We start from the raw sequence: 72,089 nt of genomic DNA, 5'->3' as shown, positions 1-72,089 counted from the left end.
ATCCTAACAGATATTTTGCCAAAAAAGACATATGAATGACCAATAGATAAGTAAAAAGGTGCTCAACATCACTAATCATCAGGGAAAGACAAATCAAAATCACAATGAGATATCCCCTCGCACCTGTTAGGGTGTCTGTTATCAAAAGATAATAAATGATGGCAAGGATATGAAGAAAAGGGAACATTTGTACACTGTTGGCTTTAGTGTAAACTGGTGTGGCTACTATGGAAAACACTGTATTGTACAGCTGAAATTTGGAACTTAAGTATTCTCATTTAAAAAAATAAATATGTGAAATGATGATGTGTTAACTCGATGGTGTGAGTCCTTTCAAAATGTATATGTATATCAAAATATCACTTTGACACTAAAAATCTACAATTTTATTTGTCAATTATAACTCAATAAAGATGAAAAACTGAACTGCACATAAATTCAAGCCCAAAAGATATTTTCTTCCTGGGGTTCTTTTTTCCTCTATTATAAAGGACAAAGCAGCATTTTCAACATAGTTGCTAATGTTACTTAGGTTTGCTCCAACATTTTAAAATTGAATATTCAGCATAGATTTATGGCAAATTAATTGCAAAATTTACTTATCTTGTTGACAATATAATTTAAAATTGCTGTTTAATGCACTTTGTGCTAAGTATCCTCAGATTAACCCATTTTATGGATAAGAAATCAAGCTCAAAGTTGTCAAGTAAACTAGTGTGCAGTATATCAAGAAACTAGTTGTCTTCATTCGATCCCAAGTTTGTTTGAGTCATTAAGAGAAAGTTAGTTCTCTTAATGACTATAATATATTAGTAATAGAATAAATGGTGATAGTAGTTAAATGTATCGGAAAAAACTCCAGAAATAATGTTTCTGCATTGCAATCTTGGCAGCAAAAATGCATAAAAAATACACCGCATGAGAGAGGAGCCTAAGGCATCATCACAATAGGCTTTACTCTTTTGTATCATGAAGTTATTTTAGGTAGAGGAGAAGCTCTTTAGAAATCCCATGCATTGGACAGGAAGCTAAAGAATGACTCTGTCTGGCTCAACTAGAGTTTTCTTATTAAATTATGCCAAGCTCTGAATGAATTATTATTAAAAAAGATATTACTTAATGCTTTAGCTTTAAGGAAAACCCTTATATCCATCTAAGAATTTCAGGGATGGTGTAATTACATTGAAAGGGATTTGGAGGATTGATGTTCTAAGCGTAATAACAAATTTGGAAAAAAATAAAGTTTATACAGAAGGCATACTAGGTTTAGATAATTATATTAAAGAGAGAATACCTTAAAAAAGTGAACACAATATTTTGAAAGAATGGGCAGATTTTTCCAAGGGATTCTCTCAACTCACTGAATATTCAATTCAATTCAATTCAATTCACAATTTGGAAGGCAGAAAGAGCTCTGATACTCACCTTCTAACTGACATATTAATCCTATGATTGTCCTCACTGGTTTTTGAAGGTAGCAATAGTGCTATCTTCAAAGAGTTTACAGTTTTGTAAGAGATATTCGAAAGACATCTAGATAACCAAAACGGAGGACTACCATAAAAAAGGTAGGTCTAGAACACTGAGAAGATCTAAGAGAGTAGGTCTAGTTTTATAGTGGTAAGATACTTTAAAAAGTGAAATGACATTTGATGTGTGCATGGTGCATTTAGTAATATATCAGCAGAGTGAAAGTGTTAAAAGAGGGATGGCATTCAAGATGGATATACATGTGTAAGCCAAAAGAAGGTGGGATTTAGGGATGGTTGATCTCTCGAGCTCAGTTTAATTAGGCTTTATGATTGTGTTTTCTTATAGCCTTCTGGGCACTTTTTAATGAGTAATATAAATATATTTATGCAAATAAATAATCATTCCCATCTTAACAAGAGTGACGTTACATATCCACTATGAATTAAACAAGAGGAAAGGTATGGTATTAATCAGTTGTTTGGTAGCTAAAAATAAAGGTTAAACTGATTTAAAAAAATTGAATGGCTCAGATTATGGAAGCATCCAAGATTATGGCTGGATTCAGGAGCTCAAAGAATATCATAGGATGCCATCCCTATCTGTTCCTCAAACAGTTTTTCTTCGTATGGTAGTCTTAATTAGGACATATTCTCTAGCTTAGCAATCACAAAAAAGAGAGTGTCTTCCCTGACAACTCAGAAAAAAAAAAACTCCCTCTGATTTGCCAGTTTGCATCACAGGCACACTTTTGCCAATATGGTTCTAATTGGTTAGCCATAGATCAATGTATCTTTATGAGTGATTAAAATGTATTATTTTAATTTTATACATATTACCTCATTTGATTCCTATGATTCTGTGACTAAAGCCAGCTATTATTATACTTATTCTACTATGTAAAAAGTCGAGGCTCAAAAAGATGGTGGATATCATAGATAATGGAATTTATCTGAGATTTAAAAAATCCAACAGTGAGCAGAATTGATTATTTTGGAGTATCTATATATGAGGACTAGAATATGACAAAAAAGTAGTAAAATAGACCAGCGAGGTAAAAAGAACATTCTAGAGCCATGAAATAGAAGGCACAAGGGCAACCACCTTCAAGATAGAGTAAATGATAAAATGCTGCATCACAGCTGAAGAATAAAACTGCAGACAAGGCCATCATATTTTTAAATATGGGGAGTTACCCTGAAATAAAAGCATGTTGAGAAAGTCTTCACATCTTGGAGATTTTCTTTCATGAAGCTTAATAATGGCATTAAGAAAAGCAATAGAACTGTAGCTAAAAAGAGAAGCAGGAATGAAGAATAAGAGTAATTTTTTTTGCTCTTTAGAGCAGACATCAATTTTTATAATATATGAGCAATGAAAATAGACATGAAATGTACTGAAAATATTTTTAGAAGTAAAAGTGTCATTAGAAAAAATACATATTAATTCAAACTGGTTTGAATACAATAATCGATTCAAATAAACATTCTGATAAACTTGTTAAAATTCCATCTCATTACTTGATATTTCACTTCCCACATCCTGTGACAAACCACTGACCAGAAACAGATTAAAAGTTTCCTGTGCTCTGAGGTCTAAATGGCAGTGACCATGTCTCCATCTATTATCAATTCATGATTGTAACAGAACAAATAGTTGCTAGAGGTTATCAAGGGTAAATTTGTCACCTTTACAAAACTGTCACAAGCCTGGCAATTTTACCAACTTTGGTCAATAGGCTTTTGTCTTCTCTTGAATTGCCCAGCAGTATTTCTGGTGTCAGTCTGAGAGATTTGCTGAAGATTTCTAGGCCCCAGCATTCTAACTAGACATTTTGCTCTTCTTTTTAAGTCTCTCATGTGTGCCGAGCACTCTCAATTAGTTTGAGTCTTTGGAAAGAATAAAAGCACAGTAAAATAAGTTGATGGCTATATTTAGCTAACTATGTTTTTGTTTGTTTGTTTGTTTGTTTGTTTGTTTGCTGTTCTTAGTTCTGTCTTTGGGCTGTTAATAGCATATTTGACCTCATGCTGCTTTTTAATAAACATATCTTCCTTGTACATCCAATGAGATTGTGCCTTATTGAAAGCATTTATTCTAAGATAATTCTAAAAGGCATTTCAAGGTTAAAAATGTTAAACTCTAAGGAAGGAGGAATCTGATTTTGGACACAAATTTTATATTTCCTGCTTGTATCATTTTTTAATGTATTACTTTTTGAATGTGCTGACTACAAGTACAACTTATGTTAGCCTAGAGAAAAATTATAGAGTCAAAGGAAAGAGCAACCACTGATGTTGTAGTTCAGAGTCTCAATTTCAGTACCTTAATTTGTTTAAATAAATAGTGATATAGTGAAATAATTTAGTGATTTCATACTTTTACAGAATCCAGAATTTTTTTCCAACAAAATCTTGAAAACCACTTAAATGGGCAATTGATATCTAAGATAAGTCTTATCTCTAAAATCTTATGGGCAATATGTTAACAATGTTGATCTTGGATTTTAGACAGGTGTTGAGGGGGTAAGGGAAGAACATATGGTTTTAGCATGTGTAATATAGTCAGTACTTTATTCTGTTGAGCAAAGTAATGATTGATATATTACTGATAATCCTAAAAATTAGAGAATTTTCATTTGGAGATATATTCTTCACTCTCTTTTTAGAAGTATGAAAAGAACATCTTACTGGGTTGAGACAAACATTACTCTGTGTGAGTACAGAGGCAGTGATACTACAGCAATAGGGATGGGGAAAGATGTACCTCTAGATGAGATAAAAATTTCAGTCTGATAGCAGTCTGAAATGCTTTTTCTTTAAAAGATTCTCTATCATGACATCAAAACCTGGTAAAGATAACACTAAAGAAGAGATATACAGCCAATATCTCTTATGAACACAGATGTGAAAATCCTAAACAAAATACGAGCAAATCAAATACAATAACGCATTAAAAAGATTATACACCATGATCAAAAGGACTTCATCCAAGGAGCATAGGGATGGTTTAATATATGTAAATTAATTAATATGATACACCGCATAAACAAAATGAAGGATAAAAATCATATGATCATATCAATAGATGCAGAAAAAGCATTTGACAAGATAGAGCATCCATTTATGATTAAAACAATACAATGGGTATAGAAGAAAGTAGCTCAACATAATAAAGGTCATATACAACAAATCCTCAGATAACATCCTACTTAATGGTGAAAAACTGAAAATCTTTCCACTAAGATCAGGAACAAAACAGTATGTTTGCTATCACTGCTATTATTCAACATAGTGTTGGAAGACCTAGCCAGAACTATCAGGCAAGAGAAATAAATATATGGCATCAAAATAGGGAATGAAGAAGTCAAATTGTCACTTTTGTAGATGACATGATTCTCTATACAGAAATCCCCAAGGACTCCACTAAAAAACTATTAAAAACAATTAACAAACACAGTAAAGTTTCAGGATACAAAGTCAATGTACAAAAATCTATAGCATTCTTATACTCCAACAATGAATTTTCAGAAAAAGAAATGAAAAAAACATTTTCTTTGGCAATTGCAACAAAAAGAATATAATATCCAGGAATAAACCTGATGAAGCATGTGAATTATCTATATACTAAAAAACATAAGATGTTATTAAAAGAAATGGAAGAAGATACCAAAAAGAAGTGGAAAGATTCTGTGTTCATGGATTGGAAGAATCAACATATTTAATATGACCTTATTACCTAAAGCATTATACAGATTTAATGCAATCGCCATCAAAATACCAATGGCATTCTTTAAAGAAATGGAGCACAAAAATCATCAGATTTGTATAAAAACTGAATAAGACTGAATAGCCAAAGCAATCCTGAGGGGGGAAACAAAAAGACCAGAGGTATCACTTTTACTGACTTCAAATTATATTATGAAGGGACAATAATCAAAATAGCATGGTATTGGTAGAAAAATAGACATACAAACCAATAGAACAGAATTGAGAGTCCAGAAATAAACACCTGTATATATCAGCAAATAATTTTTGACAAAGGAGCCAAAAACATACAATGGAGAAAAGAAAGCCTCTTCAATAGTGCTGGGAAAATTGGAAAGCCACATGCAAAAGAATGAAACTAGAATATTATCTGTCACCATATACCAAAATTAACTCAAAATGGATCAAGGACCTAAATATAAGACCCGAAATAATAAATTACATGGAAGAAAACATAGGTACTAAACACATTAACCTTGGATTTAGAAAGGATTTTATGAATTTGACATGAAAGGCAAATTAAATAAAAGTAAAAATAAATAAATGGGACTATATCAAACAAAAAAGCTTCTGCACAGCAAAAGAAACCATCAACAAGGCAAAGAGGCAACTTTCCAAATGGGAGAAGATATTTGCAAACAATACTTTCGATAGGGGGCTAATATCCAAAATATATAAAGAACTCATACAATTCAACAATAAAAAATACAATCCAGAGATGACCTGAACAGACACGTCTCCCAAGAGCACACACGAATGGCCAACAGACATATGAAAAGATGCTCAATTTCACTAGCTATTAGGGAAATGCAAATCAAAACCACAATGAGATACTATTTCACACCTGTTAGAATGGCTATCATGAACAAGATATGTAATAATAAGTGTTGAAAACTTTGCGGAGCAAAAAGAACTCTCCTATACTGCTGGTGGGACTGCAAATTGGTACAGGCAGTATAGAGTTTTCCCCCAAAATCAGAAATAGAATTACCATATGACCCAGCAATTCCTCTTCTGGATATTTACTCGAAAAACTTGAAAACATTTATCTGCAAAGATATAGGCCCCCTAATGTTCATTGCAGCATTACTCGTGGTGGCCATGACATGGACACAACTGAAATACCCTTATATAGGTGAATGGATAAAGAAGTTGCAGTACATATGTACAATGGAATATTATTCAGCCATAAGAAAATATGAAATACTGCCATTTGCGGCAACATAGATAGATCTTGAGATTATCATGCTAAGCGAAATAAGTCAAACAGAAAAAACTGAGAATCATATGATTTCACTCATATGAGGGGAACAAAACCGAAAGCAGCAAATAAACATGACAGGCAAACAGAGACTAATGGACAAGGACAGTGGATTAGTGGTTACTGAAGGGAAGGGAGAAAGGAGGAAGGCAGATAGGGGTAAAGGGGGTCAAATATTTGGTGATGGAAGGAAATTTAACTTTGGTTATTGAACACGCAGTACAATATACATATGACCTATTGTTGAACTAATTTTTTTAAGAAAAAAGAAAAAAAAAATTCTCTGGCCCTGGTGTGGCCTAAGAGTCAAAAAAGGAAAACGACTAGCATGGCAATTAGAGGAACATGTTGGGCAGTCTTTGAAAATGAAATGTCCTGACTTTGCATTTAGAGAAAATATGTTTGTATGCTGATGAAAATAGCTACTTCTAAGCTGTTAACAGGGATATTTCTAAACTTATGTCAAATAGTCAGAAGCTTTTCCATACCACTCAATCTAAACATTACTCCTTTTATTATTTTCTTCCTATTACCCTGGGTTTTCATTCAAAGAACACATTACAATTTTTAATATATACTTTTTTAGGCTTAGGTATTCAATGCCTCTTTACCCCACTCTTTGGTTCACCCAGTATAGAAAATTTAGACATGCTCAATAATTTTGTTGAGTGAATGAATAAATAATGAATAATGACGAGTGCCTAAAGAGCTACAGAACTGTAAAAACTGTAAAGGAGACATGGACGGGTTTACAAACGGATCTACCAATGAAGACCGGAGGTTAATACATTCACCTACTTTCCTACTTTCAAACTGATGACCTCATTTAATTCAAGCTTTTCCCTGGAGTAGCAATTTTTCCAGGTCAACTTATTGCAATAGACTTGAAGGTCCATGATATATAATTAACTTTCACTTCTGCTGAGTCAAAACATGTTTGAGACACACATGGAGGGGCTGGAGAGAAGGAATGAGATTTTCCTTTAACTTTCACGAGTAGACTAGACAACTGCTACTGTCTAAAGTACATGAAGGTTTGTTTTTCTCTTTTCATTGGTACAAAGATTTTAACTTTCATACTATTTTCGTCCATTTTATAAAGATAAGCACAAGTAAAACAGAACTCGTAGAGATATGACTCGAGTGAAATGCTTTTAAATATGTTCATAAGTGACTTTCTTTTGTATAGAATTATTAAATGTTTAATGGGAACCTACAAATACTTTTAAATTATAGTTTACTTTGTGAAGAAAAGTACTCACTATAGGAATTTGAGAATTCTCAATTAATATATATCCTTTATAAATGTCAATGATATACTGAAGAATTTCAAAATTCAAGTTTGTCAAGATATGCTAAAATAACATGCAAGTAAGTATCATTGGGAGCACATATGTGTATGGAAGAGAGGGTTATTTCTTTACAACTATATCTCAAATTAAGCTACTATTTCTTGCTTTGTTTAAAAACCCAGACTTTCTAGTTGCTTTTACAACTTCTGTGTTTTATACTCAGTTTCCATAGCAATTTAGGAAGTGCTCATGTTGGAAAAATATTCAATAGGGAAAGAAAAGTTTCGAGGACAGAAAAATGCATCTAACAACATGCCCTGCAGCCTACAGTATAATTGCTTTAAAAACCAGGGAATGGAAAACAGTTAAAGAGTTATACCACCATACATCTTACAGGGATTAAAAGTTATCATTTTTCAGACTTGTGCAGGGCTGTTTGTTTCAGCATGGCACTCTGCCACATAGTGATATATTTGCCTGCAGAGATCACGCTGAGGTAGTATAATACCCAGTCCTGCTTTGGATTTTCCCTAAAGGCAGACACAATCACTACAACAATCGTGATTAATTGTGTGGCACTCTGTTCAACAGCAAGAGATTCCCCCCAATTTTGCAACACTTTGAAACAGGTTGTCCATGCTGGGTTTTTGTTTGTTTGTTTGTCTTTTTAGTTTTTCAGTTATATTACCCAAAGAAAATACTGGTACCAGGATTTAACTATGTAAAAGCTGATAACCAATATTTTCTTCAGTGGCCTTTAATGATTTTTGCCAAAATATTTCAAATTTTAAATCATGAATCAGTTAAGGTAATAAATAAGTATTTTCCTATAATATAAGAAATTTAACTTCAAATTATATTTATTTCATGGGACATATGTTTGACCAGCTCAGTTCATTTCAGACACCAAAATGTCAAGTGCTTTCTGTGTGATAGATAATGACCTAATTGTTGAAGAAACAAAAATGAGTATGACACACATCCTAGTCATCAAGGAATCTAGAGCCTTTCTGTGAATTCAACATGATCACATGTTCTTCTTAGCCTTTCAAGTGATGAATCTAGACTTCATTGATTTGTTTTATACCCTCTGTTCTAAAAGTCTGTTATATTTCTATAGCAGAGGAACTGTGAAAATTTCATAACGTCCTAGAACAATGTCTGCATTTGAATGTGGATCAAACTAAAAAAAAGTGCAAAAATGACTACTGTACACATGCAAGTTTTGAGAGCATGCATTTTAATAAACTAAACATTTATTTCAAAAACACAGAATTATATAAAGTGAACATATTTATACATAACAATCATAGCTGAACAAATAAGTAGAGAATAATCTGATGGCACAGAGCAGGAATTCTCTTCCCATAGAAGTGATGTATGGGGAACAGGTAATTAATATCGTGAAAAGAACAGTTGAAAGACATTTATGAGGCCATCGAGGTCAGAAGTGATAAAAGAAGTTTACCCATGAAAAGGCAGTTCTAGACTGTATGACAAACTGAGCAGTGTGGCTATTAGCCAGCATATCCTAAGAAGCCAAAAACTTTGAAAAATTCTCAGAAAGGTAATTTTTTTAATACTTCCTTTGTTGTAATTTTTAGTCTTTATTGAGGTTTCAGTTCTCACTTTTAAGATTTACATCTAGAATCACTCTTCCAAATACCGTTTGGATGTCTCACATTGATTTTCAGAAGTTTAATTTTGTTTTTGCCAAAAATTCAATTCATTTCCTTGCTTTTCTTTTCATAGTCCCATTATTTTCCAAAGGACTCACATTCAAAATTCCACATTTTCTCTTTTTTTCTCCTACCTGTAATACATTACAAAATAAATTTTCATACTCTTCTTTTTCTCTCTGTTCTTCTGGCCTCTGTCTTCTTCAGATTTTGTTAGGAATAGAAAACATAATGTTGTAGAAAGACCATAGATTTGCAAAATGATAAACTCTGTTTTGGATCTATTTCATTCTTTCTGTTATATGATTCTGTTAAATAATTTCATCTCTCCAGACTTCAATCTATCAAATTTAATAAGTACAAAGTACAGCATAGTATTTAAGAATGAATAATCCTGAATAGATGTGTATCAAGTACCCACTATAACCTAGAAACTAGGCACTGGAATTGTTCCACCTGGAAGAATATTGGTGTCATTAACTGGGATAAAGAACATTAGAAAATGTCTAGATTGGTGGCATAAATCAGGCAGCAAAGAAAAGAAATATACTTATATAAGATATTTGCCTACAGGAGACAGAAGACAGTGAGAAAAAAAAAAGACAATGATGTAGCATTGCTCATAATGAACTCCGGCATTTCACATTTAGAAAAAAGTTAATCTGCAAATTGGATAACAGAGAAATCATAGGAAACAAGAAGACTTATTGTATCATTGAAGTCAAGCTAAGAGAGCAGTTCAAAAAGGGAATAAATAAACTTAATTGTTGCTCAGAGATAACATAAAAGGAATATGAAAAAAGGCCATTGGTTTTAGATTCATGGACAAGATCAGTGACTTTAATTAAAGTTATTTTGCAGATGGAAAAAAAATGAAGTATTTGGCAGATTCTGCTGTGTGTTCCCCAATATTCATTCTTCTCTCCTCTTGCAGAACAGAACTTCCAATTTTTAGCTGTACATATGACCTCCAAAATTAAGCCAGCGTCTCAACTACCCTTGCAGATAAGTGTGGTCATGTTGTAAACTTATAGATAATGTAACATAACTTTCTGGTAATATTCTTCCTTTTTCTTTTTCCTTTTTTTAGTAATCTTTGACCATGCAGATAAAGACAACATATTATAGATATTAGAGCAATAAAATAGAAGGAACATGGGTTTTGAAAATTTATCAGAAGGATGTTTCCACAACAGCTCCAACTTGCATAAGAGAAAGATAATTTAGTTTTGTTTAGCCTTTTGTTAATTTTGGATCTCTGTTGTATCAGCTGGACTTTATACTAGTACACAGTGAATGAGAGCAAGTTGCAAAAATGGAGACAGCATATATAGAAAATTTGTTTCTGGCAACATTGGCTCAGAAGAGGAAGAGAAAGCTAATGAAGTATCTAGAAAAAAATGAGAAAAACAGTTATCATGATGAGGTATGTTTTTCTCCTGTGGTAAAGATTTGAATATATCTAAAATCCAATAGGAAGAATTCAGGCGACAGGTAGAGGCTGAATATTAAAAGGCAAAAGGACATGGAAAGAGATATTCAATAATGTTAGATTTTTAAATAAGAAGGAGTACATTTCATTTACAGTGTATGTATTCAAGGGCTTTTTCTCTCATAACAGAAAGGAAGGAAGACAGCATGTTTGCAGATATATTTGTATGATTGCATTGGAAAGTTCCTGGGCTCTTGAACATCTTTTATAAATCAAGGCTTGAGGTTTTGATGGAAGAAAGCAAGGCATGAGATTTAAGGAGACTGTAGAATTCTTGAATGTGGGTGTATGCACACATGTGCCAATGCAGGGATGAGGTAAAGGAAAAGGATAGAATGGAATTATCAATTTAATTCCATTTGAAATGATCAGTCTTGAATATATAATTGAACTTACCTTATTTAACTTTTCTTCAGCAGTGCTCGACTGCTGGTTGCAAGCATGGGAAAATTGAATAGTTGGGTTAGTCAGCGATGAAAGTTTGACTTATTTAGTGTGATGAAAATATAACAGATAAAGGAGATTTATGATATCATGGGAAGTGCTAGTCAGATGGTAAATTGTGTTTAGGCAGATATGATGACTCTCTTGTGCTGGGCGTTGGCCCTGGAAAGTCCATTTGATCTAGTATGGTTAAAATGCAGATATCCAAGAGATCAATCAAGAGTCTGATGCTTCCTCCATTCTTTTCACATCTCCCTTTCCTCCACATAGGATACATGATACCTTTTTTAACTACTACAATGAATTCAAGAAAATCAGATAAAACATAGTAAGAGTTCAATGTCTGTTTTATGAATGAATGAATGGACAAATAAATAAATGAGTGAATGAAAACCCATTTCACTTGATCTGCACTGTTTTTGGCTTTCTATACCTAGATTTGAGTGCTAAGTACCACAAAACATAACTATAACAGAAACAGGAAGATTTAAATGGGCAACAAAAGATTTCTACATTATATCTCTAAGGGAAACGTGCATGTACATATTCTTGATATATTTCATTATACTGTATTTAGAATTGTCATTGAGATTTTTCACCTGTCTATATCTAGTATAACCTGATGAAACTGTATTTGGTGGTTTTATTTTCTATGCTTTATTCAACATAATTATATTCAGATAGTTTAAATCCATCATTGTTTTTTTCCTGCCTCATAATTAAAGTCAGGATTCTAATCCTAATCTTGATCATGATTAGAGGTTTAGCCTGCAGACCTTTGTCAAGTTGCATTTATGAACCAGTTCCATTCTTTCCTTTGGGAGTCACCTATTCCCTGGCATTTCCATCAGCTGTGGCATTTCCTTTGCAATGAGCCTCTGGTGTAACATTGCTGCATACGTTTCTTTACGTTGTCCTAGTAACTGACACAAAAGAAAAACATCTTGAATGCAGACTCTAATTGCCATTCAACCTCTCTCTCTTTTTTTTATTTTTAGATGTTTTCACCCAAATAAAACAAATTTCTTTCAGCTACCTGAATTTTGTGACTCATTGTTTTTAGAATTCCAAAAGATTAGAACATTTGTACAAAAATACAACTGAAATAAAGAAGTATATCAACCAAAATTTCATACTTCAAAAATGTCTGCACAGGGCTTTATAAACATCCATGGGTAAAAGAACTTGACAGAATAGTAAAAATATTATTTTTTCTTTAGTAGCAGGAGCCCTGTTAGCTCTTTTAAAACCAGTCTTAGAATTTCCAACTTTTAATTGCCAAAGCCAATGCAGAATTTAATCCCCGCTCCCAGATATTCTAGATCATATAAATGATTTTGAGAACCAGCAATCAGAAAACAATGCTTACAATGTTTTCTGTTTTTTCATAGGAAGAGGGAGACCAAAGAGATCAGGGGTGCAGAATGAGGGGTATGAAAACATAAAGCAGTTATCATTTGTAAAGTAAGCTCTCCCGTATTGTGCTAGTGTCTGGTCTCTTCAGATTTCAGGTTTCTTTGATGGCCTCTCAGGACCTCATTTGCATTAACACTCTATATGATGTGATGATCACCACCTTGGAAGCTGTAAAGCACTATGAAATCGTTTTCTCCTAAATGTTCTGTATTACTTTTAAGAGGTTATGCTATTTTAATTAACGCAATTTAAACTCTGACATTGGCATACCTAAAGTTACTTTCTTACTTTAATGATATATTCACAAGAGGAACCAAAGACTAAGTCAGGAAAATTGCAGGGCTGCGAGAGAATAAAAGGGGCAAGAGTCAGAGGAAGTGAGAAAGAATGGAATGCAGAAAAACACAGAGAAGAAATGGAAAGACTATGTGCAGAAAAATATGGAAAATAATTACTGGCATTAATATAGTAAATAGATGAATGAAAAACATTCCCACATGCCTAATTAGTCTTTGGTCGTGATGAACATTTACTGAAATCACTTCTCTTTCCTCAAGGCTATTCTTTCCTTAACTTATAGTTATAGTATTGATCTAAGAAATGTTTAAGTGTTGCAATATCATCGGTTATCCCTAAATATTTTTGTGCAATTTGTAATTACAGGAATTGGCCACACAACTACAGGCTCTGCTTTCTGAGTATGAGCCGAATAACAGATATGCCATCACCTCTCACAAATGACCTTGAAAGGTTGGGGAGGATAGTTTTCCTTGTCCCCTTTTGGGTTCTTTAGCTGGCCTAATAATTAAATTAATATAAAACAAATTAACAGGAGAAAAACAAATTTAATTTTGTGTGTACAGAACCCCAAATATATGAGGCTCCCAGACAGTCAGGCGACTGAGGCTTATATGCCTCCTAAGCTAAGGAGAAACAGGTAGGGGTCTGGGACTTGAAAGGGAAGGAAGACAATCCACAGGGAGATGAGAAGAACAAAGTTTTGGTAACACAGATGTTTGCCCTACCATGCAGAGAAGTCTTTCTGATACAAAAAGAAGTTATTTTTGGTAATAACTTTCTTTCCAGTATAGGTTCCCCATCTAATTTATTTTTAAGCAGTTAAGAGGGAAATAAAAAGAAAAACACCCTAAGTCTTCTCTTTTTAAAAAATAATCAGCTCAAAATAATCCTCATGCTAAAGGGACACATTTTGGGGTCCCAAATTTGCTCCCTTACAGAATAAATCAAGTGATTGGTAACTGATCATAATGTACATTTGTTTTTTACATAGTGATCTGTAGACTGAAGAGCTGGGAGCAAAGTCTATAATTTACATAATTACAGTAATATGTGGTAACTGAAATTTGAATTGTGTTGTTGGGGAGACTAGGTGTGATTTAACCAAATAGTGTTAACTGAAACATGCACATCTTTGTACCATGTGAAGTGAGCACCACTGTATTGTAAATGTTACTTACTCTTTCTAAAATGAAATAAGTTCGCTAAATGTTGAAGCTTATTTTCCCAATAATATCTTTAAAACAAATACGATTTGGCTTTTTTCCCAAGATAAAAAACCTGGAATGACAAATAGTTTGCTAAGCAATGTACAGTGAATTCCTGAAGGACAGTAACTGTAAAGTACTCAGCAAATCCCACCAGAATCTAATTGTGTGTGAGAGATGCTTATTATGAATGAATAAATGGACAAGTGAACAAATAAATGAATGAATGAATGAGTGAATAAAAGGGAGAAAAATACTTCCTTTCAATATGTATGATGTATCCAATAAAAATAAGTTTCATTTACCAAAAGTAGAAAACATAATCTTTCCTTTTATATTAAAATATGGACCTATAAAATCTATAATCACATTCATGTCATAAAACTTACAAGATTTGATAGAATAACAATAGATATAGTGAAACTAAAATTTCTTTCTTTTGAATGTTCCCAAGGGAAAAACAGAAAACATGTACATATGTTTTCTTTATTCCTTGGAATATTGGCAGAACAACTATTCTTGTCATGTTTTTTTTTTTTCCTGAGGAGTTTTCTAGGAAATAAATGCACCCCTAGGTCTGAGAAAAGCCATTTGTATCTGTGACCCCATTTGGGCTTCCTGCAAACTCAGTAAAGCTTTTATAATTCTCCTCTCTAATCAATTGTATAAATCAATAGTGATCTGGATGTGTTTATTCGAATGCTATAGCATTTTTGGTTTAGTGATTAATATGCATTTCTTGCTTCTCTAAAAATAAAAAAAAAGCATTATTGTGATCTTATTGTCCTTATAAATCCAACTTTGAAAATTATAGATGACAATATTTAACCAATAAAACCAGACAAATGAAAAGTAATGAAACATAAATCTAGAAAACCACACTATGGTGGATAGATTCTTTCTTCTAAGGAGGATGCGAATTACACTTGAAATTTTTGTACATTAGACAGGTGTGTGGAGATAGCATTTCACATTAAATAAGAAGCAGTCTGATTAATTCTGCACCAGTGAGGTAAGCTCTGTCTTCATTTTTTATGGATAATTAGCAAGCAGACATACTTTTGAAAGTCAGTGTTGTTCTGTTGTTACTACTTTACGTCCGTTGATGTCTTATACATTGTAACTTCTTTGAAGTATATATTTTTGAAGCAGGTGTCTAAATAATCAGAAAAATGTTGAAAATATTTTTTTTCAAATCAAATATCTAATATTACTGAAATTAAAGGAATCAAACTCTGTTTAGACTAGAAGATAGAAACTTCTTTAACACCCTTATATTTACCTAGCTTTACTTTTTAAATTTATCAATCTGAACTTGTTAGATAAGAAAACTAGGGAAAATGGATTCAGTGGCCCCTTCTGGTTTTCTGTCATCTGGTTTCCTTCAAACTGGGAAAAGACATCAAAACAAAACATAAAATAAACATGAACTTTATGCTTCCTCAAGCAGTTAACATATTTAAGGGAATTAGAAAACAACTAAAACTGTAATAATGAAATAAATGTTTTTAATTAAATTATTTATTAATTTTGTTTTCTGAATGAAACTAAATCTCAACATTGCAAATGGGGAAATATTTTTATATTCACAAACTGTTTTAAAGACAAATTTTAATTTCTATTAAATTGGGAATTTCCCTTTTCTGGCTGAAATTTTAATATTTCTGAATTCCTCTGCTTGAATTAAATTGTGGATAAATCTCAAGATTGAAGTGATGGAGAGGAGAGGTAAAAACACTGGTCGAAACTATCAGCTAAAGCAAGTTTCTGACCACCACGTGTCCAATATCCAAGGTGAACATATACTTTGTATTTCCATTGGGAAACTTTTGAAAGTCAAGGGAAGTGTTATTATAATTACTTTTGGAAAACAAGAATAACATAACACTTTCCTGGCAAACCTGAATGTAAGGGCACCTTCTTTAGACTGTGAGCTCTCGTGGATTATGGGCAGGGATTGTGCATTCATTCATCTTTGATTCATTCATCTTTGAATTCTTGACTCCTAACATCTTTCAAGAATTCAGTGCATTTTTTAAAAGGTGAAATATAAAGAAAATAGGAGTAAATCAGGGCAGAGCAAAGAGAAAGGAAGGAAGGAAAAAAGAGTGAAAAAGAAAGGGAAAAAGAAAATTCAGTAGAAGAATTCATGTGCCACTGACTCAATAGATGAAATCTAGGATATCTGTATTTGAAGAAGGAAAGAAAATTTAAAGAACTTTATATTTCTACATAACCCCAGTTTTCATTAAGAAAAATACTGATACATTTTATATCTGTGTGTAATGGGATACAGGGAACAGATAAAAACCACAGATCCCAGAATATGTAATTTGCTGGTGCACTGTACTATCAGTCAGTCTAATTCTACCATCATCAAACATTCTTTATGACCAAACTATGGTTTTGCAAAATTAGATACATCATGATGTGGTGATGCTCATCCTGGAGTACCTTATACTGCTTTTCCTAAAAGTTTAATGTAAATCAAAATTAAATTTGTTTATTTTCTTATAAAATGTTTCAAAACTCATGCAAGTATTCTTATATATCACACAGATGGAAATTAAAAGGTTCATTTCAAAGAAAACCTAAAAATAGATGTTGAATATAAAATCTTGTGAGATAGTCCTGGTAAATACAGATACTTTCTCTATTGAGTTACTTTTTCTATTCAGTCATAGATATATTTAGTTATTGCAGCTAAGTGTGTTTCATTCATTAATATTTCATTTTCAGTTACGGTGACACTCAAATTTCACCACAGGCTTTTAAAATTACAGTCATGAAATTGCATCTTACTCCAGAAAGGATAAAATAGTTCCCCCATTAAGTGAAACTTCTTAAGTGTCATTTCCATAGCTGGCAAACCCTATAATTCTCACTGCATATCCAGTGGTCTTCCTTCATTTATCAACAGCAAATCATTAGCTGAGAAGTGGAGTGAGACCTCATTATTACTCACATTAAACTATTTTCACAAAATGTGTTAGAATAAATTTGCTAGTCTACCCTGAAGCATTATCAAAGAATTTGTCAAGGTAAATGAACAAAGAACATTTTGTGATATGGTCTTCTTCATTTTTAATTGTTTGCTGGCTTGTTCACTAATTCATAAACTCAGTAATTGGCAGTAAGTTTCTCTTATTTGTGTAAATTAAGCCTGGCCTTCTATAACTTTAATGTACCAACAAGGCTACAGTTTTGTGACTATTTGCAATATTTAAATATAAATAATTTTAGCTTATTAATTAGTCTTTTGTTATCTTTGATATACCATAATGCATCAGTAGAGAAAATGTTTATTGTATGGCTTAAAGCTATAGTAGAGTTTGCAAGGGAAAAGAAAGTATTTCAAAAACCGAATTACAATATTCCAAAACTGATTATATAAAATCAGAATTTTTCAAAATTAAATAATTTAAAATACTGACAAGAACATGAGAAAAGTATGAAAGCTAAAGTGGCTAAATTTGTTAACATGAAAAGAATTCTTATAAATCAATAAGATAAGGACTAAAACTCAATATAAATGGGCAAAGAAAAACAAAGGACTTGAAAAGATGTTGAATCTCATTATAATTAAATAATGTAAAATAAAATAACAATGAAGAATTATTGTTCACCTAAGCAAACTCTTTAAATATACTCAATATTTGATGAGAAAAAAAAACAAGCCACTGAATGTTGTTAATAGAAGTGTAAACTCATATACACTTTTTAAAGAAATATTTCAGAAAATATCTAAATTTGCTTTCTCATTAACCAAGAAAGTTTACTTCAGGGCAGATGGAGATGCAAAAAAATACATATATATCTGCTGTGAATAAATATGCATAAACAAATATGCAAAGCTATAGTAAAATGTTACCAACTGACTCTATGCTATTATTGAAATACCTAAGAATAATCAATGTTCATTGGTAGCAAATTTGTCCAATAAAATATGGTAGTTTCATTAAATAAAGTAAGATAAAGCTTTTAAAATCAGATCATTCTATGTATACTCTTGGATGAAATTTTTAAAGTTGCAAATATACACGTGTAATATAAAAGTCTATTTACGATTCATGCATGTTTTCATGTGCGGAATGCCACTACATGTTAATAGTGGCACACTGAAGAAGAATTGGATTTGCACGGAATTGTATTTTCTAAAGGGAAAGGCAAGAGTGGAAAATTTTAGTTCTACTTTAAACACTTTGTTTCCTTATTACAGTCTAAATATAATACTTATTTGATGAAAATAAAAAGGTACTAAGATAATAAGGTTTTAAAAAATTGTCACCTTCCTATCCCATGATCAGTTCTTGGTCTTCTAATACCATTTATTCTTAATGAAGAAAATACACTTTAATCTGTGTTGTTCTAGTTCAAAGTTAAAATAGAAACATAAAAAATAAGCTATGATAACATGGACAGACAAAATATTTTCTCAAAACTCAAAATTGTATCAATTATTAGCCGCAGGGAGAGAAACAATACCAAGAACACTCCCTAGTCAAAAAGGTATTCCTTACAGCAATGTCCTTAATGCATGGAATGAGTAATGGGTAAACCACATCCGCATGATCTCAAACAATAAATGTAAAGTCACCACCGGACAATGAGGCTTATTATCGAGAAATGTAGTTAGACCTAATTATGTCTCGTACTTATTTTTTCTAATTTTTCATTCCTGTGGTTCTCATGCATATTGATTATACCACATACTCATGGGCTTACTGATTTGTTGCCTTTTAATTGGCCTCAAGTGTTCCACTATTGTATATTTCTCTTCCCTGTATCACTGTGGAGCTTTTCTTTTCCAATGCCTTCCCCATATTCCTTACTGCAATTGACAAACAAGATATGTTTCTTTAATGAAAACAAGGTGAAGAAGAAGCTTGTCAGCGTGGACTATTAAATCACTTAATAAAATGGGAAAATCCAACAGGGAAAGTGAGATTCTCGCTGTCAATTGGATAATACTAAAAGAAAATTAAGCAATAGCTTTATAAGTAAGGGTGAATGAAGTAATTTCAGTTCCATAAATTAAACTGAGAAGTGAGAATGATCACACAAAAAATAATTTTGAATAAATGTCATAGGTCTAGTTATGAGAAGGGGCAAAATAATGCTGTGTTCATATGCTTTATTTTTAAATACTAAATCCAGAGTTTTTTCATGATCACTATAATAAATATAATAATAAATAAAAATGTTTGAAATATTACAAGAATTACCAAAATGTGACACAGAGACATGAAGTGAGCAAATGCTGTTGGGAAAATGGCATGGATAGACTTGCCCAATGCAGGATTGTCACAAATATTTAATTTGTAAAAAAAATGTATTATGTGAGAAGTACAATAAAGCAAAGCACAATAAAACAAAGTATGTCTGTATTTGATTTATTAGATTTAAATGTTCTATTTTTTCTTCCATCTATTACCTAGGAGGCAATAGCTTGAAATATTCTGTTGTCTATTATTTTTTCTCTATTTTCTTCCTATTAAAAAGAAATAGTCACCTGTATGGGTCTAAGGAAAGAGGTAGGGTTAGGTTATGCAAATATAATGGAAAATGAACTAAATATAGGCTTTTGTACTCAATTATAGAGTTCAGCAACCCATTTACTATTGCCTTATTATTGCTAGCCTCCTCTATTTTCTACTACAATAATATAGATATAACTGAATTGATAAGAGATGACATTTCCTAGTGTCTGTAAGTTCCTTTTGCCCAGGAATGCCTTCTATGACACTAGGGGATGTTTCATGGTCTTTTGTAGATTTGGGCTAAAGATAAGTTATTTTGAGGCTAAGTGTTACCTGGAAGACAGCTTCATAATATAAGAACTCCACCATGGTTTTTCATCTCTCGTCATATACTTTCTTATTGTAAAGGTATCTTTTGTCTTTAAGCTTTTGTAGCTCAGTAAGATGGAAAAAAGCAATTGATTTCATTCTCACTACATGTGGTTTTACATTAATTAAAAAAACATTTAATTAAAACAATGCTTTGGGAATTCACCATGGCTTTAGAAGAAACAAATGTTTATTAATATAAAGTGGCATCATATACAATGTTCAGTCTTTCTTATAAATTGCTCGACTCTAGAGAAAAATCACTTTCTTTAATAACCAATGAGATAAGGCTCCAGTATAATTGTTAGAATTTTGCACCCATCTTAAATTATTATGAAATAAGTTATATGTTACATCCAACAAATTAGACTTATTTAAAGCATACGTTCATAATAGTTTATATTTTTATGTTTATATAACATAGTATATGTATATACTAAATAAGTTTTAACCAGCACATAACATTTAAACATTTTTTTTGATTTTTCACTTTTCATTATGTTACTTATAATCATTTGCAATAAAGAAAATTTGAGTAAAAACTTGTATGTAGACTTTTTTGTTATGAACAAGTTTAGGAAGTAAGGATTTTTGTTTTAGTAGGAAACAGTTCTAGAGATTTCAAAATATTTAACATGATCAAAACAACAGAAAGTACATTTAACATTTTTTATCTGCAAATTCCATATTAAGCAAGGAATCTCTTTCAAGGGGAAACACATCACCACAACATTTAATAATACCGTATTTTTTTTAAATTGTGGTAAACATACGCATAATAAAATTTACCATTTACCCATTTTTAAGTGTACAGTTTAGTGGCATTAAATATATCTACATTGTTTACAATCACCACCATCCATCTCCAGAACGTTTTTCATCGTCCAAAACTGAAACTTTGCACCACTTAAAAAAATAACTCATTTTTCCTCCTCCCTCCCCCCAGCACCTGGCAACCTCCAATCTGTTTTCTCTTTATGAATTTGACTACTCTAAGTACCTCATATAAGTGGAACAGTATTTATTCTATTACAGTATTTATTCTATTGTGACTGACTTATTTCCCTTAGCATGCTGTCTTCAAGTTTCATTCATGTCGTATCATGTATCAAAATTTCCTTCCTTTTTAAGGTTGAATCATATTCCTCTGTATGTATATATCACATTTTATTTGTCCATTCATCTGCCGATGAGCACTTGGATTGCTCCCACCCTTTGACTATTGTGTATACTGCTGCTATGAACATGGGTGTGCAAATATCTGTTCAAGTCCTTATCTTAAATTCTTTTTATTATAATCCTAGAAGTGGAATTGTTGGGCCATACGGTAATTCTACATTTAATTTTTTTAAGAACTGCCACATTATTTTTTATAGAAGCTGCACTAATTCACATTCTCACCAGCAATGCATAGGATTCCCATTTCTCTACATCCTCAGCAACATTTAATATTTTCTCTGTGTGTGTGCATGTGTTTAATAACAGCCATCTTAATGAGTGTGAAGTGGTATCTCACTGTGGTTTTGATTTGCATTTCCCTAATAATTAGTGATGCTGAGCATCTTTCCATGTGCGTATTGGCCATTTATTTGTATGTCTGTTTGTGTGTGTGTGTGTGTGTGTGTGTGTATTTCTCTATATATGAGAAATGTATAATCAAGTCTTTTGCCCATTTTTTATCAGATTTTTTTTTAGTTCTTTTACATATTCTGTATAGTAATTCCTCGCTAAATGTATAATTTGTAAATATTTTCTTACATTCTGAGGGTTTCCTTTTTACTCTGTTGATAGCGTCCTTTAATGAACAAAAGTTTCTTTAAAAAAAAAATGTTTATATAACTTTCCTTGAAGTAGAAAAAATAATTTATAAGTCAAGCTTAAAGCTAGCTATAGCCCTGGTATTTCTCTGCACTATTAGAGTTAGAAATTTATGTTAGATTAGGTGAGTTTAATCAAAAATGATACTATTTAAGTCTATGCTTTATCTCAATTGTTTTGCGAAGACAACAGCGTCACTTAATTCTATCATCGAAATGACAATATTTGCAAATTAAATGTTTAGATTATATTGTTTGCTGTTTCTTTAAATGGAATTGTATTGAACTAAGGAGAGAAATAAATGACTTAAGAGTACAGTTGATAAAATAATTTGTGACTTTTTACATCTGCGATATTAACTTTTTGCCTTTTTTTCAGTGTGAGAACCAATAATCAAAGTTCTCATCCAAAATGTCAAATTATGTTTATGGAATCTGAACTGTTTTCTATCCCAGGACTTTTATACTTGATCTTCAGCCAGAAACACTGTTCTCCCATAGCCTTGCATTATTAGTTCTGACTCACCATTCAGAACTCAGCTCCATCATGATCTTTTAGAGTGGTTTTCGCTGATGTACCTGAATTAAAAAGCCTACTCCAACCCTTTATCAGTCTTTAACCCAATTAGATCCCAACCGGCTTTAGTTTATAGCACTGAACTTTAACTAATGCCTGAAGTTACCTATTTATGTGTTTTTTTGGGCACTGCCTCTTTTCCACAGTCCCACTAAATGTGTGCTCCATGAAGGACTTTGTCTGTCTTGTTTACCTGGATCTCCGGTACCTAGAATAGTAGTTGGAATATAGTAGGTAATGAATAAAATATTTACAGAAGAAATAAAATAAAATTATGTATATGCTAATATTTCTAATGAAATCATATCTTTTTCTCATTTTATTGAAGTAATGAGGTTTTCATTAATTACACAGTCGAATCTAAAACTTGATTATACATGAAACATTTTTTAGTTATTTTATGAGAGCCATTTATGGGCTCATTCATTGGTCATTATAGAAAGTACATCATCCACATCTTATCTTTCATGGTGAATGGACATCTTGTAATTAGTTGTACCTCAGAATCTCAGAATCTAGGCAAGATACTTTCTTTTAGACTTTTTGTCCACAGAAAATGTATCCTTCTCTCTGATATTGTGAAAAAAATTGTATTCGCTAAGTGTTCGAAAGCCATTTTATCTTCTCCATCTTTAGTTCCTTAGTTCAGGAACACTCAGTAGTAAATCGGTCTCCATTTCTAAGAACTGGGTCTGAAACGTAAATGAGACATTCAATAGCATAGTAGCATTTTTAAAATCTATGCAACGCTATTTTTAACATTACTAGGAAACCTTATGATTTAAGGAAATTAGATATTCATTGGAACTTTATTTTTTCCAAGTCTCTTAAAAGAGCTACACACATATTAATAATTAGCCTTTTTGAATACTGTAACTATAGAAAGCTATTGCTTTTAATACATCTTGCACCATATCAGTTTACAGGGAAACTGTTGCTTCATCAGCTTAGACGTTATTAAGATCTTTTTTCAACTTCTTGTTAAGAAACGCCTCAGGTTCTTTTTTAAAAGCACTGTTTCATTTTAGCAGAATGATACATTGGAAACAATCTTATCCATCTCGAAATACTAAATACCAGAGTGATTATTGAGCGATGGAGTGTTTCCATTACTTTTTGTCTTGCAGAAGGTTTTTTGTATCATTAATTTTTTAGTGCCGACAGAGTATTGCAATATTCTAAAGTGTAGCCTCTTTCTCAGTGAATCTCATAAATCTCATGGCCACTGTGGTTAGAAAGCAGGGGGCTTTTAAAATTGCAGATATTTCTGGTCCAAAGACAAATATCTTTCAAGGGTGTATTTTTGTTGTTGTCATTACATAGACGAGATACTTCAGGACAATTGTGTGGTGTAACTTGATGGGCTCTGAGTAAGTGGTCTGAAAACCTTGGTTCTGATTCAAACTGGGTCACTAGCTGGCCACATGAACTTGGAGATACTAATTTCTTCCAGGAAGAATTAACATTTTAAAGCAGAATTCTGCTACTAATGCTTTCTAATTTTTATGATGAAATTAAATACAACAATACACTCTGATGTTTTTCAAAAAGAAATGAGCAAATTTTTTTTTTTAATAAAAGAAAACCATGACTTCCTAGAAAGACTCATCCTGATACTGACATTTCTGACTAAAGTTAGGACAATCCTATCTAGTTTTCCGAGATTTTTTTTTCTGAGAAGATAGAGCAAATATCAAGGTGGCATTCTAATTTGGGGTCCTCAAAATTAGGTGTCCTGAGTTGATAATTTTTGGGACATTCAACATAGGAAGCAGTAGTCTGATGCACCCCAATCATAGATGCCCAAAGATTGAACAAATCAAATAGAAATCAGTGTACTTGAAAGTATCCTTAAAATGTAGCCTCAGATAGATTTACCAAAATGCTTAATAATAGCTAATAATATCATTAACTTACTATATGCTTATTTTTCAAGTATAAGAGATAAGAGCTACTGATTGTGTCATTTTCAGCACAATTATGTGTCTACCACCATTTTTGTAGAGCCTGAAAATGTTCGGGTAGGTAGAATGTAAGTGATGATATTCAGTAAGGTCTTGAAACAATTTATGAAAGCAGACAAGAAGCAAAGAATTCACTAGATAATTTTTTTCTGGATAAATAGCAAATATTACATAATTTAATTCACAAATTATATTTAGTTCTTAGTTCTTCATCTTTTATTTCAGAATAGAAAGTTCATATTTAATAAATATATTTGATGGAAGTAAAAAGCATCTGATACTTTGATAAAATTAGACTAAAATCTTTTGGACAACATGTATTTTTAAAAGCTCATAGTTTTATTTTAAAAAGTGCCATGCTAGCAATTATTTAAGACACATTTAAAAAATTATTTATGAATTGAGTTAGACACATGCATTTTAAGTTTTGTAAATTAAATTTTGGCAGCATACTGCTGCTAATTATTTTATTTCAGATTTATTTTCATCCACATAATTTTACTTATTATGTAGTCTGTATTTACTATATAAGTGATGATATTTAAATACTTTATCCATTCTTATTTTCTTCAGGAAGCCATAGCATAATAGCCATTAGTAGTGAAAATGGGTACAATATTTTAAAGACTTCAAAATACAAATGTATGAGGTACTTTTCACAATGATTTTAATTTTTATTATTAAAATTGTGAATGTCTCTGACACATCCTCAACAACTGCCTTTCCTGAAACCTGTTATGACTGGCCTTTATAAGTTAGGTTAAGCCATAGTTTGGTTTTCAACTTTTTTCTGTACCTATATTATTTCCATGTGATCGTGGCTTTAAATATTATCTATATTTTGCTGACTCATGGTTATCTACATTTATCTCTATGCCTCCTTTGAAGTTCAGCCTTGAATGTCCAGCTGCCTTAAAACATCTCATCTGGCTGAATAATAGTTACCTCAAATTTAACATATGGAATGTGGGACACTTGATTTATCCCCTTCAATATCCCAAACCTATAAATATGTCTTATTCCTGGTCTTCCTCGTCATGATAAATGAAACAACCTAAAAGAATAGATAAAAAAATTCAATGGTGGTCTTTTATCAAACTTCTTCCTCTTTCCCTGAATTGAATTAAGCAGTGAATCCCGTTGACTTGATTTCCAAAATATATCTTAAATTTATATTTTTCTTCATCTCCAGTGTCAACCCTCTGTTCCAGCATAAATAAATTAATATATAGATAAATCAATAGATATGAAATTTCAACCTTACACTTACATATCTCCATAGTTGCCCTCTACAATCTGTTCTTCAAAGAACAAACAGAATCATATTTAAAAAAAAACAAAAAACAAAAAACGTGTAATCAAATCATTCTGTTGCTTTAAAACTTCCTCTTATATTTAGAATAAAATCCAGACTCTTTATCATGGCTCACAGTGTCATACATACCTAGTTCTTGCCTATCTGTTTAAATTTATCTTCTAAATCTCTCCATCTCCCAGCCACGGTGGTATTTTCTGTTCCTTGAAGTTGCTAAGCTTGTTTCTCTCTCAATGTCTTTGCACTTGTTGTTCCTTCCACTTGGAATTCTCTTACACAGACTTCTCAGATTTCAATTTTCAGTCCAATTTCACTGCTTCTGAGAGGCTCTGCCTGATGTATCTCTGTCAACCACAGTTTTACTCCACATTCTCCATGAGTGATGGGACTTTGTCTGTGTAGCTCATTTTGCTTAGGATGGTATCTAGGTGGTTAATTGATTTAATTAAAATATTCATTAATAAAAGCTCTCAAAGAGTATTAGGAATGTATTCACACTAAAGTATAAACAACTAATTAAAGAAAGATTTCTAACCTATCATTAAATTCTAAACTTAAAAAATATAGCTTATTAAAAATAGTTACTATTAGGGATTTAAGGCACCCTTCATCAGGTGGTGGCAGGATTTGAAGGGACGGTCACTGGTCTTGCTGCTACCACAAGTAACACCCATAAGTCATTTCTTCTAAGCTTTGCTGCAAAAGTATCCAAGAACATTGATTTTCTATCATTTTCATTTTCCAATATGCTTTACTTTAATTTATTAAATTGGAGTAAAAACATTGCATCAAGGAAAACAGCCTATAGTACCAATACAAAAAATAATTTAAAAATGTTTGCATCTCCATGCTTTATAAACATGCTTTAAGTATATACTATTAAAGTATGGAAGTTATGAACAGTTAACCATGAATTGTAGAGTTATAATTTTGCTGATGAAATCTTGAGGCACAAAACCATGGGTCATATCCTACTATAGAATTTAATTTGAAACTCTTTTCACAGTTAGAGGAATTCCACTTGAAAACTGATAAGACAGGTTGTGAATTAACAGTCATAAAATGCATTGTTCTATGAACACCATATTGAATTAATAAAGGAAATATAAATCAGATTAGTGAGAGAGGAAAGTATATTTTCTGGTTTAGTGAAAGAATATGCCGAGGTCATTTTTTAGAATTAGGAATGAATGCTGTAATTTTCTTCAAGCTATAGTAACTGTTTTCAAAAAAATTTTTACTCAAATGAGTAAAACCTATGCAGATAAAATATTTTGATGTTGGAGATTCTAGGAAGTGGGATGCTGCATGCAGACACATAGACAATGTTTTACTATTTTATTTATCATGTCAATATCACTTGCACATACTTTTAAATTAGACCTTTGATTTTCCCTTTGCAGAATCTGCAAAGAGACATGGGGTAAAGGATGATCTGATCTAGTCTTCTTATTTTACATACGAGTGAGTATATTGAGTTTGAAATAAGTTAAATGACAAATGCAAAGAACTTGGACTTGAAATATGACTACCTAGCTCTAACATCAGCCATAAAATTTACTAGCTGTGTATCCTTTTCCAAATTATATAACCTCCCAATCCTGTTTCCTCATTTGTAAAGGGGAGAATAATATTTACCTTGAAGATAATTTTGTAAAAAATGAAGTAATGTATAGGAAATGTATGTAAAAAAGTAACAACAGGGCTTAGTATCTGTTTACCAGATTCTATCTACAACTTAGCAATGTCTTTCTGCCCATTTAATTATTAAATTTTCATTTGTTACTTTGTTGGCAGACTTAGTTTTCTCCTGCACCATTTTCTCTTACTTCCCTATCTTTAGAAAATACAATTAAACTAAATTTTTCTAGAAAATAAGTTGACATCAAATAATTAAACCAGCACCAAAACAACTATAAAACTATTGAAAGAATTAACTAAATATGTATATTTTCAATTTCATTTTGTTCATACTTAATTCTTGTTTTATAATTTATTGTTATAAAATAAATTTAACCAAGAAAAATATTTTGAATATTTTTTTAAGCAATAAAATGCAACATTTGTTATAATCTTTCCAACTCTACCCCCAATAAGCTGTGTGAACGAGAGTGTGGAGCAAATTTTCTGAGACTCAGGTTAATAAATTAAGACATATTAATTGACATATTGGCATACTACTATGTAAACATTAACTTTTATGATATTAAACCTTGAGATAATTTATTTTTTGCTAGATGACAGTGTGACATGTTTAAGATTTAGATTTATAACCTAATGGATGTTAAAAATTGAAACATTTTAAAAAACAAAAAACCAAAATCAATACAATTGTCACAGCTAATAGACACAGTAGAATAAGAAATAAGCTAACTTATTAGATAAGCCAGGCAAGCAAGTAGTCAGTGTAATATATGGTCATTTGCTTTGAAGCCAGCCTTTTGCAATTTTTACTTGTAATCAGAAAAAGATCAAAATCATTTGATTTCTCTTATTTTTCTACTGCTTTATAGACAAAGACTTGAGGAACTGAACAAACCCTATAATTTCACACTCAGCTGCACTATTTACTCAATTCATGTGATTGTACCGTAAAATACAACATTACCAATAAACAAATCAGACTCAGCACATCCCAAGAACAGAGCTTGTGTTAAGCAGGGGTTGGAGGCAACCAAATGAAAGATGTGGTCTCGGGCCTCGAGCACCTTATAATCAAGGCTAGAGAATGTCACTGCTATGGATATTAAAAAAAAAATGTTGAGATTATGTTGTGTTTCCTTAAGGAGAAAGAATTTGAGTTGTAGAATAAAAAGAAAATGTGATTTTCTATAGATTATGTAAGTAAATGAAAGAGGTAACTCTTTGAATTATCAAACTACTATCTATATCAGTTAATGTCTGCTCCATTTTTACATTATTTATCAATTAATACACTGATGCTCCCAATACACCCGACTGGGGAAATTTAAGAAGAATGAAAGGTTAAGAGGTGATTTTGTAAATAAAAATAAGTTGTCAAGAGTTTTAAAGGCAAAAGAGATAATAGAGTTTCATAAAGATCAAAAAAAAAAATAGGAAAAGGTAGAAATACATAAAATTGGAAGCAATGTTATTTAATATTATTAGAAAATAATTATTTGGGCTATATGGCTCAGAAAGAGTGAGAATAACAAAATTTATTTACTTTTGTTCGTTTTTCTGAAACCACCTTAGTTGTTTATTCAAAAGGGCTTTTTCTTAATCAGACACAGAATGAATCAGAATTTGCTTATAGAATAATATCTTTGCTATACATTTATACATTCTGTCTTCTGGAGAAATTTTAATATATAAATATTTTAATATTTATCTAAAATTTTTTTTGGAAATGGCTTTTTCTCTTTTTCTCAATAAATTTCACATAAAATTTAGAATTAGAGGTTTCCACATTCAATTATCTGCAGTAGCACATCAAATGTAAGACATTTACATCCTCATTTTAATTATGGTTTCACGGATACATATATATGTCAAAACATCACATTATACACTTCATATGCAGTTTACTGTATGTCAACTACACCTCAAAAGGGCTGTTAAGTATCAAACTGAAAAATCACATATTAAGGTAGCATGAGGTAAAATTGCAGAAGGCAAGCAAAATTTAGAATGTAATAGATACATATATTTAAAATATTTTTTGTGGTGTTTTATTAAGGACTGGTATCTAGAACTTCCTACTTTTATTCTTATCCTTACTAATTGTTTTCCTCTCTCACTCTACCATGTGAATTTATAGCTTAACATCTCCAAGGAAAAACACATATTACTTTGAGATGCAGTCATTTCACAGTTAGAAATGTCATCCTCCTGGTGAGACAGAATTTATTTTATTTTGACTTATATTAGTGTAGTTCTGTCCTGCTAGACCCCAGAATCATCTTCCTTTTCTATAGATACATCTGAAAATAGGTGAAGAAGGCTATTTTATACTTCTGAAACCATCCTTTCTATGATAAAAATATACCAGTTTATTCTGTCATTTTCGAGATATTATTCTACTCCATTCATCTCACTCTAGATTCCCTTGAGTTTGTTAGTGTCACTCTCAAAGTATGAATCTAAAACTAAAAGCAATAATCTGGATTTAATATGATCAGCACAGAGCACTAGGAGACTATAATCTCCTTTGTTTTGAGTCACATAACAGCCTAAAATTGGATTACCTTTTTTAGCAACAGTGTCATGTGTCATTTCCTATTGAACTTGAAGCTAAATAAAACTTCACATTTTTATGTTTCAATAGAATGGCAATAAATCTTGTTTTTCTACTTTTTATTTATATAAAACTAAATGTTGGAACCTAAATGTAGAAATTTATATTTGCTCCTGTGAAATTACATCTTGTCTTATGCTTCTCATTTCTGCCTGTTGAGATCATTTTGAATCTAATCTATCTACTATATAAAAAGTTCCTCTTAGATTTAGGTAAGTTCCTCTTAGCTTTAGGTAATTCATAAATCTCATACACAACATTGTATTTCATGTGCTCTCCGTTAGCCTTATAGTCCCCTCTAGCTACCAATTTACCTTTCACCTTCACTTCACAATTACAGTAGACATATATTATATACTGCCCAATGTACCTTTCTTTAAGAAATAATTTCTTCTCTTCTATAGAACTGGAAAATTTTAGCAAACCTACTCCTCCTCCACCAGGTAAAATATGATCTATACTGGCCAATTTGAATACTCTATTTCAAAGGCTACAGTAACTGATTAATGAAAGGACACATTACCCACACTGGACCAATCAAAATCCTCTCCAAGAGTTTTACACAAATGAAATGTAAAATACACTTCCTTGCCATTCAGGTCATGTCACAATAACTGGAAGAATGTAATAATCCTATTTAGCATAAAGAGGGATATCCGCTGGGATTTATAATCATAGATGGCTAGAGAAAAGAAAAGAGCTGTGACAACTTGTGTTAACCTTTGGATCCAACTATAACTAAGTCACGGTCATGCCTTAACATCCTTGTAATGTTAGCTAATTAATTCTGTTTTTATATAAACTTTACTTTTCACTGTTAATAATAAATGAGTAACATTTTATTATAAAAATACAAAGCATGGAAAAGCAAAATTTTATATATAAATATGTAATACTATATTATAGAGATCTCTTTAAAATATTATTTCTAATCCCAACATGCCCTACGTGTACAAGTACTTTTTATTTATTAACTCTATGGAGAGTCAAATAGATGTCATATGTAGCAGACAGTGTTGGTGGTGTAGTTCTGCTACCCTAGAACTTAAAATTCTAGGTAAGCTTTGTACACAGAACACATTGAATATATTTTTGTAATCCATTACTCAAGTAATCCCTCCCTCCCTTCCTTTTTTTCTAAAAACAAAATAAATACTCAAAACTCACTTTCCAAATTATTTTACAGTCATGTATGCCCTTGAGGCGATCAGTATCTGTATGATGGAAATACTATATAGTGATATGCATTGTGCATTTCTTACCAGCTCTCATTCAGTGACTTTATGATAGATAGGATCAACAATCATGGGAGTATTTATATTATAACATTGGCAAAAAATGCAAATCAAGCCACCTTCCCACCCCACCTGGTTATGAATAGTTTATAAGCACACCAAGGAGTAGAGTAATAGAAATAGAAAGTACTCGATGCTACTATGTATCGTTTGGTCTTCATGCTTTAAGTACATTAACCCATTCAAATCTCACAATAACAGTGTGAGCTATTATCCTCATAAGGTGACAAAACAAAGAAGTTACATAACTCCTCTGAGGTAGCACAGTTACTAAGTTGCAAACTGACAGCATAGGACAGTTTCACCTTTGTCATCTTTTATCATTACATCAGATATCATGAGCTGAGAATGATACCTTACATTTTTAAAGGGTTAGGTAATGATTTCTCCAGTTCAGATATTTCAAAAGACTCCACAGAGCATACTCACGAAAGGCTTTTATTTGGTTCATTTTCTAGCCTAAACACTTTTAAAGGAGAAAAAAATAAACAAAACACTTCAATAATTACCTTTAGCTCCTAAAAGCATAATCCTATAACAATTTAATGTGTTTCATATCACTGAAATGTTCATTATATTGTCATGAGATTTATTTGTTAGTGTTTTCTTTGTTATTTGATGCTGATTTCAAATTTTTGTTTTGCTGCTTTTTTTTTCAAATCTGAGATCTTCATGGATACAGTTGTTCAAATGTGCCGTTACTTTGGATATTTTTCATTTTCCATGTTTCTTTCTCACTGTGGTTATTCAGAATATATGTATATATAGTCAGATCATTTTTTTCATAAAATTTGTATGACACTTGGGTCATAGTCTTTCACACATTTGCCATTCAGTTATTACTTTCTTCTCTTGAGATATTAAACATTTTTTTCCTAAAGTCTTTGGCCTTTATGGGATCTACAGCCCAATATTCCTTTCCTCTGATTTCACAAATATTAAGGTGGCATTCTTCTTTTTTCCATGTGTAACAATTAGTCCTATAAACTCATATTTTCATTCTTAGTATGAATGAATTTCAAATAATGCTTTCCATTATTGTTTCTTATATGCTCTAAATTTATCAATAAATTAATTTGAATTATTTTAAGTCTCTATTAAGTTTTTATTGCCTGTGTTTTTATTTCATATAAATAACACCTCATAGATGTTTAAGTATAAGATATGGTCAGAAAATTATGAAAGAGTCAATCAACCTTGAGTCTGAGTACTGGATCTGTCTTTTACTAGGTTTAAAACCATCAAAAAATTAATCTGTGTTTTATATATTCAAAAAGGATTGCATTAGCTATTATATTACTTTGTAGCAGCGTTACTCCTAAATGGCATAGTAAGTGTGGAGCTCTTAACGTTATGCCTGACACATAGTAAGTATGCAAAAATAAACCTTCTTATAAGAAAATAGTTCTTGTGCCTGAATTCGAAAGTCTTGAATTCATTAAAGAAGATAAATGAATTTGAATGAAAATGCAACTCAATTGTTCCTTCCATGACAATGGAAGGGACACATCACGATTGTGATGACTGATTTGATGCCATGTATAAAGTGCCTAAATTACATAACTGATTCTATGCCTACACTCTTGCTGCATTTATCTGCAGATTTAAAGTATATGAACTACTCTCTTTTACACATGGTTAAAATGGGGCTCAGAAAATTAAGTGTCTTGCACAAGATCATTCTATTGGTCGCAGATCTAGGATTCACATTTAAGTTTGTCTGATGCTAGTCTTTCCACTATATTGTGCTATTTCTGACTATATCTAGGAGCCCCAATGTTTTGAATTTAAGATTTAACTTCTAAGTAGGCAAATCCATAAAAAGATGTAATAATCTCTAGATCCAAATCTGTGCCATGTTCATGCAATGGCCCATTGGAAATTTCATATTAAATCACATACATGGATGGATAGATGGATTAATGAATGTATAAACAGATAGAGAGACAGATACTTCTAGCTCTTAGTACTTACTCAAATTGAGAAAGTATGCTTTACCATCCTCACTATACCATTATATTTTTATGCAAATCACTTTCAACTAACTTGCTGAAAAAATAGAAAAGAAAAAGTAGCAAAAAGAAAAATGTCTTCTCTTTTATTTATTTTTTATGCCTACAGCACCTGGTCTTCCTAGGTGGTCTCCCATCCAAGTCCTAACCAGGCCTAACCCTGCTTAAACTCTGCTTAGCTTCTAAGGTCAGACAGGATTGTGCTTGTTCAGGGTAGTAGCATGGCCATAGACTAAATGGGATTTAAATGGATATGATACTAGTCAAAGCTTATTCATTAATGACTAGAAGACTGCACTAGATTTAAGTTGGATTAACTAGTTCATTCTACTTAATACAAGTGTAATTTCTCATTTTACTTTTAGTAACATTTTTAGGTTGTTTAATTGCCAGTGAATGTAGAACTTGAAATATCAACATTCTTTCAAAGTGTTAATTTTGCTGATTATGAGGGGAAATATTTAGTGTAAAAAGAACATGAGACCTAGGATCTAAAGACCATGGATCAAATCCCGAATCTGACATTTGCTTAATACATTAGGCAAATTATTTCATTTCTATGGCTTAATTTTCTCTTTATTGAAAGTGTGGGAAATTATATTTCTAAAATGAGTTAATGCAGGTGAAAGTACTTTAAAAACTATAAAGTATCTTGAAATGAAGAAATCATCATCATCAGTAATTATTTATCACCTAAAAATAGTTGGGCTGATGTTTAGCTTAGATGCTATTGAAATAAACCCAGAAAGTATTTTCTGAAATCTTTTTATATCCAATATGATTTAGATTCATATGTTCATATATAAGTAACTTGAAGCCAATAGGATAATTGGTAAACTTAAAATTTAAAAAAACATAAGTAAAACAACAAGAATGAAAAGAAAGAAACTTTTACTAAGATGGATTTTTAAGGTAATAAACTATAAAATACATAAAATAAATTATGGTGCTCCCTTTAAACACAACTAAGAATCATAGATATTTTAATTATAAATTTACACACATAATTATAAATATGTACATATATAAATATATAATTATAAATACACATAATTATAAATTTTATAATATAATTATAAATTATAAATTAATGATTGCCAACATTTATTGAGTTCTTACTTTTCAATCACTGGTCGAATTATTTTATACACATTATTTCTTTAAATCCTAGGACAACCCGATGTGTAAATGTATATTATTGCAATCCTAACTGTATATATTAAGAGATTAGGTAATTTACGCAGATATACACAATAGTAATAATGTCAAACATTTACTGAGAATTTATACTCTGGAGATTCTTTTGAGCACTTTACATATATTAACTCACTTCTCACCACAACACAATGAGGTAGGTCCTATTATTATTTCTATTTAACAGTTTTAGCCCAGAAGATTTATATAACTTGCTTAAAATCATGTAATTGGTAAGTGACAGAACCGTTAGCCCCAAAGGGCTCACTTCAGCACTACAACAAGCAGTTCATTATCTGTGTCTTATTGCTAGAAAGTGATAACATCAGGATAAAATGTTAGGCAGACTACTCTGTGCCCAGTGTTCTTAACCACTACTCTGTGTTTATTTCTGAATGCCTACCAGACAGCAAGCAGCCAGCAGAGCTGAATCTCTGTTCCCTAGGAAATCATACCAAATGGGAGAGATAGATTTGCTACTAACATTTATTCTGCCTTGATGTTTTAAGGTTTTCGCACCATACATTTTGTTTAAGTCCTTTCGTTCTTAGCTATCTTTCACTTTCAATGATTCCCAAATTCCTACACATATTTGTTTTTGCTGTCTTCTTCACACAAAAGTGTTCTAAAGCCTTGCAGAAATGAGTAGTAGATTAATTAGCTTTCTCTATACTAAAGCATCCCAAAACTTATATCCTTAAGGCAAGCATCATATATTATTGCTCATTAACTTATGGTTTAGCTGAGTGGTTCTGCTGAACTGGTGTAGGCTTGGCTGATGTTAGCTTCAACTTGCTCATGGTTTTCTGATGACTGGCAACTACTCATCTCAGAGTTCTCACATGCCCTGTGGGGGATGGTGATATTTCTCTCTTGATTCATCGGACTAGCCTAGACTTGTTCAAATGGCAGTAGCTGGGTTATAAAAATGAGAAGAAGGGTGTAAGGCCTTCTGAGTCCTGGGTTTGGAACTGGTATAGCATTACTTCCACCATATTCTAATGTTCAAAGCAAGAGACAAAAACCTCCTAAATTCAAGTGGTAGAATGTTAAACTCATTTCTTGATGAGAGAAACTGCAAAGCCACACAGTAAATGGGGATGGATTAGGGAAGTGTAGAAAATGGTACCATTTTTTTTTTTTTTGATTAACCTTGTAGTGGGTGTGATTTAGAAATAATGGCTGTGCAGGTCACTCTTGATTAGAAAACTATAACCTCAGGAAATAAAATGTGTGAAACACTGAAATCTGTGAAAAATGGTTTGCAGGGAGAGTTTTCAGTAGTGCATCATTAAAACTTTGGCAGAGGAAAAAATCAGTGAAACTGACCCTCCAATTACCTCTTCACCTGATATTTGGAAGCATGACTGATGATTTTTGATGGAAGGGTTCTGACTTCTTTAGATAATTCAAGCCCAGGACAGGCTTCATAAGAGATATTGATGTCTTAATACAATTTGAGAGATAGATGCTAGAGCAATTAAATTGAAAAAGAAAAAAGGTTGATAGTATTCACACCCACAGTTTTTATAGCTGCTTATATCAGAGACATGATTGTTCTACTTGTTTGATATTTTGACATTTTGTGTCAATGATTTCTCCTGAGATTATATCTGAGCCCCCTTCTCTCACTTTTTTCCATCAACATCCTCTCCCCTGCCATGTAAAGTTTATTATCTTTTGATTCCTGTTTTAATGGCTTATATGTTTTTATGATTTTAGCCTAAGCTTAAAAATATTATGCTACAACATTAACAGGACACATTTAAATATATTTAAGTTGTTCAATCTTAAAATATAATTATCTGTATTCTTACAATTCGTATTTTACACAGCCACAAAATGAATGTTAACAGAATACAGTTATTTTCAACCGAGGCCCAAAGTGATTTAAAAAAAAAAAGGCAAACGAACAATTTCTAAAAATAATAAAAAGCTAAAATAATATGGCATGCAATCCTTGGTCACTTTGTAGTTTTAATATTTTTAAAATTACTTTACAGAAGCAGTACATATTTTAATGTATTTAAGAAAGGGGAGAAAAGCACAAAGAAGAGAATTAAAATTAACAGTTCAAACACTCAGAAAGCTGCTATTATTATTTTGATGTGTCTACTTATAAAGAAATTTTTTTCTAAATATAATACATTGTGGCAGAGTTAGTACTCATCAGATGCTCCACACATCCCTTACATTTCCTATAATCTCTTACATGTATGTGTGTGCTGTGGGTCTAGTTCTGAATGATGGATTGGGTGAAAACATAGCTCACCTTCTGGCCAAGCCAATTAAGACCTGGTGCAGCTCCATCATCTCTCCCTTCTCAGTCACACTGATCTTGGAGACAACATGTGTCAGTGAGTGTAGCTTCCAAATAAAGGAGAGCACCCTGACCTGCATCAGCCTATATGTATATGAGTAATCCAAGAGTTCAGGCTCTATCTATGATGGCAACATAGCCAATCTCATTTTAAAAATACCATTTTACAAAAATGTAAATATTTTATATATCAACCTTATATTTTGGCTTTTCTCACTGCACATTATATATTAATACATATATGTGATATAATATATACATAATCCATGTTATAAAACAGACTTAAAATAATGATTTAAATGGCCATAAATAGAATTATATATATTTAAAAGTCTGTTATATTACCTACCTTACCCCACACACACACACACACACACACACACACACACACACACACTATTATTTTGTTCCAGGCATATAAATGTATGCATTTTATGTGCCATATAGTCTATATACTGACTATACAATCATCTGAAGCTAAGAAATTTATGCTAAGTTCCTTTTTTCTGCAGTGACTATTTTTGAATGTTCCATAAAAATAGTCAAAGTGAGTTTCACATGTACCATATAGTCTTTTTTCATTAAGCCCAGCTATCCCAAATATGTTCTTCAAATTTGGTTCAAAGTTCTTTATCATTTTTGATTAATGCTGTAATAGATGGATAAAAATGTCATTTAATATTATGAATATTAGATAAAGCGGTAATCTTTTAGATTCAGAGTATAAAACGACACATAATTTGCATACTATTCAAATTGCAAGTATTTTTAAATTTTATTTATTAATTAGGATTTTTAAATAGAACACTTTCATCAAATATGAAGAAAAGGAGCAATAATGAAGAGTCAATAATAAATTTTTGTACTAAAAAAAAAATTTGCCTTTTCTGACTCCACAATGTGTTTTCAGTTTTATATGCCAGTACTTATATTTTACAAAACTATGTAAAATAATTTCCATAGAGGTCTTGAGTTTATGTTCATTTATCATAAAATACATCTAGACACATGGTATTAAATGCCATACTTATAAGTATGTATTGGACTTTTACCACTATTTGGGAAAATGAGCTGATTTTAACTGCCTTGATTTCGTTTTCTTGGTAGGATTGATCCATGAGTCTCTTAACTGTATAACAAAAAACTCTGTAAAATAAGGAGTGGAAATAAATATATCTTACAGCCCAAAGAACACAAAGGCTAGTGATCTGCTCTTTCAGTTACAGTTACTTCTTACAAGTTACCTTCCCACTGTATCTGCTTTGTTATTTGTGGCTGTGACAGTTTATGAATGGACTTAGTCTTTCTTCAGAAGCAGATCACCACAAGACTAATGATTTAACTTAGAGATTTTTATTTCTCTAGACAGGCAAAGAGGATTATTATATTATTAGAGCAAACTCATATATATTTGAAGAGCCACATTTTTTGAAAGAGACAGATTTATTTTTGTTCTACTTTATGGTAAGGCAGTTCAGAGATTTACCAATTTCCATACCATGTGTCTAGATGTATTTTATGATAAATGAACATAAACTCAAGACCTCTATGGAAATTATTTCTCTGTGTTTTTAAGGTGAAGAAATTCTAGAAACAAGTATAAATATGCAAAAGTGCCTGACTCGTCATGCTTGACAAAATTACTGTGAGTTAGATAATATTTCACAATAAGCTAGAAGAGTACAAACCAACAAGTTTTTCGCCAAGACCTTGAATATTTTAGCAATCTTAGTCAAATGAAGTTTTCATTGCTTTGATACCCATGTCAATTACTGAAGGATGTCTTTTACTGCCATTTTGCAGTGTAATTGTTGTGATATTTTGTCCTGATGGTGGTCTTTAAAGTTTCACTGAGCCTAGGATGAGCCAAGAGGACAAAGGTGAAAGGAACTGGTGAAGAGCAATGAAGTAATATATGTGCAGGAAGAGGGAAAATCAAACAGGGCAAATTTCAAGAACTAAACCAAAAATTTTAGAGTTAAGTTATCAGGCTGACCCTGTTCTAGCTGATAATTTACATTAGCTGATAAATTACACCAGCTAGGAAGATAAGCAGTTTGCAGAAACGGGTCATTTTCAAGTTATTTCTCAGTTTTTATTATTTAATTTTATCATGTGATTAATTCACATAACATTAGATATCCAAAGTACCCTGAATATTAAAGAGTTCAAAATACTTGTTAGTCTGCTTTTATCCTTAGTAGAACAAATTTAAAATGCAAATATATCTCACATTCTTCATCTACCCCCAGTTAAGTTGACCAAATATTCATGTTTTCATCTAGTATATATCAGACTTGCACTAACTCATCTGAAAATGAATAAGGAGATTGCAGGAATTCTGCTCACAAGAATTTTAAAAAGTTATTTCCATCAAGGTTTCCAATATGTCCTACATTTGCACTTAGTTCTTGACCATCGATAGACAGATAGATACGTAAACAGACAAACATAGAGATATACAGATCGGTAAAGCAAACAAGAATAAAGGGTATAATACCTTGGAAAGATCAAAATTTTAAAAAATTGTTATTTATATTCATTATTGCTGATGCTTCTAGATAAACCACATTGAATTTGAAGATTTTTTTCTAAAAACATACAAAACTCCATGTAAGTCAGTTTCTGAACACACTTTTCCTGCATGTAATTAATCAATAGCAGATTTTGATCTGTTCTTTTATGTTTCACTAGGAATTTAATCAATGGATTCATCTCTAAAGGCAGTGGCACTCTAAGTTTGTCCAATGCAAGTACATTTGAGAGATTCATTTTTTGGCTCAAAAATATGTTACTGTTGAAGAGTAGATGTTTTCCTATTAAAATAGTTTACTTTAAATATAACATATTTGCATGCTTTGGCATGATCAAAAGTAATAATTTCTTGAGTTTTATTTATCTGGAAAATTTTACATTTTCAACAGTTTTAATGTTCTCTGATCATTGAAATAAAGTGATAGTTTGTAGGAAAACAGCCTCCAGCAGTCCTAAGCACCTTGTCTATAGGACTGCTCCATAAATCTGTTATTGTTGTTATTTTTAAAACTAGGCAAAGAAAATACTGGTCAACTATTATCAAAGCCATGCATTTCTCAATAGGCTATACTTTTTAAATAAGAAAAGCAGCTATTCAATTCTATTTGCAATTATTTTAATAACATCATTTATTAATTGTATTAATTTTGTTTACCTCTTTTATGGATAAAAGCAAGGCAAATCACCACAGGTAAATTATATTGAAAATTAACATTGATTGTGTGCTTCAATATGCTGTCTCTTTTTTTACCCACACATCTGACACTAAGTCATGATAGAAAATATTTTTACTTTTTAAAATCTTAGCCATTTATAGCTTAACAAAATTTATTAGGTTTTGAAAACTGCTTCCCCTCATGATGATACATTAGCCATTAAAACAGGCAAAGAAAGAATAAGAAGCCAATCATGGCCACTGAAAGATATTTATAATGCTATGTTCTTATTAACCTATGTAAAATTTCATTAAAATGTCTTTGCTTATTTTTAAAATTAGTCAAGCATGCTAAGGGTTTAAAAAGAGATAAAATGAGTGAAAACATTTTTTAAGAAAAAAGTACGTTAGAAAGTTTAAATTAACAAAAATGTCTCCTAAAAATTCCATTCATAGCTATAATATCAGATTTAAATTCCATAAAAATGTATATTTCAAGTGATTTACTCAAGTGACATCAGCAAAATGGTGCAATAGGAAACCCCACTGACTTAAAATAATATATGACCCAAACTACCTTTCTGAGAACTACAGAAACCAATTAAGAGGTTTGAAGCATCCCAGGTGAGTGCAAAGCCAGAAAGAGCTGGACAGAAGCCACTGAGAAAGTTCCTCGCATTTGTGACCATAGCCCATCCCACTCCCAGGCACAGCATAGCAGAATTTGGAGAAACTCCCAATTGCCAGGCTCCTCTCTATAATCGGGAGAGAAAGGGAAGTGTGGGTTGCGACTCCAATATTCTGGTTTTTCAAATTGACAGGAATGGCAGTTTGATGTCAGATGGAGGGCCTCAGAGGCAAAGAGAAGCACTGATACCTGTGGCATCACTAGAGAGACTCTTTTAATGCAGATACACACCACGGGGAGCAAGAGATTATAGGATCCAGAAAAGGCCAGGCAAATTTCTTTAACTGGAAAATTGCATGCATCAGTCCAGAAAAGATACAACTTCAAAAAACGTTTTAGACACTCCTAATATCTCCAGTCACACTTTTTAGTCAATGTCTTTGCCATATGAAGACAGTTAGTAAAGCCTGAGAATTGTGGCTTTTTTTTTAATTAAAACTTTTTTTAAGATTTGTTTTTTAGAGCAATTTTAGGTTCATAGAAAATTGAAGGGAAAGTACGGATTTCCCACATATCCCCTGCCCCTACACATGCATGGCCCCTGCCATTATCCACACCCCTCACCAGAGTGGTACATGTCACAATTCATGAAGCTACATTTACACATCATAATCCCTCAGAGTCCATAGTGTACATTATGGTTCACTCTTGCTGTTATACATTCTGTTGGTTTGGACAAATATATAATGGTAAGTAACAATCATTACATTAATGATACAGAATATTTTCACTAACCTAAAAATCCTCTACGCTCCATTTATTCTTCCCTCTCCTCCAATACCTGGCAACCAATAACCTTTTTATTGTCTCCATAGTTTGTCGTTTTCAGCATGTCATAGAATTTTATACTACATAGCCTTTTCAGATAGGCTTTTTTTGTTTTTCAACTGAGTAATGTGCATTTAAAGTTCCTGTATGTCTTTTCATGGATTTATAGCTTATTCATTTTTAGTGCTGAATAATATTCCATTGTCTGGGTGTACCACAAAATATTTATCATTCACAAACTGAAGGACATCTTAGTTGTTTCCAAGTTTTGGAATTTATGAGTATATCTGCTATAAACATCTGAGTGCAGGTTTGTTTTTGTGTGGACATAAGTTTCAACTCTTTTGCATAAATCTCAAGGAGTTTGATTGCTGAATCATATGGTAAGAGAATGTTCATTTTTACAAGAAACTAACAAACTATATTCCAAAGTGGCTGTTTTGCATCTCTACCAATATATGAGAATTCCTGTTGTGCTACATACTCAACAACATTTGGTGTTGTCAGTGTTCCAGATTTTGGATATTCTAATAAGGAATGTAGTGGTAACTCATTGTTTTAATTTGCATTTCCCTGGTGATGTGTGATGTGAAGCATCTTTTCATATGTTTATTTGCCATCTGTATACCTTTTTTGGTGAGATGTCTATTAAGGTCCTTGGCTCATTTTTTAATTGGATTATTTGTGTTCTTATTATTGAGTTTTAAAAATTCTTTACCTATTTTGGATAACTATTTGTTGTTTTTATCAGAGGTGTCTTGTGCAAATCTTTTCTCTCAGTCTGTGGCTAACCTCATTATCTTGACATTGTTTCTTACAGAGCAGAAGTTTTCAATTTTAATGAAATTCTGCTTAACTATTATATATTTTATGGATTATGTCTTGGGTATTGTTGCTGCCATACTCAACGTCACCTAGGTTTTCTCTTATGTTCTCTTTTAGGAGTTTAATAGTTTCATATTTTACATTTAGGTCTGTGATCTATTTTGAGTTAATTTTTGTGAAGTTTGTAAAGTCTGTGTCTAGATTCACTTTTTTTTTAAAATGTGGATGTCCAGTTTTCCAGGATCATTTGTTGAAAACATCATCTTTTTTTTATTGTATTGCCTTTGGTTCTTTATTGAAGATTAGTTTACTATATTTATGTGGGTCTATTTCGGAGCCCTCTATTGTATTCCATTGATCTATTTGTTTATTATTTTGCCAATACCATACTGCCTCGATTACTGTCAGTTTATAATGTCTTGAAGTCAAGTAGCATCAGTCCTTCAACTTTGTTCTTCTACTTCAATATCGCGTTAGCTATTCTAGGTATTTTTCCTCTCCAAATACACTTTAGAATCAGGTTGTATATATCCAAAAAAATAATGCTGAGAGGAAATACTGACATCTTGACAATATTGAGTTTTCCTAGATATGTGAATATAGACTATCTCTCCATTTATTTGGGTCTTAATTGATATTTTTCATCAGTGGTTTACAGTTTTCCTTATATAGATCTTGCACATATTTTGTTAGATTTATACCTAAGTATTTCCTTTTTGGATGCTAATGTAAATAGCATTGTGTTTCTTAATTTCAAATTCCACTTGTTCATTGTTGGTATATAAGAAAGTGATTGACTTTTGTATATTAACCTTGATTCCGGCACTTTACTATAATCATACTTGTTTTTTTCGAATATCCAAATTTCAATAAAAGATCACAAGGTAAACGAAAAAACTGGGAAAAGTAGCCCAATTAAATTAACAAAATAAATCTCTAGAAACTGACTGAATAGAAACAGAGATCTAAAAATATGTCACAATAAATTAAAATAACCATCTTAAAGATGCTCAATAAGCTAAATAAAGCACAGATAGACAACTAAATGAAATCAAGATAAAGATGCACGACCAACATGGAAATGTCAACAGAGAGATAGAAACTATAAAAGAGAACCTAATAGACATTTTGGAGCTGAAGAATACAATAATTGAATTGACATATTCACTAGAGGGCTTCAACAGCAATATTACACAAATAAAAGAATCAAACAATTTAAAGTCAGGTCACTTGAAATTATTAAATCAAAGATACTAAAAGAAAAACATCAAGAAAGCTACAGGCTTTATGAGACATCATCAAATAAACTAATATGTGCATTATGCAAGTCCCAGAAGGAGAAGAGAATAGCAAAGGGTGGAGAGTCTATTTAAAGAAATAATGACCAAGAGCTTCTCAACTTTGAGAAGAAAGTAATCATATGAATTTAAGAAGCTTACCAAATTCCAACTAACATGAATCCAAAGAGTCACACTGAGATATATACATATCGAAATGTCAAATTGCAAATAGAGAATCTTGAAAATAGCAAGAGAAGAGTGATTCATCACATGAAAAGGAGCTTCTATAAGATCATAGATGAATTTCTTAGCAGAAATAAGTCAAACACAGAAAGACAAATACTGAATGATTTCACTGACGTATAAACAAAAATAGTCAAAGTCATAGAAGCAGAGAACAGAATGATGTTTGCTATGGGCTGGGGGAAGGGAGAAATGGGAAGATGTTGATGAAAGAATATAATGTTTCAGTTATGCAGGATGAGTAAGTTCTGGAGATCTAATGTACAGCAATTTGACTATAGTTAACAACACTATTGCATACTTCAAATTTGCTAAGAGATTAAATCTTAAGTATTCTCACCACACACACACAAAATGATAACTATATGAGGCAATGGATACATCTATTAACTTAAATGTGGTGGTTTTCTCACAATGTATATGTATATCAAACATCAATTTGTATATCTTAAATATATACAATTTTTATTTGTCAAGTATACCTTAATAAAGCTGGAAAAAAATGAAGACGACATTAAGACTTTCCCAGATAAACAAAACTGAATGCGTTCATCACCACTACACTTACACGAAAGAAATGCTAAAGGAATTCCTTCAAGTAAGAAAAAAAGGATACTAGATAGCAATATGAAAGCACAGGAAGATATATAGCTGTCTGACAAAGGTGTATATACATATAGACAGATACATAATACTGTAGTATTGTAATTGGCAGTTAAATAACTTTATATTTTGATATAGAATATAAAGATAAAAGCATAAAGTATCTATAAATCTATGTTAATGACATACAATATAAAAATATAATTTGTGAACTCAGTAACATAAGTGGAGAGGGTAGAGATGTAAATAAAGATTTTTATGCAATAGAAGTTAACAATTTTAGATTATATAACTTTAAGTTATTCTAGTAATCCTGATGGTAACCCAAAGAAAATACCTATACAACATATACAAAAAGAAATGAGAAAGGAATCAAAGCATATCACTATAAAAAATCAACAAAATACAAAGAAATGCAGTAAGAGAGGAAAAAGGACAAAATAGTTACAAGACATACAGAAAACAAAAACAAAATTGTATTAGTAGTTCTCTATCAGTAATTACTTTAAATGTAAATGAATTATATGCTCTAATCAAAATATATTGACTAAATAGATTTAAAAACAAAAAACAGAAAAAAATAAGATCCAACTATATGCTGTCTAAAAGAGACTCATTTTAAATCTAAGTATACACATAGGTTGAAAGCAAAAGGATGAATAAAAAAAGGTACATCATACAAATGGTGTCCAAAAGAAAGGAGGAGTGGCCATACTTATATCAGATGAAATAGACTTTAAGTCAAAGACCGCCATAGGAGAAAGACTTTATGTAATGATAAAGGGTCAATTCACTAGAAAAATAGCTCTTATAAATATATGTGTACCTAATATCAGACCTCCCAAATCTATGAAGCAAATATTGACAGAATTGAAGAAAGAAATAGATAGTGACAAAATAATAGCAGGAGACATCAATATCCCATTTTCAGTAATGGATAGAACAATGAAACACATCAACAAAGGATAGAGAACTTGAACAATACTATCGGTCAATACCTAACAGAACAGTCCACTCAATAACAGCCAAATACAAATTCTTCTCAAGTTTGCAAATATTTTTTCCTACTCCATAGTTGCCTTTTCATTTCCACACTGTTGATTGTTTCCCTTAATGCACAAAGTTTTTATGTTTTATGTAGTCCTGTTTATCTACTCTTGCTTTTATTGTCTGTGCTTCAGGTCTTATGTTTAGGTCTTTAATTCACTGTCAGTTAATTTTTTAAATGTGGTATATGGTAAGGGTCCAACTTCATTCTTTTGATGTGGATATCCAGCTTTTCCGGCACCAGTTTGGCAAGATGAAATCTTTTGCAAAGCAATGTGAATATGGTTAATACTACTGAACTCTAAACTAAAAATCGTTAAGATGGTAAATTTTATGACATATGATTTTACCACAGTTTAAAAAATAATTTAAAATGTTACTTTCTAATAACTACGATGTTTGATGTTAACTTTGGCCTCTAAGGAGTCATATCATAATTTGCACAATGCTGTACTTCATTTCAGATCAATGATTCTAAAAGTATTGTCATAGGACCTGAGGGGTTCCTTCTCAGGGGATATGTGAGTTCAAAATATTTTCAAGTATACTTAGATGTTATTTGCCTTTTTTAACTCTTATTCTATTTCACATGTACAGTGTTGGCTACATGACAAACCTGCAATAATCAGGAAATGCTATTATAATCTTCTTTTTTTCAACTACATATTTATACAAAGCTAGAAAGTCTTCATATACTTCCATCAGAAAACATATTGTACTATTATGAGAGCAGTAGCAGATATGAGAATCTGACATCTTCTATTAAGCCAGACATTAAAAAATTTTACAATAATGTAAAACAATACCACTTTTATCTTTACAGAAATTCGGAAAAATTTTATTATTTTTTAAATAAATAAATCATATTTTGCATTAAAATATATTATTTGTCACCACATATAGTGTTATTACAGCCATTTAAATGTGAATTAATGATAAAAAGGTGAATATACTAACAATACTGAGCAGTATACTAATAAATGTTTAAGATTGTAAAATTTGTTGTGTATTTTATAACAATTAGAAATTAAAAATGAATTAATAATTTTTAAATTGCTCAGTTTTTAATTTCTAATACTATAAATATTAATGACTATAATCCACATAAACAAAACTCCTAATAATCTCACTAATTTTTGAATATAAAAGTGTTCTAAGACTAAAATATTTGAAAAATGATGTTCTAAACATCTTTGTTATTTTAGTCTATTATTAAATTAGTATTAAAATCTACTACAAAAATGAAAAGAGGCACCATTCCTTCAGAAAAAAAATAACAATAATTGCCTTGAAACAAATAAAAGTTGACTTTTTAATTATTTATCAATCCTGTTTTGTAAACAAAGACTACAAACAGCTGTGACAGCAGCAACAAAAATATCTGGAATGCTTAGCAATTGAAATCAATGTTTCCACCATTTCATTGCACAATCCGAGTTTTTCTCATGTATTCATAAAGTACATTGTCTATGAGTTTTCTGAATGAGATACAAAACTCTTCTCCAAAAGAGGGAAAATTGTTGTTTCCCTCAGTAAACACAAGAAATTTTAGTCTTTAAATAGATAGTACACATGGCATGCAGTAGATCTGAATTTCTCATCTATTTTGCCTTTATATTGTGATCTCAGCAAGTAGCAATTTTCTTTTACATAGCTGCGAAACAAGACTATTGTTATTATAATAAAAGGGACTGAGAAAGAGAAAATGGCAACAGCTTATTTTCCACTTCCTTTGTAAAAAGAAATGTAATTGTTAACAATTGTTTACTATATTGCAGACGTGAAATTTAATCAACAGAAACCTCATTTAAAATGGAGTTGAGAGGGACTTTAGGGAAAGTTCTCATGTCATACTACTCCAAACAGGACATACTAGTCAATTACTCTAAACAGGAAGAGACATACTTTCCATCTCTAACTTGAAGATATTTTTCTACTATACTACTCCAGTAGGGTGAAAGACCATCTTCTCTTCTCCTGTCAACCACTCAGCCAATGAAAAGCCACTACACTTCGAATTCCCAGTTTCCTCCAATGAACTCTTTGTTTACAACAGCCCCTCTGAACTCCCCCTTCCCTCCATTAAAGAACATTTTTCTCCTTTGTTCTCTGGACTTGCCCATGGTTCTCATTTAGACCACGTGTCTCAGATTGTAATTCTTTATTGGTCCTGAGTTAAACCCATTTTGCTGAAGAAATATATGGCTGTGTATTTGTGTCAGGTTAACACCTACTAGTTGTATTTATAGTGGTTCTGCACATAAAAAATAAATACCTTTTCCTAAGGCAACAACAACAAAATCAGCATTATAGAATTTGGCAAAAAGTATTTTTATCTTTAAAAATGAATAAAACTGGATTATGTGGGTATTCATAACCTGGATATAGATGGCAGTTCTCAAAAGCTGTTTTATGAAACCTATGAGTTCTTTTACTGTTTTATCTCTGCCACTCACTCTTCCTTCTTTAGTTTCCTTTGCTTTCCATTAATAATGGTTTTGTTATCTTTCAATAATGTGAGTCTTATAGGTAGTGGTTCTCTTAGAGCAAGAGTAACAAACATTTTCTGTAAAAGGCTACGTAGTGAATACATTCAGCTTTGAGGTCCAGGCAATCTACTGCAACTACTCAACTCTGACATTGTATCAGAAATGCAGCCATAGGCAATGCATAAATCAATGAGTATGGTTGTGTTTCAAAAAAAAGTTATTTACAAAAAGATATTGAGGGGAGAAACGCAGATTTGGCCCATGGTTTTAGAACCTGTCTTAGAACATTGCTTCCTGGTCTCTCCCCATTGGTAAATCAATGTGTGGTAATTAGACCATTGTCTGTTTCCATACCAGAGTTCTCTCATTTGTTTAATGAATAGATCACTAGCAATTTATTAAACATATTTGAAATGCTGCTGCTCTTTATTATTATTCACAAAACTCTCCCTTATCCCCTTTTAATTTTGGCCCAGAAACATGAACTATTCAATCTCACACATTTAGACCGATTTGAATTTTGGTTACTTTAACCATGCATTGACAGTCACAACCCAATGGACATTACTTTGTAAAGGCTGAAGAGAATTTTTCTTCTGCCTTCTATACTTGCTAAAGGTCACATATAGAAAACAGAATTTCACAAATTTCCAACCTGCCTAAAAGTATACTCTGTGGTAAGTAAATCCCCCACAGTTATAAATACAGTTCTAGTGTTGCCATTTAGAAATATACTGCATTTTGCAGTCCAGTGGCTCAGTAAAAGCAATTTTTATTTTTTACCTCCTGTATCAACCTGTGTGAAAGTCTTTCCATGTCAGAGAGGCAATAGGAGGCAAACATTAAAGTACTTTTTTATTTTGCTGTTAGAAAAACAGTCCTCAGAACACTGTCTATCTCAAAACATTGACAGCTAAAGAACCAGGGGGAAGTAACATAAATAACAGGTTACTACAATGCAATAAATGTTTACATATTAAAACATCCCTAATATCAAATTAATAGAAATTGTTAATAAAATTCCAGCTTTCCCAATTATTTTTTTCATTTATATTCCTATTTCAACCTCTCTTATCTTCCTTTAACCTTTTTTACTTATTCTCTTCTACTATCTCAAACTACATTTTGTACATTATCATTATCAATGTTTTTGTTCATAAGTGTACACAAAATTATGCATGTTTTCAAACTGTGGGAAGAAATTCAAAGTCCACTGAGGATTAGGAATAGAGTTTGATTGTGTCACTACTGTAGAAGTCAATTTTCCTTTCTATCTGTTTTTCTTTTACCTTTTGCCGTTCTCTGGCCTTTCTCTGATGGTCAAAAACTTCCAGATTCTCGATTTTTTTATTTTATCATATATGAGATTCCTTTCATGCCTTTTAAGGCCATTAGTAATTTAGTTCCAGCATAATTAGCCAGTTTCAGAATGTTTTCTCTACTCAAGGCACACTGAGCACCTTATCCTTGAGGACCCTAAAGTAATTCCTAATATGTGGTTGCTCATATTGAGTAATTTACTAATAATAATGAGTCAATTCAATGTCTATCTTCCCATCAAAACCTAGTTCACATCTCAATCCTAGAGATATCCTCTCTGTGCCTACTTCTTGATTTCTGTCCCTTCTCATCTCAACTCTCTCATCCAGTGTTCTCTCTTCATTTATGCCACTTTCACTATTCTGTCCTCTTGAACATACACTCCTGCCATGTGGCCTTTGCACCTGACTTCTCTGCTTGGACTATGCTTTCCTCATTATCTGCATGACCATTTCAGCTCCTTTACTTCTTATAGATTTCTAAACAGTAAACTGTATACTGAACACCTTATCAAAATTCCTCACACTATCCTGTTGACATTTCATATAGCCCTTTCTTTCTCATTGTTTCCCTTCAGCATTCTTTATGCATTAATGTTCACTTATTTATCTTTCTTATTGTCTGCTCTACTATACTTTAACCCTGTGAGAACAGGTATTTCTATCAGTTTTGTTCAATACTGTATGCTCAACCCTTAGAAGAACACCTGAAACAAGGTTCTCCATTGACATTTGCTAAATGAATGACTATCGGGAGCATGGCTTAACACTTCATATTTCATCTTGCTTTCCTGGCCCTTATTACTCCCTGCATGATGCTAATCTGATTCAATTAGACTGTCAGAACTTGAGGTCATGGCCTAGGTTTCATCTTTTTGTGTTCTGAAAATATCTAGAACAGTGCTAAAAAATATAAAAACATATAGATTAAATAGATAAGATGATGTAAATATAGATTAGATATAGATATATAGATATAGATGACATATAGATGATAGATATAGGTATAGGTATAGATAGATACAGATAGATGATAGATAGATAGATAGATAGATAGATAGATAGATAGATAGATGATAGATAGATAGATAGATAGATAGATAGATAGATGATAGATAGATAGAGATATTTAAGGTCTTATAGTGAAAAAGAGTTGAAGTGAAAGAGAATGTGACTTTATCAAAAATAGAGTAAGCTCACTGGTTAGTATCTGGGAAATGTATTTCTGGTTAGAATAAAGAATTAAAAACCAAATTCCATTTACCACCATCTCTCCTCAGTAATGCTTTACCCCTACTTAAACACTGAGACTGGATAATGGAAAGAAAACAAAGGTAAGAGGACCAACAGAAAACTGAGGGATGGCTGAGGGGAACCTTCCACACCTATTAACAAAATCCATGTCAGCATTCTATCCGGAATAAAAATAACTTCATACAATATTAAATTAAAATAACTTCTCACCAGTTTTGGAGCCTATAGGTGTCATACTTTAATTGTACAGAAACTTACATTTTATTTGTGTTAAATATTTTTCTCCACTTAGGAACATTATTACCTAACAAAAGTCCTTAAATTTACATAGTGACCTTAATCTAGCAGCACACAACCTCTCCCCAACATCTGGTCCCTCCTTTTTTTTCTATTACCTTGAATTGCTCCAAATTAGATATTTCAGTCTCATGTCATTGTCTAACAATAAGCTCCAGTCCTTCCACTCTTGAACATTACTTCCTATGCAATTTCTTTTCAATTAAATAATTCTAATTCATCCAACCCTCCATTTTTCACCTAATATGTAAAATGGCTCTGGTTTCACCTCTTTTTGTACTCGGCCTACCCTTCCAGAATAGTGCTCAATGGTTTCAACAACCATGTCCTCCTGTCTTTACACTGTAATTCCGTGGCAAAATTGCCATTTTGACTCAATCCCTCAATCCTTTTCTTTGTACCTAGGCAGTTTCCTAAACTCTGCTAAATAAAACCAAGCAACCATTCAGATTAATGACACCAAAAAATAATATTTGAAGAGCTGGACCTTCAAATCTACTTAATAATACATTTATTTGTTCTTAGTTCCTTCTTTTATTCTCCTCACTGACAGTTCTGTTTTTCAAGCTTTATCCTGTATCATAATCTTTTGGTAACTTTAGTTCAAGTAGAAAACTGAAATAATTCAGAGTAGATACTTTCAGTTTACTGTCACTTTTACTTATTAACATACCCTTCTCCATATTTGCCTTCTTTCTTCTATTCTTAGCTAAAGACGAGTCTCTCCTTCTCTTTAGGTTTAGTTCCCTAATTTTCACTGATTCAGGAGCGATTCAGCTCCCTCCAAGGCAATGCTGGTCAGATATTTCTCTTCCTCCTCCAGCCCTCCCTACTGGCTCTTTCTCCTCATCCTATAAATGTGATCTTTTGAGACTCTGCTACTCACCTAAGCATCTCCATCCCATAACAGCTAAATTTCATAAAGAAATACTACCCAGCCATCCCCCCTACCATTTTCACTCTTCTATCTTCCATTCACTTTTTCAATTCGCTGAAATTACCTTCTTCTTCTACCATTTTCCAGTCCCCAGGAACTGATCTGGAAATGAACCTATGATCTCTATGAGCCTAAGCCAATGGACACTTTAAAGACCTGAACTGATTTAGAGATTATTTCTCATCTCCTTTGGCTATTATGTTACCCCTGTGTCTTTTAGATCTCTAGGTCTCTGTCTTCTTCGCTGTATCCTTCTATGCTGATCTCATCAACCAATCTCAAATCTCTCTCAAAATGTCTTTTCTCACGTTACTCCTTCCACTGCTTTTGTCAGCTATTTATTTCTGATCTTAATTCCATACTACCTCTTCCATATGTACTTTCCAGTGAAAATATTCTTTCTTTTGGTCTCTCACTGTATTGTTACATTTTCCATAGTACTTTCTGAAATATTATATTAAAGATCTTTGTGTCTCTCTTCACCAAATAAATTATAAATACTTAATGGCAGATACCTGGTTGTGTCCATCTCTGTTTACTCTATTATAGTTTTGACATAAATGGTGCTCAATAAATTAAACTAAATGTAAATTCCATTTGCTCCTTATAGCTGAGCATACATTTTTCAGAAGCCAGATCTCACTTAAAAGTACCAGGAAACAAAATAATTACATTATATAACATTTATATTCTTGAATACCCTCAAGGAAATTTCCCTTGCCATTACCAGATAGTAAATTTTCCTATTCACAGAAAGATTTCCTTCTCTAGGAAATTATCAGCATAATGGTACCAAAGAGAAGGAAATTTAGTATCTATAAAGTCACTTGCTTAAAGATTTTTGCTTTAGAAACTTACTTGCCTTTACTTTTACTGCAAAGAAATTGGGAAGATGATTATCAGATTTTTCTTTGTATTTCAAAACAGAGGAAGGGAGTTTTGGATTGAATGTCAATAAGAGGCCACATTTTCTGCCCTCTTACTCTAGGGTATGCTCTGATTGGGCCAGAATATCCCATCACCACCACCAGGGGGCAGGCTTTGTAGGAACATTACTCAGGTGATCAGAAATAACTTCCGTTGTGTCCTCTCTCATAATCAAGTGATTTACCTCAGTTTTAGCTGATGGAATTCTCTTAAAAAAAAAAAAAAATCACAAGGTATCAGGCATCGAGAGTTTGACATTTCAATATTGCTGATCAAATTTTAATTCTAGCTCTTTTTAGCCCCAAGTCTTCAAGCAAGTCAGACAGTATTTCAGAACATCATATGCAGCATGGTAATAAAAATAATTCCTTTTTAAAAGAGCATTTGTTAGAATTAAGCGAGATGATGCTCCTGAAAGTATTTAAAAAATATAATGCATTATTTAATTATTGGTAATTATTTCCATTTTCAAATTTGCTTCTCTTTTGGAATACCTTCTCATTTAGCCCTCTCAGCCATCTTGTTGGATCCCATTAGCATTTCTTCATTATTACACCACGATCATGATTGCTATGTTTATTTTTTATATATCAGCCCCGATAACATTTTTCCATACAGACAGCTCCATGGGTGTTGTTTTTCCTGTTTGGGTTCTACTAAGTAGATTAGTCACTGAAAGATTTATTTTTAAGAGTGATTCTTTATATCACCTCCATGCTTTATACTTTACCACTGGAAGATTATCATGGGGAATATTCTTGTAAATTCATTAATAACACCTCAGCGACTAACGCTCAACACAAACCAATTAATGAAAGTAAGCATTCAGTGCTATGACATAATTTCAAGCCCGTGCTTTATTGTAATTACTCTGGGGCCTTAATAAGTACCACATTCACATTTAGTCAAGTTGGATGGCCTCAGATTTGGACAAATAACATTTTATTCCTTGGAACTCAGATTTTTCGGTGATTTCTCTGCCTTTAGTACTCAGTGTCTGATGGTCTGAAATAGAGTCGATTGCCACTGTTAATGACTTCTTCACATAAAACCTACAGTTATGGGATTATATTATTAATTACTTTGGTTTGTAAAGACAGTAATAACTCCCCTGAGAGTCGTCAAAAAGTATCTAGTACAATTGGACATGATCTGTTCATTCAAGTATTCAAATTCATTTTTGGAAACATTTTAAAGAATTTATTATTTATATAATACCAATAAAGGTATTATAAATCCCTCTTATATACTAAGACCAAATGTATTTTCTTTGACATACGCAAAAATATAATTGAAACAAGTATATCTATGGATATTAATATCAGAGTCCTTAAAAATAAAATCTACATTGAAAATATTGCTTTTCTTCCCATTTCACATAGCTACTTTGCATAGTCTGAGAACAAACCAAATTATCTTTGACAATTTAAACATAAAAAAACATGATATCATTATGGATGCATAGTTAGATACAGATAGAAAGAAGGTCTGCTTTAGATTAGAGGAAAAGATGCTTTTGTTGTGATAGATTTAGGAATCTTAAATATATATGGTTAAATTTAGGATTTTAGGTAACAGGATCCATTTGTCACTGATTTAATAAACAGTGTATATTCTAGTACCTACATTCCAAGAAGTATTATTCAGAAGCTAGGAGTCTGCTATGTACTTGCTATCCTATTATAGGTTCTCTTCTTTGGTGTTCCTACAATATCCCATGTATATCTCTATATTCGCATTTAATGCATAGTCTCTCTTTACGTTATGTTTCTTTTAATAAGAGCTCTTTGAGTGTAGTGCCTTTATTATTTATCTCCAGAATACTTGCACCTAGCCATAGTGTTTGGCATACAGTATATACAGAGCAAAACAAAGAATAACTAAGTGAATAAATTAATAAATAATCCACAGTCTACCATCTAAAGTAAAAGTGGTATTATTCCTTTTGATTTTGACTCATTCTTTTTATTTCCTTATTTATTTCATTTATAACAATTCTAAGTGAGACTATTACTAAAATATTATATAAACTAAACTAAAATATATTTGAATCTTTATTAGAAAGTACTCTATCATGACTTGTATCCAGTTGTGTGCTTATACATTTTTTAGTATTGGCTCTCCAAAGAGTGGGGAGGAACTCTTTAAAAATCTGAAGCTTTGAAAAACTGAAGCTTTGAAAGAAATCAAGAGTTATGAGAGCTATTTAATCCATAAAGAAAAAAAAAGTTTGATTAGTAGCATTTTCTGATTTCTGTGGCATAATATTCCTGCCATGGTCAATTGCAAGCTACCAACACGATGTTGCTGACACAGATTTTAGAAGAGATATGTACAACTGGCTCTCTCGTGTTGTGAAAGCAGATGCCAGAACATCACTGGCTACTTTTATACCCTGTCCTGTATTATTCACTTGAACTAACTCTACTGAATTGAATTCTACTACAGGTTTTCAGTTGCTCCTTTCAACGATTGACTTCTCAAGGAGCGGGTAATAAATCAATGGCATTATAGCTGTAGGCTGCCAGGTTACTTAAAAGTATTATCTTTAAATGTAATCCTTAAGATTACCAATGAACCACAAGGATAATCTACTCTTTTTTGGGAAGCATATTTAAAAAATCATAAAAAACATAAAAAGTAAAATATGGATACTTTTGGAATCTATTTCTATTTCTGTTGGAGAAGGCTATATTATAATTAATAATTACATCCTTTTGGGGGGGGGAAGTAGACCATTATCTCTAAAATATCTTGCATTGTTTTATGTTAACTACTTACTTCCTCATTTCTCAATTAATTAAATTAATTTTTCAATTAATTTAAGTTTAGATTATATCTGCTAGTAAAATTCTAGAACTTTAAACATTTGTGGTAAACCACATTTATGTATTTATGCATTTTAGGTATCTTGGTTTCTGGCTTACAGTTATTAAAATCAAATGAGAAAAGACCAGCTCAGCAGTTCTTTAAACATCCTATCAACTGAGGCTTTGAAAGAAATCAAGAGTAATGAGAGCTATTTAATCCATAACCTAACTCTAGGGGATTTATTGGATTTCTTTTAACCATCTGGGTTACATGGAAAAATTCTAAAATATTTTATTAGTGATAAAGTTTTGTGCTTATTTTAAATCACAATAGTGATTAATATACAAGGGGAAAAGTTTTCAGACATTTGTCTTCACTACTCATACTGTCAAAAATTATTTGAAATTGTTCTGTAAAACCTTGAAATATGTAAAACTTTAAAAAGTCAAAATTAAGCATATTGGTGGCAATGTCTTTCTAATTTTGTTGTCTACAAGCAAACTTTGGAGTTCAGTGAATGGAATCATTTTCTTCTAAGAGTCCAAACTCGGTATATTTTTAGAAGAAACTGGATAATTCATTGAATTCTCGGTGTACATATTAAGTTCAGAAGCTATATCTCTCTATAAAAGGAGTAAAAAGAAATAAACATCTAGAGCATGGGATATTACAAAGCTCTAATTCCAAAGACAGGTTGTTATTGCATTAGAATTAAGTATAAATTTAGATATGAAACAGTATGATTTTAATTGATTTGTACCAGATTGCACAAGATAAAAAGTTGTCGATATCAGGTGGAATGAAACAAATAATCAGAACATCCTGAGCTTTTAAACATAATCTCAACAGCTATGCTCACTTTTGTAGGATGATGAATCATCAGGGGAAGGTTGATTATGATCAACACATCTGTTTATTAAACCTTATTAAGGTAGAAAATTGTGCAATATATTTAAGCAATTATACAGCCATGTATACATTTATATGAATATGTATATATAAATAGTACAAGAGAAAAAATCACTGAAAGATGCTTTAAAAATCATGATAAATGTTGATCATATTTATATTTTATGAAGTCTAGAATTTGCCAATTTGTACCACTTGAAAAATCAAAGCCATATATTTTACTTTCTTTAAAGACCAAAATAATTTTTTATAATGTTGTTGTTCCACAAAACTGGGGTTAACATGTGAAACCTTTTGCATCATTTGTTTTAATGTGAATCTGGTTCTCAATTAAATGCAGCAGACTATCTGGCTTTCTTTAATCTTGATCTGTCTAGATTTTCGTTAATTCTAATATATCTAGACTTTAATTCTAATATGTCTAGACTTTAAAATTTCTAAAAATGTCTATTCCCAAATTTATACATAGACTTGATTAACTAAAGGAAAGTGTGTTCATTTAAAGATTATAGAGCTATTTTAAACATTTTAAGTACATGCATATAAAACCAAGGGGGGGAAAAAACCACAAAATGTTATTGGAAAATGAAAACAAAAATCAAAAAAATTTTAAATTAAAAAATAAATTAAAAATAGGTTGTATTGTGTAAATGACATACCTTATAAATTATGTAATATTTAATTTTAACGATAGAAAAATGATAACATATTATCTTAGTAAGAGAAATGTGATAACATTTCTAAGGTTTAGTGACTGCTTTTCATGTGCCTAAGATGCACTCTGCTAAGTACTTTACATGAATTATCTAGAATAATTGATATATTTTTACAAAATAGGTATTAATATTATTTCCCCTCGCACTTTAATAGTTGAAGCACAGAGACATTAAGCAACTTACGAAAGTCACAGAGCTGAGAATGAGTTGGGCTAAGAATCAAACCCAGGTTTCAAATCAACACTACTACCTCAGTGACATTTTAGGCAAAATTTAAGCATACATCTCTGAATGCTAAAGGTCAGAGGTCAGCAAACTATGGTCAAATCCAACTTGGTGCCTGTTTTGTAAGTTTTATTGAGACACAGCCACTATTTAAATTGACACCTATCAATTTAAATACTGACTCTGGCTGTTTTGCTACTTTTAGGGACAAATAGGGTGGAGTAGTTACAACAGAGGCCATAGGGCCTGAAAGCCTAAAATATTCACTATTTGGCCTTTTACAGGAAAAGTTCACTGATCTATTTTAGATTTCTAATTTGAAATTTGAAATCAATTTTCTATGTCTTTAGGTATTTACTATCTAACTTATTTTACCTAGCAGAATACCCTCTAGGTCTATCCATATTGTTGTAAGTGGCAAGATTTCATTCTTTTTTATGGTTTTTATATTCCATTGTATGTGTGTACTACATACTCTTTCTCTATTCATCTATCAATGGACACTTAGGTTGGTTTCATATCTTAGCTATTGTAAATAATGCTACAATGAAAACAGGGTGGATATATCTTTTCAAATTAGTGTTTTGGATTTCTTTGGATAATTACCCAGAAATTGGATTGCTCGATGATATGATAGCTCTATTTTTAATTTTCAAGGAACCTCCATACCGTTTTCCATAGTGGCTGCCCCAATTTACAATCCCACCAATAGTGCGCAAGGGTTCTATTTTCTTCACATCCTCGCTTACACTTGTTTGTTGGTTTATTGATAATAGTGATTCTGACAGGTGTGAGGTGACATCTCATTGGTTTTTATTTTCATTTTCCTGATGATTAGTGAAGTTGAATATTCTTTTCATGTGTCTGTTGGCTATCTGTATGTCCTCTTTGGAGAAATGTCTATTCATGTCTTCTGCCCATTTTTTAAATTGAACTGTTTGTTTTTAACAATATTAAATATTTTAATTCACTTTCAGGAAACTGATTTTTTCTCGGTTTCAATGACACTCTGTTTTCTTAATTCTTGTCTCTTTTCCATTGCTATTTCTCTGTTTTACTATCCTTTAAGTGAAATTTGAATATTTAATTCTGTTTTTCTCAAGTTCTTATTCTTCGTGTTTAGGTTGTAATCAGAGAATTGAGTATTTGTGGTCTGATATGTTGTGTTTTTATACTGAGCTGGTGGGATGTAGAGATCAGATAGGGAGTACATATGGCATCTCACTCATCTCACTCTTGCTGGCAATTAACAGGCAATGTGCTGGAGGCTAAGAAGGTAAAATCTTTGGTATACGAACATGCCAGAGACCTTATAGAGCCTGCACCGTAAGCAATAGACCAATCATGCTCCCATGAATGGTTGGGTTGTTGACTTAATATGACCCAGCTCCAAAGATCTCTTAGTCACTCTGGTGATTGATCCTTCACTGTATCTGCTGACCTGGGTATTCTAAGAAAGTGGAGTCTTCTCCACTGTTGCCCCAGTATCTTAAGATTAGCTGGATTCTCATCTCTGTAGCCATCCTCAGATGACATCTCCTGATTTTTTCCTGTACTCAGAGATATAAGCTCCCTTTTATATAAGAGCAGAATGAACTTAAATTGTCCTCTTTGGATTATATTCTATTCTTTCTGAGTAGCAAGGTGAAGGGGGAAAAAAAAAGAAAACAAAATTGCTTCCATATCTAAATGGTCTAAAGGTTTATATTTCTAAACATATCACATTTACTTTTTATAACACTCTGAATTAGATATTGTTTTTCTGTTTTCTAGCATAGAATATTTAAATAACTTTTTGAATGTTATTTAACTAGTAAAGGCTGAGTCAACCAACAAATCCAGATGTAGCTGGTTATTAATCACATAACCATTATTGTTTTTGCTCATATATTCCTAGAAATGTACAGAATTAACAGTAATACATGAAGTATTAAAGACTGCGAAAAATCTTGTTTTATTTTTAACATATGAAATTCTTAGTATAATGAGACCACACCTATATTCTTTATAAGGAGAATCAAAATCTGGCACAATACATTGTTCTTTGGACCATTGTTTATTTGTTTGGATATAAAAGATTCTGAGTGAAAGTGGACTCACACTAAAAGAATTTTTATCAAAATACACAAATGTTTTAATCTGATCCTCTAAAATAACTTCAAGGATTTTATTTCCATATAGCTAAATCCACTTTTCAACTGACAATAAGCATGAATCATTTCATTTCACCAGTTAATTAGTTTGGTTACAAGTTATTGAAAATAGAGGCTTTGAAGTAGAAGTGTCTTTCGATCATATCTGTCTGAGTAGATACATTCTAAAAAGAACAGGAAATCACAAATCCTGGTGTGAATTGCTGTAAAATGGACCAACGAATAAACAACAAATGCAGCTTTTTTTTTCTGTGTAAATCCTTTCCAACAAGAAAGCGAATCAAGAATCTGCTTAAAAACTCAGCAGAACTGAGGAAATGAGTAAAAATTTCCCTCCTTTAACCGAATCACTAGGATTTTTATTTGTGGTTTGCAGGCCAAATGGATGGTCTTTGCAGTACATTTTAAAAATGTCATCTGGTAGCCTTTTATGCAATTATAATACCATTATATTTATTTATTTTTCTTTAAGAATGAAGTTATTTATACGACATGTTCTCTTTTTCCTCTGGAGGATGTCAGAAACAGCTTCACGGACGAAATGACAGAAAAGCAGGATTTGAAAGATGAATTGCAGTCAAAAACAATTTTTACTATGAGGTGGATGTGACTCAGAAAATAGATGTTTTCACAAATAACTTAATCAGAACACTCACTATCCTCCCCAAAATATCACCCAAAAAACTTGTTGAGCACTATGCATGCCTGATATTGCATCCAGCCCAAATCAGGGTTGATCAGTATGCTCCAAACCCCTAATTATTTACACAGTAAGTGAATGATTATCTGGCTTTGGGGATAAAAAATAAAAGAGCAAGAATATTACTTGAGAAGGAATTCAGAGTTCTTTCGAGATAAATATTAAAACACATTTAAAGCTGATTTTTGTATATGCTATTTTTCTCAGCTGAGAATCTTTATTAAATATTCTCCAAAGCATCAATTTATGTTTCTATTGACCTGGGGACACTTTAAAGTAGTTAAGTGTAGTCAGTTATCAAAAACACAATAAGTAATATTCAGTACAATATCAACATTGATGTCTAATTATTTTTAACTTCCATTAATAACAATTCTGAGTGAAAGTGGACATTAATAACAACAAATCTATTTTTGATAAGAAACTCTAATGTACACAGAAAGAATGCCATGCTTCAGCTGTGAGTCTTAGGACTGCTCCAGTTTGCTGTGACACACAGCAAATCAGTTTTCTGAGCCTCAAATTTCTCAGTTGTAACATAAGGGGCTAATGTTACATAATTGTTAAGTTACTCCACTATCCTTAAAAACAAACAAACAAACAAAAAAAAACCCCACAAAAAACCCTTGTTTCTAAAATTACTTTATAGTCATGAGATTTTGCAAAGCTACGCCAACAATATTGTTTATTGGGACTAGTATCAGACTAGTCCATATCACAACGTAGTGTTAGGATTAATGGTGCTTAAACAAAGCTGATTCACAGGATCACTTAGAGAGCACAAATTACTTTATAAATTCACTGAAATTTCAATTAAAAAATCTGGATAGAGTTTATTTGAAATGCTGGCCCTAAAATTTATAAAGAAGAGTAAAAGACCAAGAAAATGTGAGACAATTCTGAATAATAATTAATTATTGAGTACTTAGTATTTGTTAGAAATAATTCTAATATTTTATATGAGTAAGCATATTTAATATTTGAAAAAAACACTATGACACAGGAATCATCAATATCTTTAGTTTTCAGATGAAGAGACTGAGGCATGCAGAGTCTAAGTAACTTACCAATGTCATATCGTTAAGATTGAATTGAGATTTGAATCCTCTTATGCTAGCTCTAGATATAACATTATAAACCAATACATTATACTGCCCATAAATAAATAGCAAAATAGATTGGAATTAACATATTACAATTTTGGCACAGGGATGGACAAATAGAGAAGTGAAACCAAGTAAATTTATGTAGGTATGTTAGTTCATTTCACTATATTAAATTTTAAAATTTCTGTATGACAAAAAAGTTAAAACATAAGCTGTACACTGCAAAATTATGTTTATATTTTCTATAACAAATCAGGATGTAGTTTCTGAATGCACTAAATGTTTCTAAAAATAACTAAAATGAGCCAAGGATTTAAACAAGAAATCACAGACAAAGAATCTGAATTGCCAGTAAACATATTTCATTAGCTCAATATTACTAGAAATCAAGGAAATGTTTATTAAAGCAATGAGTTACAAAATGTGGGTAGTAGATACATTGTAGTTACTATGGTGTGCCTTTGCTGGATCTTTTTACTATTTCTCAATTTAAATATTAAAATGTAAATTACTTTAAGCTAAGTGAAAGTGATGTAAATTTTATGGTTTTAGTTTTCCTTTGGTCATCTGAAAGACTAAAAATAAATTTTTTAAATAGCATCATTATTACTTAGAATATAAGATTTGAATTCTACAAAATATTTTAAAAATTTAGAGATTAAATGTACCTTTAATAGTGTAGATGCAGCTCAACTTATGGTGAGGTTACGTCTTGATAAATCCAATGTTCAGTTGAAAATATTGTAAGTCGAATGCATTTAATAAACCTAACCTACCAATATCATAGCTTAGCCTAGTCTACCTTAAACATGCTCAGAACACTTCCATTAGCCTACAGCTGGGCAAAATCATCTAACATAGAGCTTATTTTATAATATAGTATTGAATATCTCATGTAATTTATTATGACTATGGCTTTCACACCATCATAAAGTCAAAAAAATATAAGATGAACCAACGAGTGTTGGGAACTATCTGTCTAAGGAAATTTCTTGACTTGCAAATACAATGTAAAGCAAAGGGGTAAAGCAGTGCATTTAGCAAGTAGGTTGTAGAATTGTACTATATATACTATATATATATATATATATATATATATAATATATATATATATGTATTGCACTATAGTGCATTTATACTGTACTATAAATGTACTATATATATACATATTGTACTATAGTGCATTTAGCAAGTAGGTTGTAGAATTGTACTCTCTCTCTCTCTCTCTCTCTCTCTCTCTCTCTCTCTCTCTCTCTAAAATAGACTGTTGCTCCAAGGCTACAGTCCTGTACAGCATGCTACTGTACAAATCAACACAAAGGATAAATCAAGCACAAGAGAAAATGATATGATCAAGAGATAGTAAACAAGAAACATATGCCAGATGGCATACTGTTTTACAGCAAACTTTTTTTACATAAGTAACAATAAATAAACTCTAAAATAACAATAAAACAGATAGTACAGTATACACATAAACCAGTAATAGTCATTTATTATCAAGTATTATGTACTGTACATAATTGTATGTGCTATACTTTTATGACTGACAGCACAGTAAACATATGAATAATGTGTTGCACTATGACCTTATAGCAGCTACATCAGTAGGTGATAGGAGTTTTTTAGCTTCATTATAATCTTATGGGACCATTATCATATATGTGGTCTGTCATTGACTAAAGCTTTTTCATGTGGTAAATGACTATATACACACACATACACACACACATGCACAATGATTTTTCATTTTAAATTACGGTGCCAAGATTTTGGTTTCTAAATACTGTAGTGAGTTGAATACTATAGTGAGTTGAATAGAGTTCATCCCCTTCCAAAATTTATGACCACTTGGAACTTCAGAAGATACCTTATTTGGAAATGGGTTTTTGCCAATGTCATTATTTAAGATGAGGTTATACTGGTTTAGGATGGGACCCAAATCCAATGACTGGTGTTTTTATAAGAACAGGAAATGACACAGAGAGTTACACAAGGAAGAAGGCACATGTGATGATGCAGGTAATGACTGGGGTGATACAGTTATAAAACTAGGAATGCCAAGGATTTCTACCAAACACCAGAAGAGAGGAGAGATGTATGTAACAAATTTCCTTCAGAGTCTCCTAAAGGAATCAACCCTACTTTCATCTTGATTTTGAACTTCTGGCTTCTTAAGCTATGAAACAATAAATTCTATTGCTTTTAAGCCATCCACTTTGTAATAACTTGTTATAGAAATCCTAGAAAACTAATGTAAATATCATTGTCCAATAAAAAGCATTAGGCCTCCTTGGAGAAATGTCTGATTCTAAGCCTGAGGCAAGGAAAATACAAGATAAACCTGAGGCATTATCTTCTGCGACATACAAAAGTAAGCAAGGAGGCCATTACACACATACATACACACACACACACACACACACACACACAGAATAAAGCCACGTTGGGACATGTCAAAAGGACCTCAAAGTCAATCTAAGAGAGATCCCGATGGCAAAAGTTGGAACAATCTAAACAATATAATAATAATGTAAATATTATAATGCAAAAAAAAATCTTCATGAAGCTATACAGATATGAGTAAATAATTAAGTAAATAAAACAATGAGACAGATGGAACACATCTTTCTTACAGATAATTTTAATTAATTGATAAAGAAGGAATTGCAGCAGTATCATCCACTGAAGAATACTAAAATTAGTAGGTGAAACAGAATCTTTGCATAGCCCTAAAGTTCCTTTTCAAAATTTGTAATTATGGTGTGGTTTTAATATATGACCATAAATTCTTTGGTAGCCTTTCTTCTAGGAAGTATAGTTTCATTCTCCTTGCCTTGGGGGTTGAATTTAGTGATATGCTTATAGGAAATGGAGTTTGGAAAGAGAATAATAACTTTAGAGTAGGGAAACCTGATCAAGGTAAACATTGCCAGTGAGCAATATTGATATTATGTTAATACTATATGAGGCAACAAAAAGAGTACATAACATCTGTGATATTCTTCTCCCCAATCCAAAACCTCTATCTATTTATTAGAAAACAGCAGATATACCCAAACCATGAGACGTGAGACAAAATACCTAACAAGTATCTTCAAAAGTGTGAAGGTCATGAAGACAAGGAAAGACTGAGAAATTGTCATGGTTTGAAAGAGACTATGGAGACATGATAACTAAATGCAATGTGGGATCTAGAATTAGATCTTGAAACAAACAAAAAAAAGCAGTAGAAAAACTGGTGAAATTCAATCAAAGCTGAAGGTTTAATTAATAATAATGTTAATTTATTAGTTTTGATAAATATATCATAGCCATGTAAGATATTAACACTAAAGAAAGTTGGATAGAGTATACAGAAATTATTTGTCACTTTTCTATAAATCAAGAATTATTTCAAAATTAAAAGTTAAAAAATGAGTGGTACCAAAATTTTGATATATAATTAATTTCAGACTCTTTATTAAGCTCACTCATCATCACCTTTATTATATGTGGGGTACTCAAAAGCCTAGCCAAATAAATAACTTGTTCAAGGTCACAGAACATATTAGCAGTAGATAAAAATTTTTTACCAAAGATTAAATTTATTTCTGAAATAGTAAAGAATATTTCCTTTGAAATAAAAGAACCAGAGTGACTAATAATGTATATATAGCAACACATCAGAAAATCTCCTCCAAAATTCTCTGCAAATGTTTTAGTAGCTTCCCAAAGGATTGTGGATGTAATAATCAACCTAGGATTCCATTAAAAATTCAGCATAGTTTAATTTCAAGACTTTAAAAAATGTTGTTAAATTTTACATTTCTCTACCACAGGACACAGAAGATTTATGGATAATTTCAGAGGAAATGGCCCTTAGAATTGAGTGAGTGAATTCATGCTGAAATGTTTGATTAAATTGCGAAAAATGACTAACTATTCATTCAGTTGCTAAGGTTCTCAAAAGATTTGGAATGGTCTGTAAATATTCAAAATGGATTAAGGTAGTCAACTCTTTATAGAACACTTCAAAAATATTTAATTTAGAAACAATTCAACCTCTGTGCCATAATATTATTTTATTCATCTTTTCATATTTTTATTATTAATTTCTTCATATTCTTAATGTCTAGTTATTGCATTTGGATAAAAGAAACTATCAAAATAAACATTTAGTGATTGTTTTTCAATAAGAAAAATTGAACTCTAATCAGATTAATATGTGAAATCATAGCTGGGATTCTCAGAGCTTAATCTGAATACAGAAATCATTAAAAATGTTTCTTTGCAAAATATCTATTCTACAATTATTTGGGAAAAGATATCATTAGTCAAAAGCTTAAACTAATTCTATTTCAGTGAACACAAATTAATTCTAAATTCTAGGCTATGCTACTTTAGCTCCATATTCATTCACATAATTTTATGATTCCTTTTTAACTTTGGCTTCCTTATAAATTTTGATAGGTGAATATGTAACTGATAGTGACTGATTGCAATTTAGATTATGCTGATAAATTATCTGCTTTTCACTTTCCTTTCCCATTCATCTCTAAATACCCAATTAAGTACCTTTAGGATGGTGTCATCGAGTGGTTTTGAGTACACGGTATCTTCGTTACTAGAGTTGGGTAAAACTGCCTGTTAAATGAAGAAAGAATGAGTATAAATTTTTATCCTAATCTCTGAAAAACTTATGCTAACATAAAGAGAATATATATATTTTTTACTTTGTAGTGCTGCTAATTTTTTCCTTACCATATTATGATATTCTCTTCTTACCTATCAAATGTTTGATTGATTGAAGTGGGCTTCTTTGTTTTAATATGACACATTTCTAATGTTTGTTTTCTAGAGAGATGAAACTTTCTGTGCTCTTATTGACTTATTATCTCTACAGAGTCTATGAGCTTTAGTTTTATATGTTTTCTGTTCTCAATTTTTCCCATGTATTGAGAAGAGACTCAATAAATGTTTAGCAATAACCTAAGGACAATTACTGTGAAATCAGGGACTGTAGACTTAAAAGACTGCAGTGGCCAGGCAAGTAGTACTGTGAAGTGGACCAGCAGGGCTTCCTTTCAGTATATCTCCTTCTGTACGAGGCAGCACCACTTAGCTATAGCGGATTGTTGCCATGGGGGAAGGCATGCCTAACATTGGCAGATGTTCCATTTTATCAAGCAATGCTTGAAATGAATACTTTTATTGAGAATCCCTTGATTTTTTTAATGCTGATTCCATGTTTCTTTTAAGAGAATTAAGCCAAACTATAATATGTCTGCAAGTTGAAATTGGCCAATCACCAATTTGAGCCCACTGGCAATTCATAATTACATTTTATAGCACTCCTCTGCTAATATGTAGAGCGTCAAAGCTGAAATTTCCCTTAAAGCATTTTTGCTGATAGAAGTTAAAATAATAGGGAGCTGGTTGACAGCTAATCCATGTCAAAGAAAGCATTTCTGAAAATCTGGGAATTAGATGAAACATATATATTTTTTTAACTATGTTTTGAGAACCCTAGAGTTCAGAGAGGTGTTAATAGGCGTTAAAGAATATAGATTCTGAAAAATAAGCTTGTGAAGATTGTTTTGTTCAGCATGACTTTTTGTCTGTACAGCTTCTCCAAATCTTTAGTGTGCCAACATTAGGGTATTTTTCCTGAATTCTAAGGTGTCACTTGAATTAAGATATCACTCAAAGAATGTTTCATTTCACTTCATACAAACAGCCAACCACATTGAGAATTTAGATAAAGAAGATAGACATCCATAAACAAGCATTATAATTATAGCTATTAGAATAAAATCTATTAAAAAAAAGACTTTCTCATCAGAAAATAGAATTTTAAAAACAAAATTGATAATATTACAAACAAATAATCTCACACACTCTGTCACTAATTTTTATTTTTTCCATGTAATCAATTCTTGTTCAGCTGATCTTGAGTGAGTTAGTAGTCTACATTTGTGAAGACATCTGCCTCTAGACAAAAAGTGCTAGAAATCCTGGTTCAGTTCCTCAGATGACTGATAAGTGTGTGCCATGGTGGTGCTGGTTTCTACCTGTACTCATGAGGCTGCTACAGTTATCTACTGACAGTCAACAGCATGTGACACAGTCCTTATTGAGATTATCATTCTTTAAGACTAAAAATTTTGGTTAATTTATTATAGTGCTGAGAAATACAAAAATGAAGGTTATAGAATTCTCTTTGAAGGTATTATAATACTAAGACATTGAGAAATCTTTAGCTGCTGATTACCCTGAGGGTAACAATTTATTATAGACAGTGAGGACATTAACAAATTTCTAGAGACTTCTAACTCATCCAACAAATTGTGTCACAAATGCCATGAATCTGCAAAGATATTTTTAAACCATGCAAAAAATATATTTTATAATATAAATTTACTGACAGTCATTATGCCAGTCTTTGTACATGGACATGAATATGCATCTGTGCATCCTGAAAAGTATATAATTGCTTAAATGTATTCATTTGAAAAATATTTTACATTTACATAATAGACATAGAGAAAGTTTAGCTCCTTTATTTGATTTGGCTGACTTTTTCATATTGTGGCTTAATAAAGAGACAGCTCATAAAGTAGTGAACTAATTAAAAATATAGGAAATACTAAACATATCTAGCTACACCCAGCCTCCTTCCCTTTTGAAGGTGAAAGAATAAAACTTGCTGCTATCCAATAGCCAAATGGGGATCTCCAAAAACAATTTGCATGTAAAAAATTAAATAGTTTTGTTATTCTGAATTTGGGCCTGAAAGTCATTGTTATGTAAGCTATGAGCACATCATAGATACCCACCTGAAAATGAGAAATAGCTTCAGTCTTCGTTTTGTATAAGAATATTCCAAATGAGCAGAGCAGCAAGTAACAATTACTAAGAATTCTAGTTCATTTCAGAAGTGGGGAATGTTTGCTAAAATAACAAAAACCAAAAAGTCAATAGGCCCTGGGAAATAAGAGTCTCCTGGTGATAAGCAGAATCTGTGCTCTCTGGAGACAAGCAAGCAGGCCCAGGATGCTTTGCTGCTGCTATTTGTTAACAGCTGACTGAGATCAGTTTTCTCCCAAACTATTGAATTTTCCTTTTTATTATTTATAAGTTTTGTTGAATAATAGTCTACATTTACGTTTGTTGTAAATATACACACAGTTACAAACACAAACACACAAATCTTGTCAGCATAATACATCTACTACATTAAAGCTACTATTATCTTAATTGGAGTTTTACAAATATCAAAAATATTTTATATAAACATGAAATATGAGGTAAAACCATACTTGGTGACTCAGATCATTTGCATTCTTTCTTTATAATGTAAATCTTTCTAATCCTCATTCATTAGCTCAATTTCATATTAGTCCAAGGTCTTAGAGTCAATTAGTTATATTGAAACTATGATTTAAATTGAACCTATCAAATAAGGAAATTACAGTTTAGATCAAACGTTTTTCAAAGAAATGGCATCAAATTTTTATCTAGGTAGTTAAAGCAGAGAAGCACTCAAGGTGAACATTGACTGAGGTTCACAAAAACAAATCTTTTTAAAAAACAGTTATTCTAATTCAGCATATTTAAACAAATGCTTACATGCCATGATTTTAAGTAGTTTGATCATTTGTCAGACCCATAAAAGCAGTGAGAGAAATTTAGAAAGCTCAAAGAAATGAAGGAAAAAAAATTCAAATCAAACATAAAAGAAAATGTTGCATTTGCATATTTCTCACTGTGTCAGGATCAAAGATAACAGAGAAAACATACAGCTATTTTTACAGGAAATTATTAAGCTTGTGTATATTATTCAAGGATTTACCTTAATTAATAATCATACATTCATGATTTTGGGTTCTTATCATTCTTTCTGTACTTATTTTACAATGTATTAACAATGTTTATTAATTTTCTTTGTGTCATTTTATGACTATTAGTTATTCCTGTTTTTTATTTTTTGTTTGTTTATTTCTTAAGTAGCAATCAACCACTGTTTATCACAGCTCAATTTTCCTGAGTTGGCAGTTTTTTTTGACAAAAATTTTTCTTTGAATAGCAAATTCTTTTCTTCTGTCACTAAGTAATTCTTGATTTCCCTTATCTTAGATATACACGAGCACCAGCTTCATTATAATAGCTCTATTAAACATGAACAATCATATTTTAAAATATATTAATCTATTCTAAAGATAGACAACTTTTTTTCCTTAGAAAATATTTCAGAAGAATGTTATTAAACTCTTTGGCAGGTTAGGCATAGTCTTTTACTGCAGAAGATTAGTCCTTTTCCCAAAGGCTGAGTATTGGGAAGAAACCTTAGTTGTTCCCATAAATGTCCAGAAGTTCATCATCAAAGCACACTTATTTTTGTTTCACATATGCTGTTTTCTGTAACCCTCATCTAGTCAGATTGTGGGTCAAACTAGGGGCTCAAATATGAAATTTAACACTTTGTTATCAAAACATAAAGCTTTTGCTCACATGACTTCACTAGTTTATATATTTAATGGAACTTTTCTACTTTGTATGAAAGAAAAAAGCACCGACTCACAATGTTTCATATATGTTAGCCCCATTATAGGAGATCATGAAGCTGCTAGAGAAGGCAGATACAAAAGGACATATACTTATCTGGAACCCAGGTATTCAAGATTTATAACATGCATTAAGATTCATTCATGCAATTGTTATACAAGCTAGACATTGTTTACTTTAATATCAAAAATCTCTAATCTTCAAGTTTTCCAAATCCAGTTTTAAATCTTTAAATAGTCAAAGGTATTTCTTTCTTTTTGATACTGCAGCTGTCTCTTTTTAAATTACTTATTTTGAATTGAATGTCTCTATAGTATATATAGACAGATCTGTATGCCTGATGAATTCCTAAGAAAGACTCTACAGGAAAATCGTCTATAGATTCAAAGGATAATGATTGGAAATAATTTATTCATTGTAGTTATTGACATTCTTTTTTTTTTTTTTAAGTGCAAAGAAAGGCTTTTCTCACAGAATAGCACACTGAGATGTAGTATCATCTGGCAATTCAGCCAGGAGTCAAAAGTTGATACAGTCAAAAATACATGTGCAATCAACTTCTGCAGGGAAGGAAGACAGACACATGAACCAAATAAAAATAACATCGATGATGTTAGACATGACATGGGGCAACTTTTTCACACATGCAGTTGAGACTGGCCCATGATTTCTACTCAATGGCTGTTTTTATAAGGCAGCAGTTTAAAGAGGCGAGTGTTTTAGCTACAGAAGATACCCAGGAATCTTATAAACACCCAACCCAGAGCAAATGCAGGCACTAATTTTTCTGTACCTGCCATTGCGACAGAAATAATTAAGCCATTAAGACAGAAATAATCCAGATTGGTCATAAACCAGATCTATCTTAGACAACAAGATGACCATGAATTAGGGTCATGGGGAGTAAAATTCTATTGTTACATGATTACACTAATCCTCATTACACAAGGAAGACAAGACTGGCACAGGGGATCTGTGAAATATACTTCCTGGGTAACACAATTCACAACTATGTGAGTGTTTTATGTGGAAATTGCACTGGGACCCACCATATAAATTGCCTACACACACACACACACACACACACACACGTGTGTATGTATATATATATAATGCGCATTCTATATATATCGTAGAAAATCTTTTAAAAATGGAGTGGAGTTTTACAATCATAAAATAGAATGCAATAAAGTTCAGCTTTCAGAACAATTGAAATTTCAGAATAAATAAAAAAGACTCTACTGATTGTTTAAACTATTTTAAGACTAGATAACTCTGATGGAATAAGTGTGGCTCTAGATTAAAAGAGAAATTTTGGTCTTTGATGAGGGAAAAAAAAATCTTAGCTTATTTTACAACGTAATGCTTTTCTGTGTCCATGAGTCTGTTTGTCTTGTTTGTTTGTTGCTTTCAGTTTTATATCTCATATATGTTAAATCATATGGTTCTCAACTTTTTCTGTCTGACTTATTTCGCTAAACATGATAATCTCAAGATTTAATCATGTTGTCTCAAATGGCAGTATTTTATCTTTTTATGGCTGAGTAATATTCTATTGTATATTTATATATCTCATCTTCTTTATTTAATCATCTATCGAAGAGCATTTTGGTTGTTTCCAGGTCTTGGCCACTGTGAATAATGCTGCAATGAACATCTGGGTAGATATATCTTTATAGATAAAAGTTTTCAAATTATTTGGGTAGATACCCAGTAGAGGGATTGCTGGATCATACAGTAATTCTTTTCTTAATTTTTTGAGGAACCTACATACTGTTTTTCATAATGCCTGTACCAATTTACATTCCCATCAGCAGTGTCTGAGAGTTCCTTTTCCCCCACAACCTCTCTAACACTTGTTATTACTTGTCCTGTTGATGATAACCATTCCAACAGGTGTGAGGTAGTATCTCATTGTGGTTTTGATTTGCATGTCCCTAAAAGCTAGTGAAAGTGAGCATCTTTTCATATGTCTCTTGGCCATTGGTATGTCTTCCTGAGAGAAGTGTCTGTTCAGCTTCTCTGCCCATTTTTTAACTGGATTGTTTGTTTTTTGTTGATGTTGTTGTTAAGCTTTTCATATGGCCCTGAACTTATGCTATCTTTTGGAATGCAGGGCTTTTCTAAA

The sequence above is a fragment of the Pteropus medius genome, unplaced genomic scaffold (assembly GCF_902729225.1).
Source record: "Pteropus medius unplaced genomic scaffold, Ma_sr-lr_union100, whole genome shotgun sequence".
Taxonomy (NCBI): Eukaryota; Metazoa; Chordata; class Mammalia; order Chiroptera; family Pteropodidae; genus Pteropus; species Pteropus medius.
Note: the sequence above shows the minus strand (reverse complement) of the source record.